At 44.3% G+C, this 72089-nt stretch overlaps 1 protein-coding gene across 1 annotated transcript; it reads left to right on the forward strand.

Annotated features, from left to right (window-relative positions):
• The first annotated feature begins 23349 nt into the window (after positions 1-23349).
• Positions 23350-30825, forward strand: LOC141214181 (uncharacterized). Its single transcript, XM_073665400.1, has 6 exons — positions 23350-23391; positions 23521-23700; positions 23783-23906; positions 23985-24082; positions 24281-24371; positions 26797-30825. Exons 1-6 carry the CDS (start codon positions 23350-23352, stop codon positions 28974-28976), a joined length of 2715 nt encoding a protein of 904 aa, XP_073521501.1. The 3' UTR covers positions 28977-30825.
• Positions 30826-72089: the final 41264 nt, after the last annotated feature.

Below are 72089 nucleotides of genomic sequence, written 5' to 3' on the forward strand. Positions count from 1 at the left end.
GCAATTGTGTCTCGTCATCGTCCACCTCTTGTGACAAATTGCCAGCGTCGACTTCCTGTGGCCATGGCTGTTCAAATATTTGGGCATCGCTACATGGGATCTCCTCTTCCACCACTTCAAGCGGAGCAGGCGAGAGGCACAAATATGGAAATGGACCAGTGAACAGCTCTTCAGAGTGTCCAAGTGTGGGATCAGTTGCTGTCTGACGACACTCGGCATGGTGGAAGGAAGGAGCATCAGGGTGAGGAGGAGTATGCGGTCGAGACTCACGGCTACTAAAACTTGACCGTGTGGAAGACAGACGGGAGGTGGTGGTGCCCAGGTAACTGGAAGTATTATCTGCTATCCAATTAATAACCTGTGCACACTGATCAGTTCCCAATACTGGTGTTGTTGTGTGCTTCCCTAGTAATTCGGTCAAGTACTGGGAGTGAGAAGATGTGGCTGTTGGTTGTGGCACATTTTCACCTTGGCCACGGCCCCATCCTTTACATGCACCATCACCAGAACGTCCAGTTCCACGTCCCTTGCCACGCGCCTTGCCCATTGTAAATTAAGTAAAATAGCTTACACTCACACTATCAATGGAAAAAGGGTAATAAAAAGAAGATTAGAACCGTGAAAGAGGAAAACCACAGTTCGATTTCTCTGGCCTACACCAGAATCGTTTAAACAGATATATTTTGGGGCTGAACAATCATGGAGACACTATTACTGTTTTTCTTTACGGAAAAAATACCAAAAGCTGGATAATACAGAAATTTGAACCGTGGAACTGCAAAACCACAGTTCTAATTTACTGGCGTATACCAGACTTTTTAAAATAGATATACAGTACAGACCAAAAGTTTGGACACACCTTCTCATTTAACCCCTTAAGCCCCGAGGGTGGTTTGCACGTTAATGACCAGGCCAATTTTCCAAAATGGGGTCACTCCAAATGCAACATGGTATCCGCTAACAAATTGTCGGCTCAAATTGTTAGTGGACACCATGTTGCGTTTGGAGAGCCCCTGTGTGCCCAAACATTGGAGCTCCCCCACAAGTGACCCCATTTTTTCACTTTTTCATTTTTACGAATCAATTTGTGAAGCACCTAGGGGTTCCAAGTGCTCACTATGCATCTAGATAGGTGCCTTGGGGGGTCTAGTTTCCAAAATGGGGTCACTTGTGGGGGAGCTCCAATGTTTGGGCACACAGGGACTCTCCAAATGCAACATAGTATCCGCTAACAAATTGAATGGAAAATCGGCTCAAATTGTTAGCGGACACCATGTTGCGTTTGGAGAGCCCCTGTGTGCCCAAACATTGGAGTTCCCCCACAAGTGACCCCATTTTGGAAACTAGACCCCCCAAGGCACCTATCTAGATGCATAGTGAGCACTTGGAACCCCCAGGTGCTTCACAAATTGATTCGTAAAAATGAAAAAGTGAAAAAAAAACACTTTTACATTTTTATGAATCAATTTGTGAAGCACCTGGGGGTTCCAAGTGCTCACTATGCATCTAGATACGTGCCTTGGGGGGTCTAGTTTCCAAAATGGGGTCACTTGTGGAGGAGCTCCAATGTTTGGGCACACAGGGACTCTCCAAATGCAACATGGTATCCGCTAACAAATTGTCGGCTCAAATTGTTAGCGGACACCATGTTGCGTTTGGAGAGCCCCTGTGTGCCCAAACATTGGAGCTCCCCCACAAGTGACCCCATTTTGAAAACTAGACCCCCCAAGGCACCTATCTAGATGCATAGTGAGCACTTGGAACCCCCAGGTGCTTCACAAATTGATTCGTAAAAATGAAAAAGTGAAAAAAAAAACACTTTTTCATTTTTATGAATCAATTTGTGAAGCACCTGGGGGTTCCAAGTGCTCACTATGCATCTAGATAGGTGCCTTGGGGGTCTAGTTTCCAAAATGGGGTCACTTGTGGGGGAGCTACAATGTTTGGGCACACAGGGACTCTCCAAATGCAACATGGTATCCGCTAACAAATTGTCGGCTCAAATTGTTAGCGGACACCATGTTGCGTTTGGAGAGCCCCTGTGTGCCCAAACATTGGAGCTCCCCCACAAGTGACCCCATTTTGAAAACTAGACCCCCCAAGGCACCTATCTAGATGCACAGTGAGCACTTTGAACCCCCAGGTGCTTCACAAATTGATTCGTAAAAATGAAAAAGTGAAAAAAAAACCACTTTTTCATTTTTATGAATCAATTTGTGAAGCACCTGGGGGTTCCAAGTGCTCACTATGCATCTAGATAGGTGCCTTGGGGGGTCTAGTTTCCAAAATGGGGTCACTTGTGGGGGAGCTCCAATGTTTGGGCACACAGGGACTCTCCAAATGCAACATGGTATCCGCTAACAAATTGTCGGCTCAAATTGTTAGCGGACACCATGTTGCGTTTGTAGAGCCCCTGTGTGCCCAAACATTGGAGCTCCCCCACAAGTGACCCCATTTTGGAAACTAGACCCCCCAAGGCACCTATCTAGATGCATAGTGAGCACTTGGAACCCCCAGGTGCTTCACAAATTGATTCGTAAAAATGAAAAAGTGAAAAAAAAACACTTTTTCATTTTTATGAATCAATTTGTGAAGCACCTGGGGGTTCCAAGTGCTCACTATGCATCTAGATAGGTGCCTTGGGGGGTCTAGTTTCCAAAATGGGGTCATTTGTGAGGGAGCTCCAATGTTTGGGCACACAGGGGCTCTCCAAACGCAACATGGCGTCCGCTAACAATTTGAGCCGATTTTCCATTCAATTTGTTAGTGGACACCATGTCGCGTTTGGAGAGCCCGTGATGTGCCTAAACAGTGGAGCTCCCCCACAAGTGACCCCATTTTGGAAACTATACCCCTCAAGGATTTTATTAAGGTGTATAGTGAACATTTTGAACCCAGAAGTACGACATAGAAGTTTTTTACATTAGGTCATCATATTGAATAAATTGTCATTAGTCTTGAGTGCAAGTGCTTGCTACTTGAGTTTGCATCGGGTACTCAGGTATGCACCATGTACAGCGTGTGCTCGAGTGACATGCTCGAGTCCCTGCTCCGCATGTTTCACGGTAATTAGACACCCAAAAAAAAACATGCGGGGATCGCTCGTGCATGGCAGGCAATCCCCGTAAAGTTTTTTTGGCCGCGAAGCATATGGGGCAGAGACTCGAGCATGTCACTCAAATACCCACGATACTCAATGCATATCAGAGCACCCGATGCAAACTCAAGTAGCGAGCACTTGTGCTCAACACTAGTCGCCATATCGTCATCTTTTTTTCTTACTTTTGAAAAAAATCCCAACCCCATCACAACCCTAACCCCAACCCTAACCCTAACCCTAGCACAACCCTAACCCTAGCACAACCCTAACCCTAGCACAACCCTAACCCTAGCACAACCCTATCCCCAAACCCAGCCCTAACCCTAGCCCAATCCTAACCCAAGAGTTTATTTTTGACGCCGTTCCTCGCGCGGTATAAGTGATTAGACGACTTTATTCTTCGGGTCGGTGTGATTACAGCAATACCAGAATCATATGGGGTTTTTATGACTGACAGCTGTCACACACTAAAAGACGCATTTTTTGTAAAATCTAGTTTTTGCATCGCCATATTTTGAGAGCTATAATTTTTCCAGATTTTTCCAGACAGTCATGTGACGGCTCGTTTTTTGCGGGATGAGTTGACGTTGTTATTGGTGCCATTTTCAGGCACGTGACATTTTTTGATCGCTTTCTATTCCGATTTTTGGGAGGCAGAATAAACAAAAACCAACAATTCAGGAATTGTTTTTTTTTATTTTTTTTTATTCTGTTCCGCGTGTGGTAAAATTGATGAGGTAGCTTTATTCTTCGGGTCAGTACGTTTACAGCGGTACCACATTTATATCGTATTTCTATGTTTTGGCGCTTTTACATAATAAAAGCAATTTTATAGAAAAAAATATTTTTTAGCATAGCTTTATTCTGAGAGCTATAACTTTTTTATTTTTCGGCTGATGGAGCTGTATGGTGGCTTGTTTTTTGCGGGACGAGATGATGTTTTCAGCGGTACCATTCTCATTTATATTTGTCTTTTTGATTGCGTGTTATTCAATTTTTTGTTTGGCAGTATGGTGATAAAGCATTGTTTTTTGCTTCATTTTTTTTTTTTTTTTTTTACTGTGTTCACTGAAGGGGTTAACTAGTGGGACAGTTTTATAGGTCAGGTTGTTCCGGACGCGGCGATACCAAATATGTGTACTTTTATTGTTTTTTTTTTTTATAATAATATTTATTGACGGGTACATTATATTTTTATTTTTGGTGGATTATTTTTTTTATTTTTTTTTTAAATATTTTTGCACATTTTTTTTTTTCACTTTCTGAAAGTTTATATACTTTATTACTTTGTCCCACTCTGGGACTTTCACTTTTTTTTCTCTGATCGCCTGCATGGCACAGGAATGCAGCACCATCCCTGTGCCATGCAGGCTGTCAGCGCTGGACAGGGAGAAGATTGTTTGGAGATGCACTGCGCATGTCCAAACAATCTCCCTGCTGTCTGGTGACCCGGATGTTGTCATGACGACATCGGGTCGTCATGGCAACACCCGGGAAGCCATTGCAGACAGCGCTGGAAGCCGGAAGAGGAGGTGAGTATCTGCGATCACCTCCCCTTGCCCCCGCAATGCTGCGATCGACTTCGATCGCAGCATCGCGGGGGTTAATGTGCTGGGAGCAGTGCAGGACCGCTCCCTGCACATAGTATCGGGTGTCAGCTGTGACAATCAGCTGACACCCGGCGGCGATCGCGCCCGCACAGCCTGTGTGCGCGCGCGATCGCCATGACGTACTAATACGGGTCTGGCTCTTAAGTCCCAGGGCACAGACGCGTATTAGTACGTCAAATGTTGTTAAGGGGTTAAAGATTTTTCTGTATTTTCTTGACTATGAAAATTGTACATTCACAGTGAAGGCATCAAAACTATGAATTAACACATGTAGAATTATATACTTAACAAAAAAGTGTGAAACAACTGAAAATATGTCTTATATTCTACGTTCTTCAAAGTAGCCACCTTTTGCTTTGATGACTGCTTTGCACACTCTTGGCATTCTCTTGATAAGCTTCAAGAGGTAGTCACTGGAAATGGTCTTCCAACAATCTTGAAGGAGTTCCCAGAGATGCTTAGCACTTGTTGGCCCTTTTTCCTTCACTCTGCGGTCCAGCTCACCCCAAACCATCTCGACTGGGTTCAGGTCTGGTGACTGTGGAGGCCAGGTCATCTGGCGAAGCACCCCATCACTCTCCTTCTTGGTCAAATAGCCCTTACACAGCCTGGAGTTGTGTTTGAGGTCATTGTCCTGTTGAAAAATAAATGATGGTCCAACTAAACGCAAACCAGATGGAATAACATCTGGTTTGCGTTTAGTTGGACCATCATTTCTTAAAGTAATGATGGCCACTCGTTTTTCTTTAATTAGCTGCTTTTTTCTTGCCATAATACAAATTCTAACAGTCTATTCAGTAGGACTATCAGCTGTGTATCCACCTGACTTCTGCACAACACAACTGATGGTCCCAACCCCATTTATAAGGCAAGAAATCCCACTTATTAAACCTGACAAGGCACACCTGTGAAGTGAAAGCCATTTCCGGTGACTACCCTCTCATCAAGAGAATGCCAAGAGTGTGCAAAGCAGCCATCAAAGCAAAAGGTGGCTACTTTGAAGAACCTAGAATATAAGACATATTTTCAGTTGTTTCACACTTTTTTGTTAAGTATATAATTCCACATGTGTTAATTCATCGTTTTGATGCCTTCAGTGTGAATGTACAATTTTCATAGTCAGGAAAATACAGAAAAATCTTTAAATGAGGTGTTTGCAAACTTTTGGTCTGTAGTGTATTTGGGGCTGAACAGTCAGCGACACACTCAAACTGTTTTTTTTTTAATGTAAAAAAGGCCCTAAAGTGGATAATACAGAGATTTGAACCGTGGAAATACAAAACCACAGTTATAGTTATGGGGCGTACACCAGAATCTTTCAAACAGATATATTTGTGTCTGAACAATCATGGAGACACTATTACTGTTTTTCTTTACGTAAAAAATACCAAAAGCTAGATAATACAGAGATTTGAACTGTGGAACTGCAAAACCACAGTTCTAATTTACTGGCGTATACCAGACTTTTTTAAATAGATATATTTGGGGCTCAACAGTCAGCGACACACTCAAACTGTTTTTTATGTAAAAAAGGCCCAAAAGTGGATAATATAGAGATTTGAACCATGGAAATGCAAAGCCCCAGTTATAGTTAAGTGGCGTACACCAGACTCTTTTAAACAGATATATTGGTGTCTGACCAGTCAGGGAGACACTATTACAGTTTTTTTTTTACGGCAAAAAATGGCAAAAACAGGATAATACAGAGATTTGACCCGTGGAACTGCAAAACCACAGTTATTTTTTTCTGGCCTACACTAGACTCTTTTAAACAGATATATTGGTGTCTGACCAGTCAGGGAGACACTATTACAGTTTTTTTTAAGGCAAAAAATGGCAAAAACAGGATAATACAGAGATTTGACCCGTGGAACTGCAAAACCACAATTATATTGTTCTGGCCTACACCAGACACTTTTAAACAGATATATTGGTGTCTGACCAGTCAGGGAGACACTATTACAGTTTTTTTTTATGGCAAAAAATATCAAAAACAGGATAATACAGAGATTTGACCCGTGGAACTGCAAAACCACAGTTATATTTTTCTGGCCTACACCAGACTCTTTTAAACAGATATATTGGTGTCTGACCAGTCAGGGAGACACTATTACTGTTTTTTTTTATGGCAAAAAATGCCACAAACAGGATAATACAGAGATTTGACCCGTGGAACTGCAAAACCACAGTTCTATTTTTCTGGCCTACACCAGACTCTTTTAAACAGATATATTGGTGTCTGACCAGTCAGGGAGACACTATTACAGTTTTTTTTTATGGCAAAAAATGCCAAAAACAGGATAATACAGAGATTTGACCCGTGGAACTGCAAAACCACAGTTATATTTTTCTGGCCTACACCAGACTCGTTTAAACAGATATATTGGTGTCTGACCAGTCAGGGAGACAGTATTACAGGTTTTTTTTTACGGCAAAAAATGCCAAAAACAGGATAATACAGAGATTTGACCCGTGGAACTGCAAAACCACAGTTATATTTTTCTGGCCTACACCAGACTCTTTTAAACAGATATATTGGTGTCTGACCAGTCAGGGAGACACTATTACAGTTTTTTTTACGGCAAAAAATATCAAAAACAGGATAATACAGAGATTTGACCCGTGGAACTGCAAAACCACAGTTATATTTTTCTGGCCTACACCAGACTCTTTTAAACAGATATATTGGTGTCTGACCAGTCAGGGAAACACTATTACAGTTTTTTTTACGGCAAAAAATGCCAAAAACAGGATAATACAGAGATTTGACCCGTGGAACTGCAAAACCACAGTTATATTTTTCTGGCCTACACCAGACTCGTTTAAACAGATATATTGGTGTCTGACCAGTCAGGGAGACACTATTACTGTTTTTTCTTACGGCAATAAATGCCAAAAACAGGATTATACAGAGATTTGACCCATGGAACTGCAAAACCACAGTTATAGTTATGTGGCGTACACCAGACTCTTTTAAACAGATATATTGGTGTCGGACCAGTCAGGGAGACACTATTACAGGTTTTTTTTTACGGCAAAAAAATGCCAAAAACAGGATAATACAGAGATTTGACCCGTGGAACTGCAAAACCACAGTTATATTTTTCTGGCCTACACCAGACTCTTTTAAACAGATATATTGGTGTCTGACCAGTCAGGGAGACACTATTACAGTTTTTTTTTACAGCAAAAAATGCCAAAAACCAGATAATACAGAGATTTGACCCATGGAACTGCAAAACCACAGTTACATTTTTCTGGCCTACACCAGACTCTTTTAAACAGATATATTGGTGTCTGAACAGTCACAGACACACTCATTTTTTTTTTTTGGGGGGGGGGGATACCAAAAGGTTAATAAGACGCGTACTTGGACAGTCTAACTGAGGAAAAAAAAAAATACAGGATTTAGATGAAAAAAAACATATTTTTTTCCTGGCCCCTGAGACCGGGGTGATAAGTCTAGCAATTTGACCAACAGGAGCACACAGGACTGTAATGCAGCGTTTGCTGGTATAACCACTGCGTCTCCTGTACAGCCTGCCTGCCTGCCTGCCTGATATCTGGGATGGATATTAGTCCTGAGAAGGACTGTTTGTTTGATTTTGCAGGCTTTAGAGACCCTACACTAACTATTTCGGAGTATAAATCTCTCCCTAGCTCAGCAGCACTGACCCTACACTGTCTGATCCGGAGCGACTGTGTCCAAGATGGTGGCGCCCGGTTTTAAATACACAAGGTGATGCTGTGCGGCCAGCCAATCACTGTAATGCCCACAAACAACATGGCTGCGGCATTACAGTGTCTGGCTGGCAATCCCTGCATGTTCATTGGCTCTGTAAAGAGCGTGAAACTTGCAGGGCGGAGACCCGAGCTCCCGCCCTAGTAACCCGGAAATGCTCGGTGCTCGCCGAACATCCCGAGTAGCGTGATGCTCGGGCGAGTAACGAGCAGTGTCAAGCATGCTCGCTCAACACTACTTATTATACTTTCTGTCCACCTACTTTTGGACCACCCTGTATGTTGTGGAATACCTATATTAACTCTAAACAAGCAAATCTCTCCCTGACACCTCTCCCTACACGGTCTGATTCCGGGGTAGACTGTGACGAGCATGGCGGCACCCGGTCTTATATACACCTGATGATGCTGTGCGGCCAGCCAATTACTGTAATGCCCACAACCAAGATGGCTGCGGCATTACAGTGTGTGGCAGGCAATCCCTTAATGTTCATTGGCTCTGTGAAGAGCGCCAAACATGCAGAAGAGGACCCCAGCTCCCGCCGAGCAACCCCGGAAATATTTGTCGAGTGCCGAGCATCTCAAGCAGTGAGATGCTCGGGCGAGTACCGAGCAGGGGCGAGCATACTCGCTCATCACTAATAATAATATTTATTTATGGGTACAGTATATTTTTATTTTTTTGGATTATTTTTTCTTCTTTTTTTTTTTTATATTTTTCACTTTCTTTCACTTTTACACTTTGTCCCACTATGGGACTTTCATTTTTTGCAGGCTGATCACTTGCATAGCATAGGGATGCAGCAGCAGCATCATTATGCTATGCAGGCTATCAGCCCTGCAGACAGAAGTTAGGTAGATCATGCACTATGCATGATCTATCTAACTTCCTGATGCCTGGTGACCCGGATGTCGTCAAGATGACATCGGGTCATCATGGCACGGGGTCTCCGATCCAAGGTAAGAGGGGCGCTCTTACCTCTGCCTACTCCGGAAATGCTGCAATCTACTTCGATCGCAGCATTTCCAGGTTAATGTGTCGGGAGCGGTGCGGGACCGCTCCTGAAACATAGTAACGGGAGTCAGCTGTCACAATCAGCTGACAATCGGCGGCAATCGCTCCCACACAGCGGGCGATCGCCGGGGCGTAATAATACGTACCCGATCAATAACGCCCAGGTACGTATTATTACGCCCCACATCAGAAAGGGGTTAAAGCTTGCTTAAAAACGTGGAGGCTAGGTATCAGTCAGATTGTCAGGGGAAGTGCATTCCAGAGAACAGGCGCAGCACTGGAGAAGTATTTAAGACTGCGGTGCGAGATTTGGATTATGGAGGAACGGAGGGCATGTGTAAGGTGACAGACAGATAGCTCCGTACACCTCGTACACACACGGGTCCGCTCCGTTCACCTCGTACACGCACTGCTATGCTCCGTACACTTCGTACACGGGTGGTTCCATTCTGTAGGCCTCGTATACGTGTGGCTACACTCAGTACACCTCGTACACAGGCGGCTCCGCTCCGTACACCTTGTACACGCGCGGCTCCGCTCCGTACACCTCGTACACGCGCGGCTCCGCTCCGTACACCTCGTACACACGCGGCTCCGCTCCGTACGCCTCGTACACGCGTGGCTCCGCTCCGTACGCCTCGTACACGCGTGGCTCCGCTCCGTACGCCTCGTACACGCGCGGCTCAGCTCCGTACGCCTCGTACACGCGCGGCTCAGCTCCGTACGCCTCGTACACGCGCGGCTCAGCTCCGTACGCCTCGTACACGCGCGGCTCAGCTCCGTACGCCTCGTACACGCGCGGCTCAGCTCCGTACGCCTCGTACACGCGCGGCTCAGCTCCGTACGCCTCGTACACGCGCGGCTCAGCTCCGTACGCCTCGTACACGCGCGGCTCCGCTCCGTACGCCTCGTACACGCGCGGCTCCGCTCCGTACAGCTCGTACACGCGCGGCTCCTCTCCGTACACCTCGTACACACGCGCCTCCGCTCCGTACACCTCGTACACACGCGGCTCCGCACCGAACACCTCGTACACACGCAGCTCCGCTCCGTACACCTCGTACACACGCGGCTCCGCTCCGTACACCTCGTACACGCGCGGCTCTGCTCCGTACACCTCGTACACACGCGGCTCTGCTCCGTACACCTCGTACACACGCGGCTCTGCTCCGTACACCTCGTACACACGGTTCCGCTCCATACACCTCGTACACGCGCGGCTCCGCTCCGTACACCTCGTACACTCGCGGCTCTGCTCCGTACACCTCGTACACTCGCGGCTCTGCTCCGTACGCCTCATACACGCGCGGCTCCGCTCCGCACACCTCGTACACACGCGGCTCTGCTACATCCACACTGTAAACCCCTCCTGACCCCACACATAAACTTCAGCTCATCCAGCACCATGACAACCAGCACAGCAGAGTCCTGCATCCACTGAGGCCCCTGATCATGTGACCCCTGACTCCTCCCTCCTGTGACCTCATCACAGCTCCTGTGCACACAACAGCCATATATGTGGTGGCGGCTCTGCAGGTGGAGGTATGTGGAGACCCATTACTGGGGCAGGGGGCATTAACCCCTTCAGCACAGAGGCTCTTTGGGGGTCTTGTGTTGCCCCTTTATGAGAATCATAAGGTTTCTGTTCTGTTTCCTGTAATAGATACATATGACCCAACTATGGAGACAGGAAGGGAGGAAACGTATTGTTCTCAGAGTACAGGACCCCCACAGTGTAATGCCCCCATTATGCCCCTTATGCAGGATGTATGATGCCCCCACAGTGTAATGCCCCCATAGTACCGCCATCCCCCCACACAGTACAATCAGAGGCATTATTAGGGTCTGATGGGACCCGTTGCGAGATTTCGACCTCCCCCGTCCTGATATATACAATGGGTTCGGAAACTATTCAGACCCCTTTACATTTTTCACTCTTTGTTTCATTGCAGCCATTTGGTAAATTCTAAAAAGTTCATTTTTTTCTCATTAAAGTCCACTCTGCACCCCATCTTGACTAAAAAAACAGAAATGTAGAAATTTTTGCAAATTTATTAAAAAGAAAAACTTAAATATCACATGGTCATAAGTATTCAGACCCTTTGTTCAGACACTCATATTTAAGTCACATGCTGTCCATTCCTTGTGATCCTCGTTGAGATGGTTCTACTCCTTCATTGGAGTCCAGCTGTGTTTAATTAAACTGATAGGACTTGATTTGGCAAGGCGCACACCTGTCTATATAAGACCTCACAGTGCATGTCAGACCTAATGAGAATCATGAACTCAAAGGAACTGCCCAAGGAGCTCAGAGACAGAATTGTGGCAAGGCACAGATCTGGCCAAGGTTACAAAAGAATTTCTGCATTACTCAAGGTTCCTAAGTGCACAGTGGCCTCCATAATCCTTAAATGGAAGAAGTTTGAGACCACCAGAAATCTTCCAAGACCTGGCCGTCCAGCAAAACTGAGCAATCGTGGTAGAAGAGCCTTGGTGAGAGAAGTAAAGAAGAACCTCAAGATCACTGTGGCTGAGCTCCAGAAATGCAGTAGGGAGATAGGAGAAAGTTCCACAAAGTCATCTATCACTGCAGCCCTCCACCAGTCGGGCCTTTATGGCAGAGTGGCCCGACGGAAGACTCTCCTCAGTGCAAGACATATGAAAGACTGCATAGAGTTTGCTCAAAAACACATGAAGGACTCCCAGACTGTGAGAAATAAGATTCTCTGGTCTGATGAGATGAAGATACAACTTTTTGGTGATAATTCTAAGCGGTATGTGTGGAGAAAACCAGGCACTGCTCATCACCTGCCCAATACAATCCCAACAGTGAAACATGGTGGTGGCAGCATCATGCTATGGGGGTGTTTTTCAGCTGCAGGGACAGGACGACTGGTTGCAATTGAAGGAAACATGAATGCGGACAAGTACAGAGATATCCTGGATGAAAACCTCTTCCAAAGTGCTCTGGATCTCTGACTTGGCCGTAGGTTCACCTTCCAACAAGACAATGACCCTAAGCACACAGCTAAATTAACAAAGGAGTGGCTTCAGAACAGCTCTGTGACCATTCTTGATTGGCCCAGCCAGAGCCCTAACCTAAACCCAATTGAGCATCTCTGGAGAAACCTGAAAATGGCTGTCCACCAATGTTCACCATCCAACCTGATGGAACTGGAGAGGATCTGCAAGGAAGAATGGCAGAGGATCCCCAAATCCAGGTGTGAAAAACTTGTTGCATCATTCCCAGGAAGACTCATGGCTGTACTAGCTCAAAAGGGGTCTTCTCCTCAATACTGAGCATAGGGGCTGAATGCTGAATACTAAATAATGTGATATTTCAGTTTTTCTTTTTAAACAAATTTGCAAAAATTTCTACATTTCTGTTTTTTTTCAGTGAAGAAGTGAAGTGAAGTGAAGTGACTTTTTAGAATTTACCAAATGGCTGCAATGAAACAAAGAGTGAAAAATGTACTGTTATACCAATTAAATATGTGAATAGAGTTGATATAGACCCAGTCTGCGTACGGGCACTCTGACCTCTCTATGCACCAGATTAGATGTATGTTATGTATTTATGTTTTGAAAAATAAAATAACAATGATGTTGAAAAAAAAAAGAGTGAAAAATGTAAAGGGGTCTGAATACTTCCCGTACCCACTGTATATGTATGTCCTTTATCCTGGGCCTCAACCTAGTATATGTCCCCCGTTCTGCCTCTGTTCTTTAGTGTATGGAAAAAAATAAACTATTACACTCACCAGGGGCGAACATAGAAGTGATGGGGCCCCATAACAGAAGTATAATGCACTCCCCTTAATCCTCCATACAGTATAATGCACAGCCCATAGTCATCCATGTAGTATAATGCACAGCCCATAATCTGTACATGTAGTATAATGCACAGCCCATAGTCTGTACATGTAGTATAATGCACAGCCCTTAGTCCGTAGATGTAGTACAACCCCTGGCAAAAAATATGGAATCACCGGGCTCGGAGGATGTTCATTCAGTTGTTGAAAAAAAGCAGATCACAGACATGGCACAAAACTAAAGTCATTTCGAATGGCAACTTTATGGCTTTAAGAAACACTAAAAGAAATCAAGAAAAAAATGTGGTACTCAGTAAGGGTAATTTCTTTCCGACCAAGCAGAGGGAAAAAATTATGGAATCACTCAATTCTGAGGAAAAAATTATGAAATCATGAAAAGCAAAACACAAAAGAACACTCCAATACATCACTAGTATTTTGTTGCACCACCTCTGGCTTTAATAACAGCTTGCAGTCTCTGAGGCATGGACTTAATGAGTGACAAACAGTACTCTTCATCAGTCTGGCTCCAACTTTCTCTGATTGCTGTTGCCAGATCAGCTTTGCAGGTTGTAGCCTTGTCATGGACTATTTTCTTCAACTTCCACAAAAGATTTTCAATTGGATTGAGATCCGGACAATTTGCAGGCCATGACATTGACCTTATGTGTCTTGTTTCAAGGAATGTTTTCACCGTTTTTGCTCTATGGCAGGATGTATTATCATCTTGAAAAATGATGTCATCATCCCCAAACATCCTTTCAATTGATGGGGTAAGAAAACTGTCCAAAATATCAATGTAAACTTGGGCATTTATTGAAGATGTAATGACAGCCATCTCCCCAGTGCCTTTACCTGACATGCAGCCCCATATCATCAATGACTGTGGAAATTTGCATGTTCTCTTCATGCAGTCATCTTTATAAATCTCATTGGAACGGCACCAAACAAAAGTTCCAGCATCATCACCTTCCCAATGCAGATTCGCGATTCATCACTGAATATGACTTTCATCCAGTCATCCACAGTCCACGATTGCTTTTCCTTAGCCCATTGTAACCTTGTTTTTTTCTGTTTAGGTGTTAATGATGGCTTTTGTTTAGCTTTTCTGTATGTAAATCCCCTTTCCTTTAGGCTGTTTCTTACAGTTCTGTCACAAACATTGACTCCAGTTTCCTCCCATTCGTTCCTCATTTGTTTTGTTGTGCATTTCCTGTTTTGGAGACATATTGCTTTAAGTTTCTGGTCTTGATGCTTTGATGTCTTCCTTGGTCTACCAGTATGTTTGCCTTTAACAACCTTTCCATGTTTGTATTTGGTCCAGATTTTAGACACAGCTGACTGTGAACAACCAACATCTTTTGCAACATTGCATGATGATTTACCTTCTTTTAAGAGTTTGATAATCCTCTCCTTTGTTTCAATTGACATCTCTCGTGTTGGTGCCATGATTCATGTCAGTCCACTTGGTGCTACAGCTCTCCAAGGTGTGATCACTCCTTTTTAGATGCAGACTAACAAGCAGATCTAATTTAGTATAATCTCTTTTTTATTGAAATAAGAAAAGACATAAACATACAAAATTAACATCAGTAGAAGCCAGTGCTCAGTCTCGACGGTCAGAAAATTGTATATTCACATATTTACTATTTTTCTTATAAGACTGAAGCACCTTTATCCAGCAGTATAAGCTTACTTTTATATGTTCCAGCAATGGAACCAAGAACATATATCAAATATCAACAGTACAAAAACGGAAAAAAAAAAAAAAAAAGGTGGGGAGGGGAGAGCAGGAGAAGAAGTAATAAGAAAGTGAAAATAGGAAAGGAGAGAAGGGTTTAATGAATGGGAACGGGGCAGGGGAGTCTGAGCTAAGGTTCCATTTTAATTTCACTAATCATCTCCAGCACCAATCCGGATCCAATTCGCCTATTCATCAGTCTTTACCCAAATAGCCCGTGGAACTCCGACGAGTCTTGGAACAAGATCCAAACACTCCAGATCTTCATGAATTTATCCGCACAATCATTGAAATCAGCAGAAAGCTTCATTCAGCAGATATAAGCCATTTCATTGTACCACTCTGAGATTGGGGGAATTTGAGGTGACTTCCAATAACGTGGAATCACCGCACGAGCTGCTGTTAAACAAAATCTTAAGATATCTTTTTTTTGGGATCTAATCGATGAAGGCAGGATGGAAAGTAGGGCTATCTCAGAGCAATTCTCAACCCTATTTTCAGTAATTAGGTTATAGTTGGAGAATGTTTTTTCCCACAGAGGTTTGATCTGACTACATTCCCACCAAATGTGGAGCATAGATCCCTTTTCCACTCCACATCGCCAACACATGTCTGAAGTTGCCGGAAATATGGAGTGGAGTTTCACAGGATACTGATACCATCTTGCCATAATTTTGAAATTTTTCTCCTGCGCATAATTTGTACCTGACATTTTGTGTGTAAACAAGAAACCTTTTTCCCAGTCTGACGAGGGTATGATATGTCCCAATTCCTGTTCCCACTTATGTTGAAAATTAAGCTTTCCTGAGATATTTACCCCTATCAGACAATTATAAAGCATGGATATTACATGGTTGGGAGGAGATTCCTGCAAAAACAGTCTCTCAAAGGAAGATGGTGTACACTGGAATAGGGGTGCTGCCCCCCTAGACGATAAAAACGATTGTAACTGTAGATATTCCAACCACTGGAGTTTTCTAGACGGATACCTATCTCGTATTGTATTGAATGACGGAAATCTACCATTTTCGAATATCTGCAGAAGGCGAACATCCTCCCTAGCTCTCCATCCCATGAAAGAATCCCTCAAATATCCAGGAGGGAAGGAGGGATTGGAGAATAATGGCATAAGAGGGCTGATTGTACTAGAGGAAAAGTGTTTTTTCATAATTGCATGCCAAATTTTGATTGTACCCCTAGTCAATTCAGATAAACCTCCAATTGAGGAAACGTCTGAGGCGAAGAGCCAGGGAAGGTGCTTCAAAGGAACAACAACTCCCTCCTGCTCAACAGTGACCCATTGCTTTGTCAAAGAATTATAGTGCCAGTCTAGAAGGCGACCCAAAGCAGAGGCTTGAAAGTATGTTTTAAAATTCGGAAATCCAGCTCCACCAGCTGCTTTAGGGTGGTTTAAAGTCTGCATACTTATCCTAGGTCTACCTTTACCCCACACAAACCTAGTTAATACTGTACGTAATCTGCTGAAATAGCTGCATGGGGGAGAGATAGGGACAGTTTGAAAAATGTATAAAAAACGGGGAAGTATATCCATTTTTACGGCATTCATTTTGCCAAACCAGGACATTCTCAGTTTACTGTAATTTAGTAAATCTTTACATGTACGGTCCAAGAGAGACTGGTAGTTTAGCGCATACATTTTTGACAAATCAGAAGAAACGAGCACTCCCAAGTATTTTATCGCCTCCGATTTCCACTTAAAAGGGAAGTTGTCCATTACCTGTTTAACCTCTCTCTGTGGCAATGACACGTTTAATGCCTCCGATTTTGAGTAATTAACTTTGAAATTACTCAGGAACCCAAATCTGTCAAACTCCTTCATTAAGGAAGGAAGAGATGTCTGAGGTTGAGATACATAGAGGAGGAGATCATCTGCATATAATGCTGTCTTATAAGTCCTTGTACCTATTTTAACCCCTTGAATACTACTATTTTTCCTTATAGCGTTGGCCAGGTGTTCCATCACTATCATGTACAGAAGGGGGGAAAGAGGGCACCCCTGTCTAGTCCCATTTTGTATCTTAAAGGGTTCCATTAACCCTAACTCTGGCAGTAGGACCTGAATACAAGGAGAAAATCAACTGTAAAAATCGTGGTCCAATGCCTATTTGGCTTAGTGCTTCCTTCATAAATTGCCAATGAACCCTATCAAAGGCCTTCTCTGCATCAACAGATAAAAGGCCCATAGGTACGGAGTTGCTTTTAGCTTTGGAGATTAGCAACATGGTCTTAATGGTGTTATCTCTTGCCTCTCGGCCCTGAATAAATCCCACTTGATCTGTGTTTATAAGGGAGGGTAACAATGGGGCCAGTCTTTCTGCTAGAATTTTGGAGAGTATTTTAATGTCTACGTTTATTAATGATATGGGTCTATAATTAGCCGTATTTGTAAGATCTTTACCCTGTTTAGGAAGGATACTAATATGAGCTTCCACTGATTGGGGGACGAAACACGTCTTATCATTTAGTGAGTTAAATGTTTTATGCATAATAGGGGATAGTTGAGTTTTAAGGGACTTATAGAATGCTGGGGTAAATCCGTCTGGGCCAGGACTTTTACCAGATGGTGTAGATTGAATAGCAAGATTGACCTCCTCCTCCGTGATGTCTTTTTCCAGTTCCCCAGAGACCTGGCTATCTAAAGATGGTAAAGAAGTATCCTGTATATACTCTTTAATTCGGGCAGTTAGGTCACAGGGAGAGAGATCAGAATATTGCCCTTTATATAACTTCTCATAGTATGAGCGAAATGTCTCGATAATTTCTGTAGGGTTATGGGCATCCTCCCCATTCTGTTTCTTGATATATGGAACGTATGTTGCCGCAGAACGAGGATGAAGCAATCTTGAGAGTGCCCGTCCACATTTATCCGACGATTCATAAAAAAAACTTTTAGTTTGCTCCCTGTGTCTTATATATTTTTGCTCAAACAAGATCTTAAGATCATTCCTTTTTTTTGATAGTTCTGCAAGTGTATTAGGTGACAATGTATGTTTGTGCGATATCTCCAATATGTGTATCTGTCTCAACAGGTCATTCACCCTCTGTGTTCATTCTTTTTTGAGTCTTGAACCATGTTTAATCAACACGCCTCTCATGACACATTTTAGAGTTTCCCATTGCAGAGGAGTTGAGGTCTGATCTGTTTTGTGAATTTGCATAAAAGAATCAATAGAATCTTTTAATTCTGTCATGCAGATACTATCCTTGAGAAGGTGATCATTCATTTTCCATGTCCACGAGCGTCGGACAGAGGAAGGAATAGATAGGGATAGAAAAATTGGAGCATGATCAGACCACAACATGTCGCCTATTGTGGCAGATGGGTTTAAAGAAAGAGCGTGATGACTCAACAGGAAGAAATCAATGCGACTATATGAACCATGCGCAGGAGAAAAATATGTGTAATCCTTACCCTGAGGATTTAAGATTCGCCAAACGTCTGTCAATCTGAGGGCGTGGATGGCCCGCTTCAGTGATCGGAGCCTTCTCGAAGGGACAACACCCCTTCCTGAGGATGAATCTAGCGCGGGATTCCATGTGAAGTTAAAGTCTCCACCTGCAATCAGAATACCTTCTGCAAATTCAGAGAGGAATGTTAAAAAGGACCTACACGTGGGGATCTGATCTTTGTTAGGGAGGTACCAATTTGCTATTGTATATATTGATTCCGCTATTTTAAGTTTTAAAAACACATATCTGCCTTGATCATCAATGAGAGAATCCATGAAAGTGTAAGCCAACGATTTGTGTATGGCTATGGATACACCCTTAGAGCGTGAATCCATATTAGTGCTGTGAAACCATCGAGAATAATACCTATCACCAAGAACAGGCACATGCCCCATTTTAAAATGCGTCTCTTGTAACATAAGAACCTGAACTTTTTGTTTGTGCATAGAGTATAAAATTTGAGAACGTTTCTGTGGGACATTAAAGCCTCTTACATTCAATGAACCTACTTTAAAAGATGACATGATTACCAAGGGTGAGGAAGGGGGTGGGGTGAGATAGGAGACGAAAATTAAGAAAAAAGGTACAAAATATGTAGAGAGAAAAAAAAAAAAAAAAAAGGGGTGGGGGAAAGGGACGAGAAAGCAAAAGGGGAACAAAAATAAAATTAGAATAAAGAAAACAATCTGATGAGGGGAGATGAGTCTATTTTACACATGCCAGCAGTGTGTAAACCCCTTGAGAGAATGGGCTTTCTACCGAGGAGCCGTCCCCCCCCAAGCCCAAACAACAGGCCAAACCTTTTGTACTAAAACTTTGATATAAAGGCAGCCAAAAACTGTCATAGATTAACATCTGCTTATCACTATATTAAATCTCAAATCAATATATCACATAACCTTGTGAGATAATATCTGTACCTCCCAAGAACTGAATACTATTGACATAGTACAATCAGTTTTGTCACTGATAACCAGTCACATACGTGAGGTATTCAAAATATCAACTATATTCTACGTTGAGAACATTTTAGAGGAACATAACATTCTAATGTCTTTCACCAACATTTTAGAGGAACATAACATTCTAATGTCTTTCACCAGCTTGACTAGCACTGAGGGCTAGAGAATTGACCACAGGTCCTTTTTGTGAGAGACGTTTCAATCTGGGGGATGCGGAACGTGTTTCCTATTGATCTCTCTTCTAGATTCTTCTCTGGCTTTGTTTCTTGTCACTTTTTGTGATTGAGGATTGAGATCCGACTTGGGGCCTCCTGGGAGACTTGGCCAATCCTCTGATGATATAGATACGTGGGGGATCCCCAAGCCCTTAACAAAAGCCGGGATGTCTCCAGGGCAGCGTACCACATGTAAAACCCCAGAATGGCGGACTTGTAGGCGGAAAGGGAAACCCCAAGAATATAATATGTTCTGCTGTCTCAAAACCTCTAATAGAGGTCTTAAAGTCCTCCTCTTTTGAAGTGTGTGACGTGATAGATCAGACATGAGTTGTACAGGATGATCTTGATATAGAATAGAATTCATTTTTCTGGCCTTTATTAAGATGCTTTCTTTGATTTTGTATTTATGAACCCGGCAAATCACATCTCGATGTTTTGACATGTCAGAGGGTCTGGGACCCAGGGATCTATGGGCCCTGTCTAACTCCAACTCACTCTCTAAGAGCCAACCCAGAATAGAGTTGAACAAATGGCGTAGTGTCTCATCCAATTTATGGTGTTCAATTGTCTCTGGAAGTCCTCTAATCCTAATATTATTGCGCCTTTCTCTGTTCTCAATATCGTCTATCAAATCTGTTAGGTATTCCAGTTGGTATGAGTGGGAGGACAAAGTTTGTTCATGGGATTTAACTTGTTGGGCGATGGATGCTGTGTGTGACTCAGCAGCAGACACTTTTTCTGTTAACTCTTGCATGTCCCCTCTAATGGCAGCAGTTTCAGCTCTGTAGGAGGACTCCAGTCTGAACATATAGGACTCCATGTCCTCCCTGGTTGGGATAGCTCGTATTCGAGCTTTGAGATCTTTCCACACTGCCTCATGCTGAGATAAATCATCCTGTTGGCTCTCCTCTGAGCAGCCAGGAGAGGGAGAGCGTAATAATGTGGGGAAGGAGCCTCTCTCAGGGGATCTCTGGTCATCAGTGGACCATTGGGGTCTCTGTAAGTCCGGACCTGCAGCAGAGGTAAGCTCTGCTGAGTCTGAAGTGTCCGGGGGTTGGAGCACGGAGCTATCCCCCACCACGCACCTGAATCCCGGAGGCGCGAAACCAGGGTCCGCCATCTTGGACTGGGGGGAGTCCTCCGTAGCTGCGACGGTGAGGCCTCCCGTGTTCTCCCACGCCTGAGAGTCCTCCGCCGACGAAGGTATCGCCTGGTCTGTTGATCTTGATGTGGGGGAGCGTTTACCACGTGGGCTCAGAGGCTCCGATGCAGGAGCCGAGGAGCACTGTACAGGGCCCGCCGACGCCATCTTAGATCCCGCTTGTGCAGGAGAAGCAGGTGCAGTGCTTCTCAGATAGCATGTAATGTTGGTTGGAGAGGCCCGCTGGGTACTCACACTGATCTGTGTTATGTTCCGTTTCTTTTTTGCTGGCATTGGCAGTATTTTGGCTCGATTTGATGTGGTAGGCATGCCCCGAAGCTGGGCCAGGGACGGGAGCAAACAACCCTGCGACTTCACTCCTCCATAGCCAGGCCACGCCCCGAGCAGATCTAATTTGATGCAGGTGTTAGTTTTGGAAATGAAAATTTACAGAGTGATTCCATAATTTTTTCCCTCTGCTTGGTTGGAAAAAAATTACCCTTACTGAGTACAACATTTTTTTTCTTGATTTCTTTTAGTGTTTCTTAAAGCCATAGAGTTGCCATTTGAAATGACTTTAATGTTGTTGAAAAAAAGCTGATCACAGACATGGCACAAATCTAAACAACTGAATGAACATCCTCCGAGCCCGGTGATTCCATAATTTTTGCCAGGGGTTGTATAATTCACAGCCCATAGTCCATACATGCAGTATAATGCACAGCCCATAGTCCATACATGTAGTATAATGCACAGCCCATAGTCCATAAATGTAGCATAATGCACAGCCCATGGTCCGTACAAGTAGCATAATACACAGCCCATGGTTCGTACATGCAGTATAATGCACAGCCCATAGTCCGTACATATTGTATAATGCACAGCCCACAGTCATCCATGTAGTATAATGCACAGCCCATACTCTTACATGTAGTATAATGCACAGCCCATACTCATACATGTAGTATAATGCACAGCCCACACTCTTACATGTAGTATAATGCACAGCCAATAGTCCGTACATGTAGTATAATGCACAGCCCATACTCATACATGTAGTATAATGCACAGCCCACACTCTTACATGTAGTATAATGCACAGCCAATAGTCCGTACATGTAGTATAATGCACAGCCCACACTCTTACATGTAGTATTATGGCCAAGGGCACTGTGTACTCGCTGATTTAAAGAAAACAAAACATTGTACTCACCTTCCCTCTGCTCCCTCGCCACTCGGTGTCTTTTTTCTGGAGCTGCCGCTGACTTCAGCTGCAAGCGACAGGAGAGCATGATGTTACTTCCATGCGCCCCCTAATGGCGTACATGCCGATGTCAGCTGCTGGCCTCTGATTGGTCAGCAGCGTGTATTGTGGCACTTCAGCTTAATGTCAGTCCAAGAACACATCCAGCTGAAGTAGGGGTCGGTCGCAGGAGCCACTGCGGTCATTAAGCCTCTCAATATAATGCTCTCATAGTACCTCTATTTCCCCACACTGTATAATGTTCTCACAGTACCGCCATCTTCCCACATACTGTATAATGTTCTCACAGTACCGCCATCCCCCCACATACAGTATAATGTTGTCACAGTCCCACCATCTCCCCACATACAATATAATATTCCCAAATTACCACCATCCCCCCACATACAGTATAATGTTCCCACAGTGCCGCCATCCCCAATTTTATTTTATGTTTTAACACTTGGTTTTCTTTTTTTGGTGTTTTTCATGTGATATATGGAAGCCTACAGGAAAATGCTAAAGGAAACATAATATCCAGGAAAAAACCACTGTACATGGAGACATTAGCATCAAATAACTGTCTTGTTCTTACACACACGCTCTTATAAATGAGATCTAACGTGATAAAAGATTACAACCTGGGAAAGATGGGAAACATTCATACAGACGGTCGCTGATGATGTAGTCAGTGACGGACTCTGGCCATATCTGTTTCTAGAGCCGTATTAGAAGATGAAGATGTCGTCCTCATCATGAAGTTGTTATTTCTCATGCCATGTGTAATGTATATGACGAGAATTAGCGTTATGGAAGATGAGTCTATAAGAAACGTATTCAGCTGCAGACTCCGAGGATGAAACTGCTTGTTGTCTGGGGCCTAAAATATAAAGGTTTTATTACTACGTCAGGGACAAAAGCAGAATGTTGTAAAATAATAAAAATACCATTGCTGCTTGGGTTTCTGGGTGATTCTTACTGAAGCAGTGGCCAACTTAGCCAGTGATTGGAAGTATGGAGGAGATGTCTAAGTCAGCAATTCAACTTATGTTCCAGTCCATAAAAACTAGAGAACACAACATCTACACATTCTATCTCCTGATATATTTCCCGTATTGTCTCCAGTAATTGTATTATTACACAGAATTCTTTATGATGTTATATCGGCTCATCTTCTTCTCATTCAGGTCTCTACAATATCAGATCCTCTCAGTGAAGATCTTCTATATAAGAGAATTTTTCTGAATCACCTATCAAGGATGGATATGGATAGAGACAAGATGGCGGAGCGGATAATGCACCTCACCGTAGAGATCCTCTTCCGGCTTACTGGAGAGGTGAGAGATTCTGATGACGTCACGTTACATCATTCTTATCTATGGGAATAACAGATGGACAGAACTGGAGAGGTGAGGACTCTGGAAATGTCTGTAGTGAGATTTATTAATGTGTCTCTCCATAACCAGGATTACACAGTAGTGAAGAAGACCTCTAGTGAGTGCTGTCAGGACCCTGTGTCTGAGGGATGGGGAAGACCCCTGAGCCCAATCACGGAGCTTCCACCTCACCACCTGATACATGAGGACATCAATGACCAGAAGATCCTAGAACTCACCTACAAGATGATTGAGCTGCTGACTGGAGAGGTGACACTGCTGGGAATGCTGGGACATTATACAGTAATGCTATGGAGGGATCGGGGGATGACGGTATCATTGTATGTGTCAGGTTCCTATAAGGTGTCAGGATGTCGCCGTCTATTTCTCCATGGAGGAGTGGGAGTATTTAGAAGGACAGAAATATCTGTACAAGGACATCATGATGGAGGTTCCCCAGCCCCTCACATCACCAGGTAATAGGACTAAATACACACGGCCTATAATTATCTGTATGTAAAGAATGAATTCAGTCCTGTATGTGTTTCCTCCAGATCCATCCAGTAAGAGGACAACACCAGAGAGATGTCCCCGTCCTCTTCTTCCACAGGACTGTAAACAAGAAGATCCCAATGTTCCTCAGGATCATCAGGTAGATGGAGAGAAGGTGTCATGAGATCTCCCCTATGATGTGTAGACGGCTGTGAAGGTCTTGTGCTCAGTCTTGTTTTATCCACCAGTATTATATATTTTATACTTGTGTAATGAGAACGGTGGAGATGACAGGATTAGAGCTGATCATAGATGGGACTTCTCCATCTGTCTGTGACTTTTATAATATTTGTTTCAGGGTGAAGATCTGACCCATATTAATACTACAGAGACATATGTGAGGGGTGATGAGCAGTGTAAAGAGGAGATTGCTACATATGACTACCCAGGTGAGTAGTGACCACTAAATGCAGAGAAGTCACAGATTCTTCTCAGTCACCGGCTGTGGCTGCTTTATCGGTGGTGTAGTCCGGCCGTATCACATTCGAGTGATCACCATTTTACCTCTAGACCACAACATTCTTCTCCACCCAAAACTGTTCAAATGAATTTGGGCATTGAAAACTCCTTTTCTAGAGAACTTGCAACCTGGGGATCCACCTACCCCCTGGGATTAGTAGACGCTGACCGTTACATTCCCAGATCTGTAAACTACAAAGCCAAATGACAGCGTACGTAGAATGTGCTGACAAGTGAGAAAATCACTTGAAGGAAAATATTCTGATGGGCCTGTAAGAGAAAGAGGAGGGTAATGATGCTGTTGGCTTCCTAGATCCCTGATATCTTATTGGATGAATCTACCTTCTCTCCTTTCTGTGCGGCTGAATGTGCTCATATGGTCCCTACAAGACCAGGTCCAGTCTTTCTGGCCAAACTTCACTTTTATGATCGACAATATTAAATGTGCAGTGAGGGCCAATTGTGAATTTCTGTACAAAGTTTCCCTTTATTCTGACTTTTTAATTTCTTTTAAAACTGAATAACTTCAAGCAGGATTGGGATAAAACTACATAAATAACATTACACCTGTGCCATGATATGTCTCTAAGCTGTGCGTGGCTGATGGCTGTAATATACATCTATTCACGCCTGCAGGAGATGTGGTGGCATGGCTCGAGCCCTGGTTTCATGGATTCACTCAACGTCATAAATTACATTATGTTTTCAATCCTAAAGAATTCAGATTCCTGCACAATCTCTCCTGAAATGGGGGCACTAATACTTTCTCTACTCTTATGGTCAGGACTCCTAGTGGCTCCAATGGTCCACCATAAATGAGTGCATCTCCGGTTTAGTGTTGGATTTCTCCCTTCGTACATACATTGGTGTTGGGGATGTAACACATATTTTTATTGTTATATTTTTTTTACATGTTCATTCTGTATGATAGTTTATTTGGCGTTGGATCGGCCTGCCTCACCTATGTGAGTCTTTAACTACCTAGTAGTTACAGTTACAGACTAAAGGTTTTTTTTACTGAAGAAGACTGTTCAGCTTGATCATTTCAGTCAGTGTTATTATCTATAGTCACAGTTTTGCCCATTACCCTTTAATCCTTCCTTATGGATCTGGACTTACGCAGATACTCCTAGGCTTGGGCCATAGTGTTACTTGCTGTTCTGTTCTGTGATATGGGAAGAAGAATAGTCCGGTAGCCATAACCAGGAGGGCAGAGAAAGTACAAAATCAGAATACGCAAAAATAGTCAGTAAACGGGCCGAGGTCACAACAGGAACCAAATGCACAAGCCGGGAGCTGATCACAGAGGCCTGAACCAGAGGAGAACAAGGCTGGATCTGGCAGCTTCCGGCAATATGCTTCCAGCTTTAGTAGGGTGCGGTGTTTCCAATTGCCAGAAGTAGGGAGCAGATTACTTCAGCTGAACAGCACACACACCCATACCGCCAGACTGAATGGTACTACTGGCTCCATGCAAACTAATCTAAGTGGCTGGACAGAGCCTGTGCCGCCCAGAACTTTTGGTCCCGACGTCTTCTCAATCACCAGCGCCGCCTGCAGAATAAATAGGACAGCACCTGGTGACAGAAGCAGACGTCGCAGGAGCAGGTCTCAGAGGATATGGGACACACCACACCATACAAAATGTCAGAAAATCAGAGCAGTAGAAATTCCCATATATTGACTCCATTTTGAAAATTATGACCCTCAATGAATTAATCTTAAGAAGTTGTCACTACTTTGACTCCACAGTCACTTTCCGAAAATTAGCACACAGTAGATGTTTCAAAGTGAAAATTACAAATATGCCATTTTATTGCCCAACACATAGTGCCCAGATTGTGCTCCAGGAGACACACACTGTAAATTAAGTGGGTTCTTTTCGCTATAGTAATGCCAAGGCACCCTGCAAGGCTCAGAAGAGAGGGGGAGATTTGACTTTGGGAGAGCGAATATTGCTGGATTGGTTTTTAGAAACAACGTTGCTTTTCAAGAGCCTTTGAGCCACTAATCATGTGAAAAACTCTGTTTTTCCACTGACAAATGATGGACCTGAGTGGGGACTTGTTTTTTGTGAGATGAGTAGAAATTTTTATTGGTATTATTTTTGCCTATATAACATTGTTTGGCTTTTTATTCCATATTTGGGAGACTGAATGAACAAACAGTTGAACATCACGCTCTACTGGGTCTTGCTATGAAGTTTTCTATTACACTGTGAACTGTAATTTTCTTGGTGAATAATTCAATATTTTTTACATGAGTTGCTATTTTACAGTTTAAGTAGAAATGTTAAAAAATATATAATTCAAGAATATTTTATTCAAAAATAATAATTGGTTTTATTCTTGGCAGATGACTGTACCAGGAGATCAGACGGACAGCTGACATCTTCAATTTTTAAATCAGACGATCTTGAGATCTCACAGAATACAATTGAAGTGAATGCCATTACTCCAGATTTACCATCATCCCTTCACAGCAAAGATCTTTCAACTGATCCTTTGAAACAGATCCTGTCTTCTGATTCATTACCGACTACTAAGGGAAATCAAAGTCACAAAATAAGCATTAAAAAACGAACTACTCCTAATGAAAAGAAGCCATTTTCACGTTCAGAATATGGAAATAGTTTTCTTATACATCAAAACATTCACACAGCGGAGAAAAGATTTTTTTGTTTCAAGTGTGGGAAATGTTTTAATCAGAAATCAAATCTTGTTAATCACCAGAGAGTTCACACAAAGAAGAAGCCATTTTCTTGTTCAGAATGTGGAAAATGTTTTACAGAGAAATCAAGGTTTATCAGACATCAGAGAACTCACACAGGGGAGACGCCTTTTTCATGCTCAGAATGTGGGAAATGTTTTAACCAGAAAGCGCATCTTGATAACCACCAGAAAACCCACAAAGGAGAGAAGCCATTTACTTGTTCAGAATGTGGAAAATGTTTTACATTGAAATCAAGTTTTATCAGACATCAGAGAACTCACACAGGGGAGAAGCCTTTTTCCTGTTTTGAATGTGAGAAATGTTTTAACCAGAAATCAGATTTGGTCAATCACCAGAGAACTCACACAGGGGAGAAGCCTTTTTCCTGTTCAGAATGTGGTAAATGTTTTAACCGTAAAGCGATTCTTGATAGCCACCAGAGAACCCACACAGGGGAGAAGCCTTTTTCATGTTCAGAATGTGGGAAATGTTTTAACCAGAAATTAGATTTGGTCTATCACCAGAGAACTCACACAGGGGAGAGGCCTTTTTCCTGTTCAGAATGTGGGAAATGTTTTAACCAGAAATCAGATTTGCTTAAGCACCAGAGAACTCACACAGGGGAGAAGCCTTTTTCCTGTTCAGAATGTGGGAAATGTTTTAAACAGAAATTTGATTTGGTCAATCACCAGAGAACTCACACAGGGGAGAAGCCTTTTTCCTGTTCAGAATGTGGAAAATGTTTTAACCATAAATCAGATTTGCTTAAGCACCAGAGAATTCACACAGGGGAGAAGCCTTTTTCCTGTTCAGAATGTGGGAAATGTTTTAACCGTAAAGCAATTCTTGATAGCCACCAGAGAACTCACACAGGGGAGAAGCCTTTTTCCTGTTCAGAATGTGGAAAATGTTTTAACCAGAAATCAGGTTTGGTTAAGCACCAGAGAATTCACACAGGGGAGAAACCTTTTTCCTGTTCAGAATGTGGGAAATGTTTTAACCGTAAAGAGATTCTTGATAGTCACCAGAGAACTCACACAGGGGAGATGCCTTTTTCATGCTCAGAATGTGGGAAATGTTTTAACCAGAAAGTGCATCTTGATAACCACCAGAAAACCCACACAGGAGAGAAGCCACTTTCTTGTTCAGAATGTGGAAAATGTTTTACATTAAAATCAAGTTTTATCAGACATCAGAGAACTCACACAGGGGAGAAGCCTTTTTCCTGTTTTGAATGTGAGAAATGTTTTAACCAGAAATCAGATTTGGTCAATCACCAGAGAACTCACACAGGGGAGAAGCCTTTTTCCTGTTCAGAATGTGGTAAATGTTTTAACCGTAAAGCGATTCTTGATAGCCACCAGAGAACCCACACAGGGGAGAAGCCTTTTTCATGTTCAGAGTGTGGGAAATGTTTTAACCAGAATTCAGATTTGGTCAATCACCAGAGAACTCACACAGTGGAGAAGCCTTTTTCCTGTTCAGAATGTGGAAAATGTTTTAAACAGAAATCAGATTTGGGTAAGCACCAGAGAACTCACACAGGGGAGAAACCTTTTTCCTGTTCAGAATGTGGAAAATGTTTTAGCCAGAAATCAAATCTGGTTAAGCACCAGAGAATTCACACAGGGGAGAAGCTTTTTTCCTGTTCAGAATGTGGCAAATGTTTTAACCAGAAATCAGATGTTGTTATACACCAGAGAACCCACACAGGGGAGAAGCCTTTTTCCTGTTCAGAATGTGGAAAATGTTTTGTGAAGAAATACTCACTTCTTAGTCACCAAAGTACTCACACAGGTGAGAAGCCATTTTCATGTTCTTAATGTGGGAAATGTTTTACTCAGAAATCAACTCTTAATAAACTTCAGAGAAGTCACACAGGGGAGAAGCCTATTTAAATTCTAACCAAAAATTGTATCTTCTTAAAGAGGTTTTCCACTTCTATTGGTACAACTCCTTCTCATTCCTCATGTTTGGCCTTTTTAAAATAAAAACACTCATACGCACCTCCCGTTGTGGCGCCGTTCCATTGGTGTCACAACTCGCGTTTCTGGGGCTCACATAAGGTTATTACATCACACAATCCTGCTCCCAATCAACACCGCCTTCGTACTGTACGTATTGAAAATCAACAGGAAAGACATGGCCTGGACATAGCAATGAGAGCACTCTCTTCAGACCGTGTTCCTGGGGGAATTATAAGCAATTTCCAGCCTTAAACAGGACGTCCGATATGGGAAAGAAAGACGAGAGATCTGAGGTTAATCTGAGGTCCTCCACCTCCGTCAGCATGTCTGGTATGCAGTGTTTCTTATCGAAAGTCTTATCATCCTGCTCTGGAACCATTACTGCCTCATCTCAGCTTGGAAAAAGAAGCAGTATTAACCCTCATGATGCCAGATAGCTCAAGCCTGTAAGTCCTGCACCAACCTCTCTCTTAATGTAGGCCTCACAAGAAAACATCTCCACAAATCTCCCTGTATTCTCACCAAAGCCCACATACTGAGCAGTGCTTGCTGCACAGGGAAATATACTCCCCCAGCCACAGGGATTTTAATATGGGGAAAGCCATAATTGATTTGTATTTCATATTCCGTCTATCCCTAGTAAACAAGAGATAGAGCAATATATACAAAGGCTGAAGACCACGTACAAAACTGAAATACGTCCCCTCACTTCTAGCCTATCACAGCTTACTGACAAGGTACAGAGATAAGAGGATGATGTCGTACAAGTTGTGGCCATCAAAATGCTCAGAAACAAACACTGGATCTTCACAGCCAGCAAATAAACAGTCTCTTTAATATCATTGATGACCAAGAAAATCACAATAATATCCTGAAATCATCAATGCACAAGCGATTATGCCAACACTGTGGACATTGTTCAATTATATCCTTGGTGACCCTATTGATAAGGAGCTGGAGATCGACAGGGCGCACCGTACATTAGGCAATCATGGCCCAGATCCTGAGCGTCCAAGGGACATTATCGGTCACATACATTTTTTCAATGTAAAAGAGGCCGTTGTGAGGAAAGCAGGGGATTTGGGTCCTGGTGATTTCAATGGAAAACGCATACAATTGCTCACAGATCTATCCTGAATGGCACTTGCTCAAAGAAGGGTATTGAAACCACTACTTGATACTCTCTAGGAAAATGGTCTGATGTACTCCTGTGGTACCCATTCCAGCTGCAAGTCCGAAAAAAATGGTACATTGTATACTTTGAAAGATCAAAGCGACATGAGACCATTCTGTGATGTCCTGGACATTCCCAGAATCCATATATCTGACTGGCCACCTTCTCCACCATTGCCACAGAGTTTCGGCACCTCACAGAAGGCTTTCAATGGATCAGGAATTTAATGGTGATGCACCCAGACGGAAAAGGAACCTGCCAATCATATGAGCTCCTGAAATGAATCTTCTTTTCCCTGATGAGAGAGACAGTTTGCAGATGCGTACTTATTTCTTTCAGAATATAATAAGATATATCTAAATAGAGTTTTAGGTGCCACTCTTCCACTATACAGAATGTCTCAGTTCATATCTTAGAACGCCATTTAATTTGAGTTCACATTATATTACTGTAATATCAGGCCGTATTACTTTGCTCGCTATATATTCTATGGTTCCCCCTAGTAGGAACCCTAGGACTAAAGGTTTGACTTACGCCTGTAAAGACAACCCTCAGTTAAGGACTTGCATTGGGATCTGCTTGTTTCGTAATTTCCTGGTGTTCGATATATTCATAATCTATACCTCTTGGCCACTGAGAGGTAGACGTTACTCTCTACCATCTATACCTCCTCTTTGCTCTTAATCTTTCTCTCCTCCTCCTTTTTTTTCATATACAACACAACACAACTCAAAACTCGTTCATTGAATGTCAGAGGACTTAATGTTCGAGAGAAAGGAGCTCAAGTGTTTTATCATATGAATAAACAACACGTTCATTTTCTCCTTCTTCAGGAGACCCACTTTAGAGGCGATCATATACTGTACCCTGTTTACTAACAGATATTATTCATCTTGGCGTCACAGTACAAATGCTGTTTTGAAGTCTAAGGTGCAGAGTATAGGCCGACACAGATCACTGCCGCATACTATTGTAGAAACACTGTCTGACACTGAGAGGGTGTATGGGTTTAAGATCTCCATCTATTCCAACATTTTGACTTTGGCAAACTTCTGTCTCCCTAATTGTGACCTAATTAAGACATGATGTCAATACTTAAACAAACTAAAGCATTTTCTGTAGGACCTTATCATCATTGAAGGTGACTTTCATTTTGTCTTGGATCCTTCTTTAGAGACGTTCCTGGGCTGGAGTCACCAATCGAAATCACCCAAAAGCTTTGCTAAACCTGCTCCGGTCTTTTCAACTGGTCGATGTATGGAAGATACAACATCCAGATCTAAAGGATTATACGTATTATTCTCCTATACTCAATATGCATTGCCATAGAGACTTTTCATTAAATTGCCATCACTTGCTTACATGGCAACCTACATCTCTGATAGGGACTGCTATATGGTCAGATCATGCTCCTGTATATTGTTATCTGACTATACCTGACTCCACCAAGGCTTCAACTGTGGGAACTTAAATGATTATCTACTGAAAGACTCACTCTGTGTCTCAGACCTTCTTGAGACTACACTGTGTTCCAAATTATTATTAAAATAATATTTTCTCAGATTTTACCAAATTGCCTATATGAAGTGCAGTCATTGTAATTTTCCAGTCAAATAACTATTAGAGTACAATTGAAAGGTTTTTGTACAAACTGCCTATGATAACAGTATATTTTTAAAAAAAATAAAACACTCAATTGAATTTGTCAGGTTTTGGATGGTTTCTGCTTTAATTGTTTTGCATGAGGACAGAATACCCTCCCAGAGCTGTTGCTTAGATGTGAACTGCCTCCCGCCATCATAGACACTCCTTTTGATGATGCTCCAGAGGTTCTCAATGGGGTTGAGGTCAGGGGAGCATGGGGGTCACACCATAAGTTTGTCCCCTTTTATGCCCATAGCAGCCAGATATGCAGATGTGTTATGTGCAGCATGAGACGGGGCATTATCATGCATGAAAATGATCTTGCTGCGGAATGCACGGTTCTTCTTCTTGAACCATGGCAGGAAGTGCTGTTTGAGAAACTCAACATACATTATGGAGTTCATCTTTACCCCTTCAGGGATCCTAAAGGGGCCGACAATCTCTCTCCCCATGATTCCAGCCCAAAACATTACTCCACCTCCTCCTTGTTGGCGCCGTAGCCGTGTTTGCATGGGGTGTCCATCAACCAGCCATCCTCCACTCTATCCATCTGGACCATCAAGCGTTGCACAGCACTCATCGGTGAACAAAACAGTTCGATGGTCCAGATGGATGGAGTGGGCATAAAAGGGGACAAACTTATGGTGTGGCCCCCATACTCCCCTGACCTCAACCCCATTGAGAACCTCTGGAGCATCATCAAAAGGAGTGTCTATGATGGGAGGCAGTTCACATCTAAGCAACAGCTCTGGGAGGGTATTCTGTCCTCATGCAAAACAATTGAAGCAGAAACCATCCAAAACCTGACAAATTCAATGGACGAGAGAGTTCAGAAGCTCCTTTCGAACAAGCGGTGCTATGTGCAAATGTAACATCACCTAGAATAAAGTTTTGAGTTGAAAACTGTTTGATTTCAGTGTGTAATAACCTGCTAATGCTTATAATTGCAAAAATGACCATTTTTTTGTTCTTTATTAAAATGAAAAGGTTGAAAACTGCTGTGCATAATAATTTGGAACATGCATTTTGAGTGCAGTTTGAGTTTTTATTTTTTTTTAAAAATACTGTTATCATAGGCAGTTTGTACAAAAACCTTTCAATTGTACTCTAATAGTTATTTTACTGGAAAATTACAATGACTGCAATTCATATAGGTAATTTGGGAAAATCTGAGAAAATATTATTTGCATAATAATTTGGAACACAGTGTATAGACTCCTTCACAAATATGAGCATGATGAAACTGCCTTACCATTTAAACCTCAGAAATACTATACTGGACCGTTTGTCCATTTCCTTACAGTAAACCAGGAATTTATATCCTTATACCCAAGGTGTCAGCGAATAATAATTGTCTCAGTCCATATAATTGTCCCTTCTTAGATATATTCTTTTTCTTTTGATGTCCCAATAGGGAAAAAAATAATCAGTCAGGAATATTTCAGATAATTATGTACAAATGTAAAATTACTATTCCAAAACCTTGTACTATAGAGCGATATTGGGATTTATATCATTGTAAACCGGTTGTCGTATTGTTACTGTTTTTTTTTCTTTTTATTGTTTTTCTCACAATGTTTCTATAAGAAAAGCAAAATGTTGGTAATTCTTTGTTTTGTTCAATAAAAACGGTCTGATTGGAAAAAGAAAGGAGCGAAGGTCATTAATAGATGAAACGTGTATAAAATACCAAGATCGCATGTGAAGATACTCGTATGAATTCACAGATAAATGTGGCCGCTCATTGACAAGGAGGTTACATCCACACATGCAAAGGACATACGTATCCAGAATAAAAGGGGCACCCGGCTATAGATTCATAACCCCACTGACATAGAGGAAGCATTTCATTGCTGTTATAGCTCACTATATAATACTAGATGGTGGCCCGATTCTAACGCATCGGGTATTCTAGAATATGTATGCGGCCGACCGGGTGCAATCAGCAGAGCGGCATTTAAATTTGGCGCCAATATTGCTGATTGGTCCCGGCCACGACCAATGAGCAAACCGTGTAAGTGAGGACTGGTGAGCGTGTTTAAATTTGGCGCCAAAATGGCTGATTGGTCGCGGCTGGCGGCCACGACCAATCAGCAGAGTGGTGTTTAAATTTGGCGCCAATATCGCTGATTGGTCGGGGCCGGCGGCCGCGACCAATCAGCGAACCGTATTAGTGAGGACCGAGGAGCGGCGCTGCCTGTGCGGGTACTTCCGCTGCGAGCAGCCGGGAGATGACCGGCTGCTCGCAGCTGAAGTATCCCAACCGGCGGCGCCGCTCCCCGGTCCTCCCTTCACACTTGCCGTCAGGAGATCAGCGGCCCTAGCCGCTGATCTCCCGACGGTAGCCGCATGGAAGTCAGCGGCGCCGCCGGTCGGGGTACTTCTGCGAGCAGTCGCCGGTCATCTCCCAGCTGCATCGCCGCTGACCTCCGTGCGGCAGATGAGCCGCTAACGGCCGCCATCTTTTTTCTGAAATCCCGCGTCGCTGATTGGCCGCGGCCGGACCAATCAGCGACGCGGGATTTCCTGGACAGAAGGACAGACAGACAGACGGGATAAGACGATTATATATATTAGATTTATGCACAATACCACGACATGCCACCTAATAGTCTTGAAACAAAAATTGACAAATATATTCTGGACACTGCCCTACTTTCCTTACAGCCCCCCGAGCAGGAGGTACTAGACAAAGCTTTCATTGAGCAACAGATATGAGAGGCCATTAAATCATTCCCTATTGGGAAGAGCCCTGGGCCAGATAGATTCAATAATAGATTTTATTATAAGATGTTTGCACCTCTGTTATTACCATTTTTACCAAAAGTGTTTAATAATATCTCAGAAGACCCCTTTGCCCCCCAATCACTTGAGGCTCATATAACGGTTATATCAAAGCCTGGAAAAGAACCAAATACCTGCCCTTATATTTATCCAATATCAATAATTAATGTACACGTCAAAATATTCTCTAAAATAATTGCAACACGGCTCTCACACTATCTACCCTCAATTGTTGGCAACGATCAGGTTGGCTTTGTTAAGGCTAGAGAAGCTCATGATAATACAAATAAAACATTGTTAATTTCCCATGCAAAAAGCCAGGGGATCCCAATGTGCCATGTTTCTGTTGACGCCATTAAAGCATTCGACACAGTGCATTGGACTTTCTTAAAGAGCGCCCTACCACAAACTGGGTTGGGTTACTTCTTGTTATCTAAAATTCTATTCTTATACACTGACCCTAAAGTGATAGTTGGGGTAAACGGCCTTCTATCTTTCTATCGGACACATTTTCTATTAAAAATGGGGCGAGGCAAGGTTGTCCCTTATGTTCCTCTGATGGAACATTTAGTGGTAGCATTACATACAAATCCAGATATTAGTGGAGTTACTATAGGCTCACATCACTATAAATTAGCTCTATATTCAGATGACCTGTTGCTCTATGTTTCAAACCCAATGATCTCATTTTCCTCTATAATAAAGGATTGCTGGCTGTAGAGGACATCACTTTATATCAGGGACTGTGGGGGACATTATACTGGGAGCTGTGGGGGACATTATACTGGGAGCTGTGGGGGACATTATACTGGGAGCTGTGGGAGACATTATACTGGGAGCTGTGGGGGACATTATACTGGGAGCTGTGGGGGACATTATACCTGCGCTGTGGGGGACATTATACCTGCGCTGTGGGATACAGTTTGGAGAGAGCAGTATGAGGGCATAGTGTGAAAAGAGACACAGAATGGATATTGAGGGAGGGCAGTGTGAAATGGCACAATATGGAGAGAGGTTAGTATGGTGGGGGGCAGTGTGGAGATATAGAGAGTGTAAGGGAAAACTAAAGAGGAGACAGCCATGGTATAGGCCATGGTTGATAAGGGTGGATGGTGTGGCGGTTATAGCTGATAATGGCAGACAATGTGGTGGGTATAGCTCATTAAGGCGGACAGTGTGGAGGCCTTATAGTATAGGAGGATTATTTAGGTCATAGGGAAAACTAGAGAGGAGACAGCCATGGTGTAGGCCATGGTTCATAAGGGCGTATGGTGTGGCGGTTATGGCTGATAATGGCAGACAGTCGCATCAGACTCCTAATTCCATGTTTGACAACTTAAGGAAACTTAAAAAAAAATCATGATTTATGAAATGAAAACATGGTGGGACAAAACAACATTACGGAATTATATTGATAAAGATATGGTCCCTAGAGGACTACGGATCAAAAAACTTCCAACAACCATTTATTCCCAGCAATTTGTGGAGCAATGGAACCATTTACTTACTACATGTTCTCTAAATCTCATGTGTCTTATTGTTAACAATGAGGAGAAAAATGAATTGCTGTTCAATCATAAATGAATGATATTAAACTAACATTGGAGCCATATAAATCTAACACAGAACATGGAGCATTTATAAGTAAAACGCTACAAACGATCACCAAATTGGAAGACAGCATTATGTCTATGAAGAAAAATAAATTCCAACGCGATAATAATGACTATACACTTAACCAGGTGTATGAATGGGGTAGATGGAGTGGAACACTACACACCCCCAAATCAATATTAATACCCCATTCATACCACAAATCTGCCTCCAAATCCCATGTTCCAGCTCCTCTGAATTTGATTCCTCTGACAATACTTTCCAGGACTCTGACTCCAACGATTCCTATCATAACCCTTCTTAGGCCGCAGTCACACTCGCGTCTTATTTTAATGCAGGAGAGTCGGATGAGTGTCACGCTATTTTTCTTTCAATTGCTCTGCGAGTGTAGTGTGATTGTGCCGTCTTTTTCACATATGAGCGTATGCGATGCGAATGGCATCCGTCTGCCTTGTAATTTTCATCATGTATTTTCACTAAGATGCCTAAGAAATCCTTGTGTAGAACCCTATAAAAAGCCTCGTTTCCATGTCCCACACTGTGAGCACATATATCATGTTGGGATATTCCCCCATAATACCGCTGTAGCCTGGTTTTGAAGTATTTTTGGCAACAACTACCCCCGCTATTCCCCGGCCTCTCCTCTCTGTCAATCCCTTCACTGGCTCCCGATTGCCCAGAGACTTCAGTTCAAAACCCTAACCATGGCATACAAAGCCATCCACAACCTGTCTCCTCCATACATCTGTGATCTAGTCTCCCGGTACTTACCTGCACGCAACCTCCGATCCTCATAAGATCTCCTTCTCTACTCCCCTCTTATCTCCTCTTCCCACAATCGCATACAAGATTTCTCCCGTGCATCCCCCCTACTCTGGAACTCTACCCCAACACATCAGACTCTCGCCTACCATGGAAGCCTTCAAAAGAAACCTGAAGACCTACCTCTTCCGACAAGCCTACTACCTGCAGTAACCACCGCTCCACCACGTTACTGCATGACCTCCTCTACCCTCACCTACTGTATCCTCACCCATCCCTTGTAGACTGTGAGCCCTCGCAGGCAGGGTCCTCGCTCCTCCTGTACCAGTCGCTGACTCGTTTTGTTAAGACTATGTAAATGTTTTTGCTATGTATATCCCTATCACATGTAAAGCGCCATGGAATAAATGTCGCTATAATAATAAATAATAATAATAATTCAACCTGATACAGAGCGTATCCTTTTCCACTGGGTCTTATCTTGGCGCTATGGTGAGCCCTACCCAACTGTAGCTGATCCGAGGAGGCGGCGTCCATACTGGATCCATCCACTTCTGACAAAAAGGGCCGCAAAAGGTAAGTTTAGTAGACTGTATTGTGAGCTACGCTTGCATCCTCAAAAGTTTTATGACTATTGTCGGATGAGCGTATCTACATTTGACCATCTTTTGGAGTTGCTGAGGTCAGGAATATCATACCAGAATACCTCCATGGGGATAAGTATTTATTCTTATGACGATAAGGTATTTTTGTTGTAATTTTTTTTAAATAAGAATTTGATCTCCAGGCCTATTACATGTTCACTGCCAATTTTTTAAGGTATAAAACGAATTAGTCTGTTGGTTTCACTATTAATTAACATTATTACAGGTCCAAATATCTATGTGTCACTCAAGGTGTGGGAAAGACTAGTGTAACATGAAGGGATGGGGAAAGGGAGCCCTGACACTCGGGAAAGGGGGAGTGGAGACCTCCTTCCTCACCAATTGCCGCACGCGAACCTAAACCCTGTATTTCCCTAGCGCTTGACCCTGTATAGGAAAGGGGGGAGGTGAGCACTAGTCAACCCCACTAGTGACTAAAGACAACAAGGTAGACAAACACGGTGGAAAGTAGCTTAGCGTTAGTCGACTTCAGAGAGATAACTCCAAGCGTCCTCCTAGCACCACAGAACACGATAGCAGTCTGAGAGCTCCAAGCATTCACAAGGAGTAATGTGAGTATCACAGGTAACTTCCTGCTGAAAGTGAAACTATTTAAACACCCAGACCAGGGTGTCAATTAGCAGGAAGGAGGTAGCCGCTGGGTCCTAGAGTGAAACAGTTAAGAAGATGTCTGTAATGCTAAACGAAGGGATCTCCTGCAACCACCTGCAGGACGACTGTCTGTCACATCTGATACACACGTGACACTATGTGGCCTCGCTTTTCAATAGTGGATGGAAAAGTCTGTGTGTGTGTTACCAAGTGTAGTAACTATAGCTTAATTGTATGCTTGTGTTATTTTGTAAAAATATAATGTTTGCCTTACTATGGTCAATGTTTAAGAATGTCTAATATAGTATTAATAAGAGGTTGTTTTTTTTATCTATTTATTAATTATGGATATATTTTAAGCATTATTATTAGGTATTGATTATGTTAAAATATCCTCCTACACTATCTCATTATGCATTGTTACATTTATCCAATAGGTTTCTATCTACTGGTGTATCATTTGTGGCCCTTCATTTGGAATTCCTCCTGGGCAAGTCAACAATTTCAGGAATTGTCTGGAACATATGTGCCCAGATATGGGACAGACTCTATTCTGTGGTGCTGCCGGAGCCGGCACAACTTGCCTGGGAGCGGATATCACGAGGCTTTTTGCTGAAAACTCAATTTCCAAACTGCCTCGGGCCTTGGATAGGAAACACATCAGGGTCAAGAAGCCGTCCAACTCTCAATTATAAGCAGTCCCAATATTTCAATTATAAGCAGTATTTTTCTGTTGTACAATTGGCGGTAGTTGACAGTAATTTCCTCTTTAGAATTGTTGATATTGGGGCCTATGGGAGTACAGGTGATTCCCGCATCTTTAAAACATCGGTAATGGGTCTATGCCTTCTAAATAATGACCTTGCTCTCCCACCTCCATGTGTTCTTCCAGGTTCAAGGTCTGAAGCAGCACCATATGTCTTCGTTGCTGATGAGGCTTTCCAATTAACAAGAGATGTGATGCAGTTGTTCCCACATCGAGGCCTCAATCACCAGAGGTAAGTTTTCAATTATTTGCTGTCTCATGCTCGCAGAATGGTTGAGTGTGCTTCTGTCATCCTGTGCGCTGAATGGCGCGTGCTCCAGTCTGTCCTCTAACTTAGCGAACAGAATGTGAATGGCGGGATCAAGGCATGTGTGCTGTTGCACAACTTTACCCGCATGCATGAGTGTCGTTATGGTCCAGGTCCTGAAGATGTCCAGGATGTGCCCAATCCCTTCCTTTATCCATTTGTGCCGACTACATGACGACAGTCTTCTGTCATTAAGGTTCGGGATCTTTTTGCCTCCTGTTTCTTAGCTCCATAGGATGAGACGCCATGGCAGAATCCCCCAGTTATTGTTCCTTGAATTAATAATGTGTTTATGTTTTTTTGTGTTTTTTTGCTCCCTTTACTAGCAACATGTATTTTTTTATTTTCTAAAAATGAAAAACATGGCTTTTTTGTTAACAAAAACTTTAATAAAAAATATATATACAAATAAGGGCATACATACTTTGTCATATGTACACCTTTTTTATTTTTAGAATCCAAACAATCTGGCGTAAAGAAATAAAACATTCAGAATTATAACATCGTAATCCTAACATTACAAATTATGATAGGTGAAGGCCTTCTGTTGGGAGGCAGAAACGTTTCCAGACAAAGATGCTGGTGCTGTGGAAATCGTTTAGGCCATGAATTGAGGGCTATATGACCCTGAAGGGAAAGGAGGTCTCTGTGTGTGGCTCTTGGGGGTGATGGTATTGCCCTCCATGAGCATAATAATATTCACCTCCAGTAGGCCCATGCCTGGACCATCGTAGTGGTCTATCACTAACTAAGGGTCCAGCCATTGGAGCTCCTGGAGCAGCCCACTCCTCCTTCCTTTGCCCCCTCATGTGCTCTGACTGAATGGGTGGTTGTCGATCCACAGGGGATGTTGGTTGGGAAGTAGGGAGCTGAGGTGTGATGGGTTTTGTGATGAACCCGCATAGTCCTCATCTGCCGAGTGCAGACGGTTTCTGTCTGACCGATGGCAGTTTTACAGACAGTCAAACACCTCATGAAGATTATTATGTCACATGCAAGCATCCAAAATAATATGGAAGGCATTCCTGGCAGGCAGCTGCACAGGCGTGTCGATATCACTCAGATACTATGCCTAGGCTACACGTAAACGCCTCCTCCCCATCATCATTCGCCGTGCGGGCAAGATAATCTAATACCCCACTATCTACCTCGTGCCTAGTGGTGATAATGGGGAGCTCCCTCCTACGTCTAACTCTTCGTGGGATGGGAGCAGCAACAGGGGAGTTGTCAAGTCGAGGGGTTAGGCTGCCTGTCACCTCCCCATGGCCCCCTGTGAAGTCATACAAGCCCCCTGCCAGCCCCCAGCCAGCTCTGATTGGAGCGATCGATGATGACATCGATCGCTCCAATCAGAGTACATGAACACAGGTGACACGGCGGTCACAGGGCGGTGACCGGCTTGTGACCTGCCTGTCACCTCCCTGTAACCCCCTGTGGTGCGTGCCCAGGCCCCAGCCATCTCTGATTGGTGCGATCGATGTCATCATCAATCACACCAATCAGAGTACCTGACCGGGAGGTGACCGGCCTGTGACCTGCCTGCCACCACCCTGTCACCCCCCTGTGACCGCCCTGCAGATCCTCACACTTGGTGAGGATTTCTACAGAGTGGTCACGTCTGATCACTCTGTGCTGGGCCTTGTAGTTCCACAATCTTCTGTGACACTACAAGACCTTTCTCCTACCTGCTCCAGTCGCTGCTGCCGCTCTCCAGGGTCCTGGATCTCTTGCTCCGGCATCCTACTGAGCTCTTCAGGCTGCTGGATCTTCAGCTTCGGCGTCCGGCTGCTGTCCAGGGTCCTGGATCTCCTGCTCCTGTCTCCTGGGTCGTTGATCTCCAGCTCCTTATCCTGCGGATCCTGCTCCTGAGCCTCTTCCAGAACCTGCTGCTGATCCTGCTGAAAGAAGAACAGAGAAGACTTTGGTAAGTGCATCTCTGTTCTCCCCTCATCCACCCCTCTACCCCCTCCCCCCCCCCCCCTCCTTTTACCAATTTTTTTTTTTCGTGTGTCCTGCAGCGGCCGAGGGCTGAACAGTGTCTACATCACTGATCAACGTCCGTGCTCGCTGCTTTTCACGACTTTTCTTTTTTTCTTTTCTGTATTCGCTATTTTTACGACATATTTTTTTCTTTTCTGTGTTCGCTGTTTTCACAACTTTTCTTTTTTTCTTTTCTGTGTTCGCTGTTTTCACGACTTTTCATTTTTTCTTTTCTGTGTTCGCTGTTTTCACGACTTTTCTTTTTTTCTTTTCTGTGTTCGCTGTTTTCACTTTTCTTTTTTTCTTTTCTGTGTTCGCTGTTTTCACGAATTTTCTTTTTTTCTTTTCTATGTTCGCTGTTTTCACGACTTTTCTTTTTTCTTTTTTTATTCTTTCTTTCTCTTCTTTCTCTTCTTTTTCTTGTCCCTGTCAATTCTCGCCCCCCCCACCTTTGCACCACATCCGCGCACACACCCAGCAGCTGCCGAGAGTTGATTGGTGACATAGTTCACCGATCCGCATTCGTGCTCGCTGTTTGAACCACCTACGGTAGTTCTTATTTTTCTCTTTTTTTTTTCAGGAAAAAAATTTCACACCAAGCACACTGACACACACACACTCTAAATAAAGAACTGACACACACGCACCACATACACGGGAAAAAAAAAATGTCCGGCTCATCCCAAACTCGCTATTCAGCGGAGGAGGCATACTCTTTTGTTGCCTCCGACACTAAGACCGACAGCGAGGGCGAGGATCCCACATTTCTTTGCTTTTCTGATGCCTCATCGTCCTCCTCTTCCTACTCTTCTTCCTCCTCTTCTTCCTCAGGTTCTCCTGGACCGCCCCGCAGTCGTCGCAGGAGAGAAGATGTTCCAGCACCCCCCAATACTGACCCCATATGGACCTCGCCCCCCGAAAATGTTGAGTCATTGATTCCTGATTTCGTGGCGAATCAGGAATCAAGTTTGACACCACCGGCCTCACAGAAATAGACTTTTTCAAAGTCTTTTTCTCTGAGGATTTTATAAACCTCCTGGTGGGCCAAACTAATTTGTATGCTCATCAATTTTTGGAACAAAACCCCTCTTCATCATTTTCTAACTGGTCTCCTGTAGGCGCAGAAGAAATGATGAAGTTTTGGGGCCTGGTCCTTCATATGGGGATCCTGAAAAAAACAGAGATTCAGCACTCCAGTGTTCTGAATGGTGATGATCCGGAAACGTTTTGAGGACATCCACAAGTTCTTGCATTACCAAGATAATGCAAGGTGTCCTGCACGCAATGACCCGAACTTTCATCGTCTTTTCAAAGTTCGGCCGGTCATCGAGCACTTCAACAACAAGTTTGGTGAAGTGTACGTGCCCCAAAGGGGCATCAGCGTGGATGTGTCCTTAATTTCTTTCAAGGGGCGGCTTGGATTCCGGCAGTACCTGCCCAGTAAAAGGTCCAGGTACGGGATCAAGCTGTATAAACTTTGTGAGAGTACCTCAGGGTATACTCACAAGTTTAAAGTTTATGAAGGGAAGGACTCCCGGATTGAACCCCCTGAATGCCCCCCTGTTCTGGGAGTGGGAAAATTGTGTGGGACTTGGTGCACCCACTGCTGGATAAAGGTTATCACTTGTATGTGGATAACTTTTATACAAGTATCCCACTCTTCAAGTCCCTCTCTGCGCGACATACCGCAGCTTGCGGTACTGTCCGCAAAAATCAGAAAGGCCTCCCAAAGACGCTAATTGTGCAGCGGCTCAGAAGGGGTGAGAGCAGAGCCCTATGTAGCGACCACCTGTTGGTGGTCAAGTACAAGGACAAGAGGAATGTCCTTCTCTTGACCACCACACATGGTGATGGCAGCACCCTCAGCACTGTAAGAGGTTCCACTACACAGGTCGCCAAACCAGACTGTGTAGTGGGGTACAACAAGTACATGGGGGGAGTTGATCTCTCCGATCAAGTCCTCCAGCCGTACAGTGCTTTGAGAAAGGCCAAGGTATGGTATAAGAAGCTGGCCGTGCACATTGTTCAGATGGCAATGCACAACGCTTTCCTTCTGTCTCAATGTGCAGGCCAGACTTCTGCGTCATATCTTCACTTTCAGGAGACAGTTATCAAGGCCCTGATATTTGGCAGTGGTGGCGGAGCGGGTCCCACTACTTCTGGAACTGAAGGACCTCGAATTGTACCGGGCCAGCATTTCCTGGGGCAGATCCCTCACAGCGGAAAAAAGGGTAAGTCACAAAAGAAGTGCCAAGTGTGCTACCGAAGAGAAATACGCAAGGACACCATTAACCAATGTGACACCTGCCCCGACAAACCTGGCCTCTGCATGAAAGACTGCTTCAGAAGATACCATACCTCCATGAACTATTGAATTAATTTCTGACGTATGAGAACCCGACGAACACTACACAGCTGACGTAGTGTTCGTCAGGTTGTCATACTTCAGTTGTGTAGTGTTTGTCAGGTTGTAATACACAACTGGCATATAACACTACATTATAAAATTGACAAATCAGGAATCCGTTCCAAAAAGGGGGCACTTGTGGAGGAGCTCCAATGTTTAGGCACACAGGGGCTCTCCAAACGCGACATGGTTCCAATTTGTTAGCCGACACCATGTCACGTTTGGAGAGCCCCTGTGTGCATAAACGTTGGGGCTCCCCCACAATTTTCCCCATTTTGGAAACTAGACCCCCCAAGGCACCTATCTAGAAGCATAGTGAGCACTTGGAACCCCCAGGTGCTTCACAAATTAATCCGTTAAAATAAAAAAGTGTTTTTTTTTCCACTTTTTCATTTTTACGAGTCAATTTGTGAAGCACCTGGGGGTTCCAAGTGCTCACTATGCATCTAGATAGGTGTCTTGGGGGGTCTAGTTTCCAAAATGGGGTCACTTGTGGGGGAGCTCCAATGTTTAGGCACACAGGGGCTCTCCAAATGCAATATGGTGTCCGCTAACAATTTGAGCCGATTTTCCATTCAATTTGTTAGCGGACACCATGTTGCATTTGGAGAGTCCCTGTGTGCCTAAACATTGGAGCTCCCCCACAAGTGACCCCATTTTGGAAACTAGACCCCCCAAGGAACCTATCTAGATGCATAGTAAGCACTTGGAACCCCCAGGTGCTTCACAAATTGATTCGTAAAAATTAAAAAGTGAAAAAAAAAACACTTTTTCATTTTTACGAATCAATTTGTGAAGCACTTGGGGGTTCCAAGTGCTCACTATGCATCTAGATAGGTGCCTTGGGGGGTCTAGTTTCCAAAATGGGGTCACTTGTGGGGGAGCTCCAATGTTTAGGCACATCAGGGGCTCTCCAAACGCAACATGGGGTCCGCTAATTATTCAAGCAAATTTTACAATCAAAAAGTCAAATGGCGCTCCTTCCCTTCCGTGCCCTGCCGTGCGCCCAAACAGTGCTTTTTCCCCACATATGGGGTATCTGCGTGCTCAGGGGAAATTGCACAACAAATTTTGGGGTCCATTTTTTCTTGTTACCCCTGTGAAAATAAAAAAAATTGGGTCTAAAGTAACATTTTTGTGAAAAAAGTTAAATGTTAATTTTTTTCTTCCACATTCCAAAAATTCCTGTGAAGCACCTGAAGGGTTAATAAAGTTCTTGAATGTGGTTTTGAGCACCTTGAGGGGTGCAGTTTTTAGAATGGTGTCACTTTTGGGTATTTTCTGTCATAAAGACCTCTCAAAGTGACTTCAAATGTGATGTGGTCCCTAAAAAAATGGTTTTGTAAATTTTGTTGGAAAAATAAGAAATCGCTGGTCAACTTTTAACCCTTTTATCTCCCTAACAAAAAAAAATTTTGGTTCCAAAATTGTGCTGATGTAAAGTACACATGTGGGAAATGTTATTTATTAAGTATTTTGTGTGACATATCTCTCTGATTTAAGGGCATAAAAATTCAAATTTTGAAAATTGCAAAATTTTCAAAATTTTTGCCAAATTTCCGTTTTTTTCACAAATAAACGCAAGTGATATTGAAGAAATTTTACCAAAATCATGAAGTACAATATGTCACGAAAAAACAATCTCAGAATCAGGGGGATCCGTGGAAGCGTTCCAGAGTAATTACCTCATAAAGTGACAGTGGTCAGAATTGTAAAAATTGGCCTGGTCATTAACGTGCAAACCACCCTCGGGGGTAAAGGGGTTAATTAGTCCATGTTGAAAATGACATCCATGAGGAAAGGGTAGGGGGGTAGGTGGACAGTGCTATGCGTTTCGAATGATCTGTCGTCCTTTGTCACAGGTTCTGGAACAGTGTGTCAGTGCATCTTAAAAATTGCCCAAATCGATGGGAACAGTGCTCAAATGACATGAGAACAGCATGGCGAAGACCCCTGGAACATTTCTAACTCCCAGATCACTGCTGTCAACAATGTTGTCAGAGGTATTATGCCACTTTTACGGACTCACAATAAAACATACAAAAACTAAACCAAAATGGATTTTCCTGGGCAACATGTTAGGGAACATTCTTTCTAGGGTAATGACTTGTATATAAGGCAAAATAAATAACCAAAACCAAAAAGACTCCTCCACACCTTGGGCTATGTTCACACGTAGCGTTTTTGATGTGTTTTTGCACTTTTACATTGCTTTCAACCAAGACAAATGCATTCATCGGGAAATGTCATTTTAACATTTTACAACCTTATCTGGCCATGTGGTGTGTGACACATCATCAGACACATGCATACAGTGCTGAAAAGACATGGGAACAGCATGGGGAAGACCTCTGGAAGCATCTCTGACTCCCAGGTCACTGCCTAAAAGTGTGCCCATCATAAGTGATCCTTGGCACATGCGAAGATGCCTCCCGCCATGCACTTGTCATTGCAGACTTGCAACAATCACCGTCCACGTCCTTGTCCCAGGGCAGCGTTCAGTTGTCCCTACCCCATTCCTTGGAATGCAAGCGCAAGTATGCAGCCAGCCACCCACCCACCCACAGGCTGCAATACTATACTGCCAAATTTTTGACAGCTGCTTGCACTTGAAATGTGGCCTTTTAGACTTGTGGAGGCAGAAGCTGTCCACAATCTTATGGCGGCAGCGAACGGGTATTCATTCATGGTCCCCAGCTGCCACTATTTGTCCTGGTGTCGTCTCTGCCTTCCACAAGCACGGGTCCTACAACATTACCCGAGCCCTCCCAAGTGAACTTACTGGGAAGGACCGCCTAACCACAAACACATGGTCAAGTGAATGTGGCCAGGGACAGTACGGAGCCAGTCCACAGCTTTTTTTGCTGAGAGTTGTATTTCACCACAGCCATATTCTTTAGTTTGGTGAATGGACTTGGGAAACCATATCTACCCAGCTGTCATTTCTCCCAGGAAGTCCTCTAAAGCTGCTTTCACTTGAAATGTGGCCTTTTAGACTCGTGAAGACGGATGCTTTTCACAACCTCATGCCGGCGGCATCCGGGTGTCCATACTCGGTCCCCAGCCGCCACTATTTCTCCCGGTATCATCTCCGCCTTCCACAAGCACGGGTCCAACAACATTACCCATGCCCTCCCCATTGCACTTACTGGGAAGGACCGCCTAACCACAAACACATGGACAGGTGAATGTGGCCAGGGGTGGTATGGAGCCAGTCCACATTAAAAATGCAGCCATAAGAGTGTCTGGGAACCTTCCCACACACTTTTCTTAGCTAGAGCTGCTTCTCAGCAGGGTTGGACGGGCCCACCGGAGAATTCTCGGGTGGGCCCTGACTTCTCCATCAGGAGAGTTCATGATAGGCGCAAAATTTGCAACTGTTATGGGGCTCTTGAGCGGTGGACAAAGGTGGGCCCTCAGAATCAAATCCTCTGGTGGGCCCAATGTTTTTCAATCTGAAACAGCTTCGCAGTGGGAGTTGTATTTAACCACAGCCATATTCTTTAGCTCAGTGAAAGGACTGGCATAGAGGGAAACTGTATCTACTCCGGCTGTCATTTCTCCGTCACCAGGTTCCGCCCATTGTCACAAACGACCAAGCCTGGTTGTATGTTCAGTGGTGAGAGCCACAGATCAGGCTGCTATGACACAGCTTTCAACAACTCTACAGCGCTGGGCGGTTTGTCACCTAAGCATTAAGCATGTTATCTTCAGCACAGCCTGTTGCCGCTTGGCCAAGGCAGTGCTGCGGTGCTTTCAGCTTGTGACTGATGTGGTCATTTCTGAGATGGTAGAAGAGGTGCAGGAGCTGAACAATGTGATTACATTGAGGTTACATTGCCGACTCTGTTTTTTATACTGAAGAAAGATCCTACTGTTTTGTTTTGTTTTTACTTTATTTTTTAAGACAAATGCATTCACCGGGAAATGCCATTTTAATATTTTACAACCTTATCTTGCAAAGTGGTGTGTGACACATCATCAGACACATCCTGTTTCATTTATGATGGGGTGACTCTGAAAGTCACAAAGCCTATTTTTATAGGGCCATCAGGCGGCCCTTACCGTTCTTAAAAGGCCAGCAGTCGGCCCTCGCTATTGTTAGAAAGCCATCAGCCGGCTACGCTTTATTGCTCCCATTACTAAAGTGTGAGTCTCCTATATTGTTATTGCGTATGCAGTGACTGCAAGGGCTGCCAAAAATTTGGACGCAACCCAATACCCCTTTGAAGAGACATAGAGGAGGGTCTCAGTAAAGAAAATGTTCCCATTATAAAGGAGCGGGTCTCCTATAGTGGTAATGCCCATGCTGTGACTGAAAGGGCTGCCAAAATTTGGGAAAAACCCCACTAACAATTTAAAGACACACAGAGCAGGGCCACAGTAACGAGTACGACACGCTCCCATTAGAAAGGAGAGGGTCTGCTATACAGTTATAGGGTATGCAATGAGTCCAACGGCTGACAAAATTTAGGAAAAACCCCACTAACAATTTAAAGACACATAGAGCAGGGCCACAGTAACGAGTACAACATGTTCCTATTAGAAAGGAGAGGGTCTGCTATACAGTTATAGGATATACAGTGAGTCCAACGGCTGACAAAATTTAGGAAAAACCCAACTAACAATTTAAAGACACATACAGCAGGGCCACAGTAACGAGTACGACATTTTCCCATTAGAAAGTAGAGGGTCTGCTATACAGTTATAGGGTATGCAGTGAGTCCAACGGCTGACAAAATTTAGGAAAAACCCAACTAACAATTTAAAAACCAATAGAGCAGGGCCACAGTAACAACTTCCCATTAGAAAAGAGAGGGTCTCCCATACTGTTTGCCTATGCAGTGAAGCAACGGCTGCCAAAAATTTGGAGGAACTCCAATGCCCCTTGGAAGAGACGTAGAGGGCCTCATGAAAAAATGTTCCCATTATTAGGAAGTGGGTCTCCCATAGTTTTGGCCTCTGCAGTGAATGCAATGGCTGAAAAAAAAATTGGGAGGCACTACAATGACCCTTGGAAGAGACATAGAGTGTGTAATGCACACACCCGGGCTGAGCGGCGTGTGCGTGTGATTCCACTGGACCGTGCCGGAGAGTGAATGCCTGGAGGATTCTGTGTGGGCAGTAGTCTCATTGGGCTGGAGGACTATTGCGCTACCCACACACATTACCCATCGGGACTGCTCCGGGATATTGGGAAGTGAAGCTTCAGCAGGAGCCTCCGGGTTAGGATCATCGAAGACCATTAGAAAGGCCACCAGGAAGGCCATTATGTCCAGGACGATAGGATCCTGTGCGTCCCATAGGGGGGTGATCCAATTCAAGGCATCACCCGCTAGGTAAGACATCATGAATCCCACCTTAGCCCGATCTGTGGGAAAACATAGAGGGTAGAGCTTGAAGTGTAGCATGCATTGCTCCACAAATGCACGACTCTGTCTTGGATCCCCATAGTAACGTGGCGGATCCGCAGGAACGAGAGCTGATAGATCCATCTGGACGGGTGCGTAATTCGCCTGGAACTCAGCTAAGGAAAAAAAAATTCTTTATTTATTTTTAATGCATGTATTCACTGGAAAACGTCTCAGAGAGCAAAGGCCGTGGGGCTCAACGGGAACCATGGCCTGAGCATGCTGTAATGCACACACCCGGGCTGAGTGGCGTGTGCGTGTGATTCCACTGGACCGTGCCGGAGAGTGAATGCCTGGAGGGGCGTAACTAGGTATTCACCCAATCCGACCAGGGTCGCACAACGGCATACGACGCCAGTGCACCAAGGAGGAACCGAGCAGAGGACCAGGTGCTACTCCAGGACAGACCCCGGACACGGCTGTTGACCCACACAGGGGAATACAGGAACCGACTGGTTAGGCTGACACACAGACTGGTGGGTATAGGCAGGCACGACTGTTATGCAGGCAGGCGGGTATGCAGGCAGGGGGGTACAGGCAAGCACAGCTAGAGTGCAGACAGGGAGGCACTAGCAGGTAGGAACACAGGCGGGATAGGACCCAGTACACACTGGGACTCAGGAACAGAACCACAGATGTGGCGGACAAACACAGGAGAGTGAGGCCGCCCAGAGAGGTGAGCGAGAGCAGGGCAGGACGAGACCGCCTGGAGCGGTGAGCAAGAGTAGAGCAGGACGAGGCCGCCTGGGGCGGTGAGCAAGAGTAGAGCAGGACAAGGCCGCCTGGAGCAGTGAGCAAGAGGTCAGAGCTGAGCGAGACTGCTGGAGCAGTGAGCAAGGAGTCAGAGCAGAGCGAGACTGCCGGGGCAGTGAGCAAAGGAGTCAGAGCGGAGCGAGACTGCCGGAGCAGTGAGCAAAAGGAGTCAGAGCGGAGCGAGACTGCCGGAGCAGTGAGCAAAAGGAGTCAGAGCGGAGCAAGACTGCCGGAGCAGTGAGCAAAAGGGTCAGAGCGGAGCAAGGCTGCAGGAGCAGTGAGCAAGGCAGAGCAGGCTAGAACCGCCGGAGCGGTGAGCAAGGCAGAGCAGGCTAGAACCGCCGGAGCGGTGAGCAAGGCAGAGCAGGCTAGAACCGCCGGAGCGGTGAGCAAGGCAGAGCAGGCTAGAACCGCCGGAGCGGTGAGCAAGGCAGAGCAGGCTAGAACCGCCGGAGCGGTGAGCAAGGCAGAGCAGGCTAGAACCGCCGGAGCGGTGAGCAAGGCAGAGCAGGCTAGAACCGCCGGAGCGGTGAGCAAGGCAGAAAAGGCTAGAACCGCCGGATCGGTGAGCAAGGCAGAGCAGGCTAGAACCGCCGGAGCGGTGAGCAAGGCAGAGCAGGCTAGAACCGCCGGAGCGGTGAGCAAGGCAGAGCAGGCTAGAACCGCCGGAGCGGTGAGCAAGGCAAAGCAGGCTAGAACCGCCGGAGCGGTGAGCAAGGCAGAGCAGGCTAGAACCGCCGGACCGGTGAGCAAGGCAGAGCAGGGGGGACAAGGCTCTGTTCACACGGAACAGACAGGAAGGGAAAGGCAGAGCCAGATACCCACAGGGTACTTGCAGTGAAGTAGCGAGTGGACCACAAACTCACAAACGGGAGTACAGAGACAACAAGCAGGAGTTAGGTACGAGTTCAGACTCTGCAGAAAAAGGAAAGGAACGGACATAGAGAAACACAGGAAAACAGGCTAGGAGAGTATACAGACAAGAACAGACACAGCAGCAAGATACAGGAGCGGGTCTAGGTATGCAGCCCCTAGAGGGCGGGAGGAACAGGCTAGGAGCGTGTTCAGACAGGACTGGAAATACAGCCTACAAGAAAGGCAAGCAAACACAGAAAGGGACCTGGCACATTCAGAGTGAAAGCACACACTGAATGAAACACAATGCTCAGGCAGGGATTGATTGGAGCAGCTGGGTTAAATAACAGGTGACAGACAGCAATAGGCTGAGGACGCACAAGGGGTGTGCCTGCAGCAGGTATAAAAAGCAGAAAGTGATTGGGCGCCGCCCTTAAGCAGCAGACACAGAGGCAAACAGACAGCATGGAGGGAAGGCAGAGAGACATTCTGGATTGGAGATCAAGTGCGCGCTCTTGCACAGTGGGAGATGGACCACTATGCAAGGACACCGCCAGGTATGTTACATACTGTCATGTATCAGGAAGGTGGGTGTTATTACACCTCTGCCAGTCTAGAACTTAAGCCTAGACCAACAATTATCAGTAATTAATACGAGAATTAATTACCTGTTATGTGATTCCTCTGATTCTCTTCTTGGAGTCCACAAACAAAAATTTCACGTTCTAATATCTCATTGGGATTCAGTCACCTGTAAAAAGACAACCAATATGATAATATGTTCCTGCTACATGCTATAAACACCAATAACACATTAGGGCCAAAATTACTTATCTCAGGGTTAATGACTGTGGTTAGTCTATCCACAGTTTATTGTAAAAGCTGTAGTCAGTCAGTCCACAGTCTACTGTAAATGTTTTGGTCAGTCAGTCCACAGTGTAGTGTAAATATTAGAATCAATCGGTCCTTAGTTCAGCATAAATACTGTGGTTAATAAGTCCACAACTACTGTTAATGCTGGGATGAGCTGGTCTATAATCTCTTTTGAATGTTGTGGTCAGTTAGTCCACAGACTAGTGAAAATGATACAGACAGTCAGTCCACAGTATGGTATTATTACTGTGCTCGGTCGGTCCCAACCATGTGTAAATACTATGGTCAGTCGGTGCACAGTCTATTGTAAATGTTGTGGTCAGTCATTCCAGAGTATTGTAAAACTACTGTGCTCAGTCAATGCACACCTAGTGTAAATGCTGTGTTCTGTCAGTCCCTGGTCTAGGGTGAATGCTGTGGTGAGTGTCGCGTAATCATGGTATTGATTGTGTCACCGCTCAGATCAGGTGGGTTATGAAATAATAGACAGAGAATGATGAGAAGAAATGATCCTTATCTCTGTACCTGAGATATGGTGTTGTTATACTAGGAGTTGTGTATAGAAGATGTACATTTGAAAAAACACATACAGTATATTGTCATGTATCAGGAAGGTGGGTGTTATTACACCTCCGCCAGTCTAGAACTTAAGCCTAGACCAACGATTATCAGTAATTAATATGAGAATTAATTACCTGTTATGTGATTCCTCTGATTCTCTTCTTAGAGTCCACAAACAAAAATTTCACGTTCTAATATCTCATTGGGATTCAGTCACCTGTAAAAAGACAACCTATATGATAATATGTTCCAGCTACATGCTATACACACCAATAACAGACTAGGGCCAAAATTACTTATTTCAGGATTAATGACTGTGGCTAGTCTATCCACAGTTTATTGTAAAAGCTGTAGTCAGTCAGTCCACAGTCTACTGTAAATGTTGTGGTCAGTCAGTCCACAGTGTAGTGTAAATATTAGAATCAATCGGTCCTTAGTTCAGCATAAATACTATGGTTAATAAGTCCACAACTAGTGTTAATGCTGTGATGAGCCGGTCTATAATCTATTGTGAATGTTGTGGTCAGTTAGTCCACAGACTAGTGCAAATTATATAAACAGTCAGTCCACAGTATGGTCTTATTACTGTGCTCGGTCGGTCCCCACCTAGTGTAAATACTATGGTCAGTCGGTGCACAATCTATTCGACCGATATTCGCGGTATCGGAGTTCCGATACTGAGTTCCAATACTTTTAGAATATCGAATACCGGAATCGGAAGTTGCCAAAATGCCTGCGCTCTGCAGTGTCTCTGAAGGATGACAAGCTGGATGGCAGCGCTCTGCTTACTGTACTTGTCATTTAGTGTAAAGGATTTATTAAAAAAAAATAATAGTGTTTTCATTCACTGTCTCTTTAAAAAAGCCGGCCGGCAATTCAGCAGCGGCATACACCGGTACCGACATTTTACAACAGAAAGAATAGAGCATCACACATAGATTAGATAGATAGAAACATGTCAGTCACATATATATGAAGTACAGTGACAGTGTTGATTACTGTACTTGTCATTTAGTGTTAAAATAAAGGATTTATTTAAAAAATAATTGGCGTGGGGTTCCCCTTAATTTTAGTCTCTAGCGGAGGTTAAGCAGACAGCTGGGGCAGATGTTTGAGGCCTGGGAAGGGGGTAATACCCACGGAGCTTCCCAGGCTACTAATATCAGCCCCCAGCTGAATACCTAGCCTTTACTAGCTATTAAAATGGGGGACCCCCCCAAAAAATGACGTGGGGTCCCCCCTATTTTAATAGCTAGTAAAGGCTAGGCTGACAGCTGGGGGCTGATATTAATAGCCCAGGAAGGGTGTCATGAATATTGGCCCCCTCCCAGGCTAGAAACACCAGCCGTTAGCCGTCCCAGAAATGGCGCATCCATAGGATGCGCCAATTCTGGCACTTAGCCTCACTCTTCCCACTGCCCTGTAGCGGTGGCAGTGGGGTAATAGGGCTGGGGTTGATGTCAGCTTATAATGCCAGCTGACATCAAGCCCAGGTTAATAATGGAGAGGCGTCTATAAGACACCCCCATTACTAACCCCATAGTCAAAGTTAAAAAAAAAACACAAACACCCAGAATAAAGTCCTTTAATTGAAATAAAGACACAATTCTTTATTGTTCTAAATTAAACCATACTTACCATCACGCCCATTCCAGTTGAAGCCAACGATCTCCTGCAATAAAAGAAAAATAATAAAGCAACATCATCCTTACCTTTCGATGGTTCACAGGACAGCTCCAGCTCTGCTACATCGAGATGACAAGCTGGATCGCAGCAGAAAGCTGCCATCCAGACTGTCATCCCGCAGACACTGAGAAGCGCAGGCATGCTTGCGCTCCTCAGTGTCAGACTGTGACGGCATCCAGATGAGCCGAGGTCATGTCCAATGAACTCAGCTCACCTCATGCACATCACTGACAGCATGGGAAAATTCTACTGCGCTCAGCGCTTCAGCATGAGAATTCTCTCACGCTCACCGCATGCGCAGGAGAATTCTCCCACGCTGTCAGTAATGTGCATGAGGTGAGCTGAGTTCATTGTCGGCTCATCTGGATGCCGTCACAGCCAGACACTGAGGAGCGCAAGCATGCCTGCGCTTCTCAGTGTCTGCGGGATGACAGGCTGGATGGCAGCTTTCTGCTGCGGTCCAGCCTGTCATCTCGATGTAGCAGAGCTGGAGCTGTCCTGTGAACCATCGAAAGGTAAGGATGATGTTGCTTTATTATTTTTCTTTTATTGCAGGAGATCGTTGGCTTCAGCTGGAATGGGCGTGATGGTAAGTATGGTTTAATTTAGAACAATAAAGAATTGTGTGTTTATTTCAATGAAAGGACTTTATTCTGGGTGTTTGTGTTTTTTTGTAACTTTGACTATGGGGTTAGTAATGGGGGTGTCTTATAGACGCCTCTCCATTACTAACCTGGGCTTGATGTCAGCTGGCATTATAAGCTGACATCAGCCCCAGCCCTATTACCCCACTGCCACCGCTACAGGGCAGTGGGAAGAGCGAGGCTAAGTGCCAGAATTGGCGCATCCTATGGATGCGCCATTTCTGGGACGGCTGACGGCTGGTGTTTCTAGCCTGGGAGGGGGCCAATATTCATGGCATCCTTCCTGGGCTATTAATGTCAGCCCCCAGCTGTCTGCCTAGCCTTTGCTAGCTATTAAGATAGGGGGGAACCCACGTCATTTTTTTTGGGGTCCCCCATTTTAATAGCTAGTAAAGGCTAGGTATTCAGCTGGGGGCTGATATTAGTAGCCTGGGAAGCTCTGTGGGTATTACCCCCTTCCCAGGCATCAAACATCAGCCCCAGCCGTCTGCTTAACCTCCGCTAGAGACTAAAATTACGGGGAACCCCACACCAATTTTTTTTTTAATAAATCCTTTATTTTAACACTAAATGACAAGTACAGTAATCAACACTATCACTGTACTTCATATATATGTGACTGACATGTTTCTATCTATCTAATCTATGTGTGATGCTCTATCTTTCTGTTCTAAATTGTTGGGTACCGATGCTGAATTGCCGGCCGGCTTTTTTAAAGAGATTGTGCATGGAAACACTATTATTTTTTTAAATAAATCCTTTACACTAAATGACAAGTACAGTAAGCAACACTGTCACTGTACTTATTATATATGTGACTGACATGTTTCTATCTATCTAATCTATGCGTGAAGCTCTATTCTTTCTGTTCTAAATTGTCGGGTACCGCTGCTGAATTGCCGGCCGGCTTTTTAAAAGAGACGGTGCACGAAAACACTATTATTTTTTTAAATAAATCCTTTACACTAAATGACAAGTACAGTAAGCAACACTGTCCCTGTACTTCTTATATATGTAGCTGACATGTTTCTATCTATCTAATCTATGTGTGAAGCTCTATTCTTTCTGTTCTAAATTGTGGGGTACCGGTGTATGCCGCTGATGAATTGCCGGCTTTTCATGTTTCACTGTGAGCACTGTTCCCATCGATTTGGGCAACCACCTCCCCCAATACATTCTACATTATTGTTAGTTGTTTTCCTTCATGTAGAATTAACCTACAAGGAAAGAAAGGGTTTATTTTCATTCCGATATTTGTGTCCCATTGACTTGCATTGGTTTCCAGTATCGGAATCGGCGATATCCGATACTTTTTGAGTATTGGCCCGATCCAATCCGATCTGATATTTCCTGATATCGGAAGGTATCGCTCAACACTAGTGCTCAGTCAATGCACACCTAGTGTAAATGCTGTGTTCTGTCAGTCCCTAGTCTAGGGTGAATGCTGTGGTCAGTCTCGCGTAATCATGGTTTTGATTGTGTCAACGCTCAGATCAGGTGGGTTATGAAATAAAAGACAGAGGATAATGAGAAGAAATGTTCCTTATCTCTGTACCTGAGATATGGTGGTGTTATACTAGGAGTTGTGTATAGAAGATATACATTTGAAAAAACACATACAGTATATTGTCATGTATCAGGAAGGTGGGTGCTATTACACCTCCGCCAGTCTAGAACTTTAGCCTAGACCAACGATTATCAGTAATTAAAATGAGAATTAATTACCTGTTATTTGATTCCTCTGATTCTCTACTTGGAGTTCACAAACAAAAATTTCACATTCTAATATCTCATTGGGATTCAGTCACCTGTAAAAAGACAACCTATATGATAATATGTTCCTGCTACATGCTATACACAACAATAACACACTAGGGCCACAATTACTTATCTCAGGGATAATGACTGTGGTTAATCTATCCACAGTTTATTGTAAAAGCTGTAGTCAGTCAGTCCACAGTCTACTGTAAATGTTGTGGTCAGTCAGTCCACAGTGTCGTGTAAATATTAGAATCAATTGGTCCTTAGTTCAGCATAAATACTGTGGTTAACCCTAGAACGCATGACCATAAAAATGGGTATTTTCAAAAAAGAGTTGTTATACCGAAAATGCCTGTAACATAAAAATAAATGAACAACTGGAAATGACAAACAACTATATTCCTGAGGAATACCTAGAGTTTCAAAATTCTAACTAAAGTAATCTTGCAGAAAATAGAAAACAATTAACAGGGCGGGCCTACGAGGCCCCAGGTATGCGTTCTAGGGTTAATAAGTCCACAACTAGTGTAAATGCTGGGATGAGCCGGTCTATAATATATTTTGAATGTTGTGGTCAGTTAGTCCACAGACTAGTGCAAATCATATAGACAGTTAGTCCACAGTATGGTATTATTACTGTGCTCGGTCGGTCCCCACCTAGTGTAAATACTATGGTCAGTCGGTGCACAGTCTATTGTAAATGTTGTAGTCAGTCATTCCAGAGTATTGTATAACTACTGTGCTCAGTCAATGCACACCTAGTGTAAATGCTGTGTTCTGTCAGTCCCTGGTCTAGGGTGAATGCTGTGGTCAGTCTCGCGTAATCATGGTATTGATTGTGTCACCACTGAGAGCAGGTGTGTTATGAAATAAAAGACCGAGGATAATGAGAAGAAATGTTCCTTATCTCTGTACCTGAGATATGGTGGTGTTATACTAGGAGTTGTGTATAGAAGATATACAGTATATTTGAAAAAACACATACAGTATATTGTCATGTATCAGGAAGGTGGGTGTTATTACACCTCCGCCAGTCTAGAACTTAAGCCTAGACCAACGATTATCAGTAATTAATATGAGAATTAATTACCTGTTATGTGATTCCTCTGATTCTCTTCTTGGAGTCCACAAACAAAAATTTCACGTTCTAATATCTCATTGGGATTCAGTCACCTGTAAAAAGACAACATATATGATAATATGTTCCTGCTACATGCTATACACACCAATAACAGACTAGGGCCAAAATTACTTATTTCAGGATTAATGACTGTGGTTAGTCTATCCACAGTTTATTGTAAAAGCTGTAGTCAGTCAGTCCACAATCTACTGTAAATGTTCTGGTCAGTCAGTCCACAGTGTAGTGTAAATATTAGAATCAATCAGTCCTTAGTTCAGCATAAATACTGTGGTTAATAAGTCCACAACTAGTGTTAATGCTGGGATGAGCCAGTCTATAATCTATTGTGAATGTTGTGGCCAGTTAGTCCACAGACTAGTGCAAATGATATAGACAGTCAGTCCACAGTATGGTATTATTACAGTGCTCGGTCGGTCCTCACCTAGTGTAAATACTATGGTCAGTCGGTGCACAGTCTATTGTAAATGTTGTGGTCAGTCATTCTAGAGTATTGTATAACTACTGTGCTCAGTAGTGTTGAGCCTTCCAATACTGAAATATCGGGTATCGACCGATATTCGCGGTATCGGACTTCTGATACTGAGTTCCAATACTTTTAGAATATCGAATACCGGAATCGGAAGCTGCCAAAATGCCTGCGCTCTGCAGTGTCTCTGAAGGATGACAAGCTGGATGGCAGCGCTCCGCTTACTGTACTTGTCATTTAGTGTAAAGGATTTATTAAAAAAAATAATAGTGTTTTCATTCACTGTCTCTTTAAAAAAGCCGGCCGGCAATTCAGCAGCGGCATACACTGGTACCGACATTTTACAACAGAAAGAATAGAGCATCACACATAGATTAGATAGATAGAAACATGTCAGTCACATATATATGAAGTACAGTGACAGTGATGCTTACTGTACTTGTCATTTAGTGTTAAAATAAAGGATTTATTTAAAAAATAATTGGCGTGGGGTTCCCCGTAATTTTAGTCTCTAGCGGAGGTTAAGCAGACAGCTGGGGCAGATGTTTGAAGCCTGGGAAGGGGGTAATACCCACGGAGCTTCCCAGGCTACTAATATCAGCCCCCAGCTGAATACCTAGCCTTTACTAGCTATTAAAATGGGGGACCCCCCAAAAAAATGACGTGGGGTCCCCCCTATTTTAATAGCTAGCAAAGGCTAGGCTGACAGCTGGGGGCTGATATTAATAGCCCAGGAAGGGTGCCATGAATATTGGCCCCCTCCCAGGCTAGAAACACCAGCCGTTAGACGCCCCAGAAATGGCGCATCCATAGGATGCGCCAATTCTGGCACTTAGCCTCGCTCTTCCCACTGCCCTGTAGCGGTGGCAGTGGGGTAATAGGGCTGGGGTTGATGTCAGCTTATAATGCCAGCTGACATCAAGCCCAGGTTAGTAATGGAGAGGCGTCTATAAGACACCCCCATTACTAACCCCATAGTCAAAGTTAAAAAAAAACACAAACACCCAGAATAAAGTCCTTTAATTAAAATAAAGACACAATTCTTTATTGTTCTAAATTAAACCATACTTACCGTCACGCCCATTCCAGCTGAAGCCAACGATCTCCTCCAATAAAAGAAAAATAATAAAGCAACATCATCATTACCTTTCGATGGCTCACAGGACAGCTCCCGCTCTGCACATCGAGATGACAAGCAGGATCGCAGCAGAAAGCTGCCATCGAGACTGTCATCCCGCAGACACTGAGAAGCGCAGGCATGCTTGCGCTCCTCAGTGTCAGACTGTGACGGCATCCAGATGAGCCGAGGTCATGTCCACTGAACTCAGCTCACCTCATACACGTCACTGACAGCGTGGGAAAATTCTACTGTGCTCAGCGCTTCAGCATGAGAATTCTCTCACGCTCACCGCATGCGCAGGAGAATTCTCCCACGCTGTCAGTGACGTGCATGAGGTGAGCTGAGTTCATTGTCGGCTCATCTGGATGCTGTCACAGCCAGACACTGAGGAGCGCAAGCATGCCTGCGCTTCTCAGTGTCTGCGGGATGACAGGCTGGATGGCAGCTTTCTGCTGCGGTCCAGCCTGTCATCTCGATGTAGCAGAGCTGGAGCTGTCCTGTGAACCATCGAAAGGTAAGGATGATGTTGCTTTATTATTTTTCTTTTATTGCAGGAGATCATTGGCTTCAGCTGGAATGGGCGTGATGGTAAGTATGGTTTAATTTAGAACAATAAAGAATTGTGTGTTTATTTCAATTAAAGGACTTTATTCTGGGTGTTTGTGTTTTTTTGTAACTTTGACTATGGGGTTAGTAATGGGGGTGTCTTATAGACGCCTCTCCATTACTAACCTGGGCTTGATGTCAGCTGGCATTATAAGCTGACATCAACCCCAGCCCTATTACCCCACTGCCACCGCTACAGGGCAGTGGGAAGAGCGAGGCTAAGTGTCAGAATTGGCGCATCCTGTGGATGCGCCATTTCTGGGACGGCTGACGGCTGGTGTTTCTAGCCTGGGAGGGGGCCAATATTCATGGCACCCTTCCTGGGCTATTAATATCAGCCCCCAGCTGTCTGCCTAGCCTTTGCTAGCTATTAAGATAGGGGGGAACCCACGTCATTTTTTTTGGGGTCCCCCATTTTAATAGCTAGTAAAGGCTAGGTATTCAGCTGGGGGCTGATATTAGTAGCCTGGGAAGCTCTGTGGGTATTACCCCCTTCCCAGGCATCAAACATCTGCCCCAGCCGTCTCCTTAACCTCCGCTAGAGACTAAAATTACGGGGAACCCCACACCAATTTTTTTTTTTAATAAATCCTTTATTTTAACACCAAATGAAAAGTACAGTAATCAACACTATCACTGTACTTCATATATATGTGACTGACATGTTTCTATCTATCTAATCTATGTGTGATGCTCTATCTTTCTGTTCTAAATTGTTGGGTACCGATGCTGAATTGCCGGCCGGCTTTTTTAAAGAGATTGTGCATGAAAACACTATTATTTTTTTAAATAAATCCTTTACACTAAATTACAAGTACAGTAAGCAACACTGTCACTGTACTTATTATATATGTGACTGACATGTTTCTATCTATCTAATCTATGTGTGAAGCTCTATTCTTTCTGTTCTAAATTGTCGGGTACCGCTGCTGAATTGCCGGCCGGCTTTTTAAAAGAGACGGTGCACGAAAACACTATTATTTTTTTAAATAAATCCTTTACACTAAATGACAAGTACAGTAAGCAACACTGTCCCTGTACTTCTTATATATGTAGCTGACATGTTTCTATCTATATAATCTATGTGTGAAGCTCTATTCTTTCTGTTCTAAATTGTCGGGTACCGGTGTATGCCGCTGATGAATTGCCGGCTTTCATGTTTCACTGTGAGTACTGTTCCCATCGATTTGGGCAACCACCTCCCCCAATACATTCTACATTATTGTTAGTTGTTTTCCTTCATGTAGAATTAACCTACAAGGAAAGAAAGGATTTATTTTCATTCCGATATTTGTGTCCCATTGACTTGCATAGGTTTCCGGTATCGGAATCAGTGATATCCGATACTTTTTGAGTATCGGCCAGATCCAATCCGATCCGATATTTCCTGATATCGGAAGGTATCGCTCAACACTAGTGCTCAGTCAATGCACACCTAGTGTAAATGCTGTGTTCTGTCAGTCCCTGGTCTAGGGTGAATGCTGTGGTCAGTCTCGCGTAATCATGGTATTGATTTTGTCACCGCTGAGAGCAGGTGGGTTATGAAATAAAAGACGGAGGATAATGAGAAGAAATGTTCGTTATCTCTGTACCTGAGTTATGGTGGTGTCATACTAGGAGTTGTGTATAGAAGATGTACATTTGAAAAAACACGTCCAGTATATTGTCATGTATCAGGAAGGTGGGTGTTATTACACCTCCGCCAGTCTAGAACTTAAGCCTAGACCAACGATTATCAGTAATTAATACGAGAATTAATTACCTGTTATGTGATTCCTCTGATTCTCTTCTTGGAGTTCACAAACAAAAATTTCACATTCTAATATCTCATTGGGATTCAGTCACCTGTAAAAAGACAACCTATATGATAATATGTTCCTGCTACATGCTATACACACCAATAACACACTAGGGCCAAAATTACTTATCTCAGGGATAATGACTGTGGTTAGTCTTTCCACAGTTTATTGTAAAAGCTGTAGTCAGTCAGTCCACAGTCTACTGTAAATGTTGTGGTCAATCAATCCACAGTGTAGTGTAAATATTAGAATCAATCGGTCCGTAGTTCAAAAAAAATACTGGGGTTAATAAGTCCACAACTAGTGTTAATGCTGGGATGAGCCGGTCTATAATCTATTGTGAATGTTGTGGTCAGTTAGACCACAGACTAGTGCAAATGATATAGACAGTCAGTCCACAATATGGTATTATTACTGTGCTCGGTCAGTCCCCACCTAGTGTAAATACAATGGTCAGTCGGTGCACAGTCTACTGTAAATGTTGTGGTCAGTCATTCCAGAGTATTGTATAACTACTGTGCTCAGTCAATGCACACCTAGTGTAAATGCTGTGTTCTGTCAGTCCCTGGTCTAGGGTGAATGCTGTGGTGAGTGTCGCGTAATCATGGTATTGATTGTGTCACCGCTCAGATCAGGTGGGTTATGAAATAAAAGACAGAGGATAATGAGAAGAAATGATTCTTATCTCTGTACCTGAGATATGGTGGTGTTATACTAGGAGTTGTGTATAGAAGATGTACATTTGAAAAAACACATACAGTATATTGTCATGTATCAGGAAGGTGGGTGTTATTACACATCCGCCAGGCTAGAACTTAAGCCTAGACAAACGATTATCAGTAATTAATATGAGAATTAATTACCTGTTATGTGATTCCTCTGATTCTCTTCTTGGAGTCCACAAACAAAAATTTCACATTCTAATATCTCATTGGGATTCAGTCACCTGTAAAAAGACAACCTATATGATAATATGTTCCTGCTACATGCTATACACACCAATAACACACTAGGGCCAAAATTACTTATCTCAGGGATAATGACTGTGGTTAGTCTTTCCACAGTTTATTGTAAAAGCTGTAGTCAGTCAGTCCACAGTCTACTGTAAATGCTGTGGTCAATCAATCCACAGTGTAGTGTAAATATTAGAATCAATCGGTCCTTAGTTCAACAAAAATACTGGGGTTAATAAGTAGTGTTGAGCCACCCCCGTAGTGTTCGAGTTCGGTTTGGTTCGTCGAACACCCGTGTGTTCGCCGAACTGTTCGTCGAACTGTTCGTCGAACACCTTCGAACACCGTTAAAACCAATGGCAGGCAAACAAAAACACATAGAAACACATAGAAAACACCTTCAAAGGTGTCCAAAAGCTGACAAACTGCTCAGAATACATAACTAACACATGGAAAAGTGACAAGTACATATAGTCATGCGAAAATAAAAGAGGTGGAGGAGTAAAAGGAGGGGGAGACACAGATATAGGCATGTCATGCCCTTCTAAAATCCAAAAAGTGAGAAGCCGACACGGCCAGTCCGCTCCTGCCCGTGCCACCTCCGTGTCGCCGGGTTTGTGCCAGAGCCGCGGTGAACCCTGACGGCCAGCCCCCCTCTCCCAATACTGGTGCCTGTCCGCTGGTGGGTCGAGCGAGCCCCCCTGTGGTGGAGGCAGCTCTAAGCTTTTTAATTTAAATTGTCTCTCTAATTTGAATGAATACACTTTAAATCCATTTACAAGGATCTATTGGAGGGCAAGTCTCATGCCAGCAGCCGCGGTAATTCCAGCTCCAGTAGCGTCCACTAAAGCTGCTGCAGTTAAAAAGCTTTTATAAGGATCGAGCTCGGCTGTCCACCGCAAGGCATCCTACTGCCAGTCCCAGCCCCTATGCCTTGGGGTGCCTCCTGATGCTCTTCACTAAGTATCCCATGGTCCCGAAGCATTTCCTTTGAAAAAATTAAGTGTCTAAACTACAGGTGGTGCAGCTTGCTTAACAGCCGGGATAATCCGCTCACTAGCAGACACTGCTACTAGGCACAAAGTATTTCCTGGGCTAGATGCAGTTAAAAATTTGTAATTAGATACTCTCGTTGGATGCTGAGAAAGCATTCCATAGAGTCTCCTGGCACGCCATATATGATTCTCTTAAAAAGCTTGGGGTAGGGGTCTAGGGGACCCTTTTATAGCCAAAATCACGGCCCTGTATCGCAATACGTCACCTAGGCTGAAGATAAATGGAACTGTAGCACCCTGAGGGCTCGGTTGCTACAGACGTATTGCACCTCACCCAGAGGTGTGATATCTCACTCTCAGGTAAGGATGGAGTGTGGATCAGGACCCGATACCTGCATGCATTACACCACATTGCCGTGGGGCAGGGCGACCAATATGCCCCTGAGATGGGCACGACAGTCCCTGTCCCTGGCTGGAGTGGGGGGAGGGAACACTGAGGAAGGGGAACCCTGTAGTGCAGGAGCAGGGAGGAAGCAGTTCCTGGGTGCATTGAGAAGGGAGTATAAAAGGTGGGCACCATCTTAGTTCAGTGCAGAGAAGTCTGAGCAGAAGTGGCAGGGAGCAGGGGCTCTGCATGAGCTCTGCTCCGGAGGCGGGCCTAGTAACAGAGGCCCAGGCCTGGAAGAGGGAGAAGGAAGGAAGAGGAGCGGAGAAGGCTCCAGGAACGAGGAATGAAGGGATCCCAGGGGTGCGGACGGGCGAGTCGCCACCGCACGCCCGAATCCACCTGCGTGGAGGGGTCAGGCCAAAGGGGGAGACCGGTCCCCGAACTAGTGGAGGCAGGAAACGACCCTCAGCTAGAAACCGGAGGCTCTGACATTTTATGTGGCGCAGCCCCTCGCTACACCCGCTAGGAAGGCACCACATAGGGTCAGGGAAACTGGCGCCAAGTTTACCAAGAGGAGGCCCGAGGCAGCCGGACAGAAGTGTTGGTAAGAAAGGCCAGACAAAGGACACACAAAGGGGGTCCTGTGAAGTGCTCCAAAGTTATCTGGGAGTTGTCTGAGCCCCTCACCTGGTGAGCACAGTACGACGTGGGCAGCCGTTACCTGCAGACGTGGTCTGGATAATAAGAACTGTGAGTAAAGGCCCTGAACTGCATCACTGACTCCGTGTCGTTACTGCTGCTGCCCTGCACCATCACCCCCATCCTCCGCATACACTGCCCTGAGGCTATACTCCTCCCGTGGGGAGTTATGCTACGCTCTGCTGCACCCACAACACCAGCCTCAGTGGTCTGCCCTGTAGCGGCGGTTCACTCTGACCGCAATCCACGGGTGGCGCAGTCGGACATTTAAACATGAAAACCACATAAATAGTTCCGCCACTGGTTTGACCGCCCTGAGCCACGGAACTGGGTCGCCGCCACGAAGACTACAACCACCAGCATCCACCAAAAAGGGTCCGGCTCCGGGTGTCCCAAGGCCCAGGGGGTGCGTCAGAACATTTTCATCACCTTTCACAATCACCAATGGGACAAGGCAGTGATGTCCTCTGTCCCCTCTCTTATACATCCTAGTGACGGAGCACCTGCTCTCATCAATTCGCCATAACCCCAATATTAGGTGGATTGAGGTGGGAGGCACCGAGTACAAGTGCTCTCTATTTGCTGATGATGTCCTAGTATATATCACTCAATCACATATATCCATCCATGCTGTTATGGCTGAAATAGATCACTTTGTTACATGGTAAAATTTTAAAATCAATGCAGCGAAGTTTGAGGCCCTCGATGTCTCCCTCCCCAAATCCATATAGGATTCCATCCAGTCCAACTTTCCCTTTGCCTGGCCCTCACAGGGTATCAAATACTTAGGAATTCCTATTCATAGAGACCTCTCCCATCTATGTTATCTTAATTTTGGGCCCTTTATTGAACAACTCCATACAGACCACGGTTGGCAAGTTAGAACTGTAAGATTCACTACGTGAACCACTGGTGTTTTGTGGAAAAGCACATGTACACTGCGTTCCAAATTATTATACAAAAAGTGTTTAGGAGTGATAAGGGAAGAATTTGTTTGTTTGTCAGTTAAACTCATTGATGGTGATGTGTGTCAGGGCTCTTTATATCACTGTAAGCAATTGCAGACACCTGTGCTAATTAGTTTGGCAGGTGTGTCCAATGAAAGGCAAGACTACTTAAGAAGGCTCTCTCACATTATTAAGCAGCCTACATTTTCTGCCAAAATGGGAAAGAAAAAGGATGTGTCGGCTGCTGAGAAGCAACAAATTGTGGAGTGTTTAGGTCAAGGCATGACTACAATCAACATTGTGCGATGATCAGGATGAAGTGTCTTGGCAATCAAGAAGTATGTAGCTGATTCACAGTACACACGTGTGCGTGCTGATAAGGGCAAATTGAGGACTCTTTCCTACAGGCAATTACGTCAGGTTGAAAGAGCAGCGGCAAAAAAGCCTTGTCATAGCAGCAGACAAGTTTTTGAAGCTGCTTGTGCCTCCAACGTCCCCCGAACAACAAGATGCAGGGTCCTTCAGAGGTTTGCAGCTGTGCATGCGCCATCCTGTCGACCTCCTCTATCCACTTCACACAAGCAGAAACGGCTCCAGTGGGCCAAACATTACATGAAGACTGATTTCAAAACTGTTTTGTTCACGGATGAGTGCCGTGCAGCGCTCGATGGTCCAGATGGATGGAGTGGAGGATGGCTGGTTGATGGACACCCCACGCAAACACGGCTACAGCGCCAACAAGGAGGAGGTGGAGTAATGTTTTGGGCTGGAATCATGGGGAGAGAGATTGTCGGCCCCTTTAGGATCCCTGAAGGCGCTAAAGATGAACTCCATAATGTATGTGGATTTTCTCAAACAGCACTTCCTGCCATGGTTCAAGAAGAAGAACCGTGTATTTCACAGCAAGATCATTTTTCTGCATGATAATGCACCATCTCATGCTGCACATAAAACATCTGCATCTCTGGCTGATATGGGCATAAAAGGGGACAAACTTATGGTGTGACCACCATGCTCCCCTGACCTCTACGCCATTCAGAACCTTTGGAGCATCATTAAAAGGAGTGTCTATGATGGCGGGAGGCAGTTCACATCTAAGCAACAGCTCTGGGAGGGTATTCTGTCCTCATGCAAAACAATTGAAGCAGAAACCATCCAAAACCTGACAAATTCAATGGACGAGAGAGTTCAGAAGCTCCTTTCGAACAAGGGGTCCTATGTGAAAATGTAACATCACCTAGAATAAAGTTTTGAGTTGAAAACTGTTTGATTTCAGTTTCTAACAACCTGCTAATGCTTATAATTTCAAAAATGACCATTTTTTTGGTCTTTATTAAAATGAAAAGGTTGATCGAAAAGTTTGGGGGATCTAAGAGTGTGGCAACCCAGTAGTCATGATTACTTTGAATTCTGACAATATGAGGGTCATGCTGCAGGTAGTGCAGCAAGAAGGCACTTATGTGCCTTGCGCATCTCGGAGCCCCAAAATTATTTTCCGGGCTAGATGCAGCTAAAAATTATTTTTAATTTTAAATCTGGTGAAGCTTTAGTATAGATGGCCTAATAGGATCAGTGCTGCACACTGCTACAAAGCCCAAATTATTTTCCAGTCAAGATACAGATAAACATGATTAGTAATTTGAAAGCTTAAAACGGTTGGTAGGGTGATTTTAACCAATCATCAAGCTTTTACTCTCCCCAGGATGACACAGGGGTAGAAAAGTCGTTTCGGATCCATGATTTGTTCATCTTTATGAACGTGAGTCTGTCTACATTATCAGTGGAGAGCCGCGTGCGCTTATCTGTCAGCACACCACCAGCAGCGCTGAACACACGTTCAGACAGAACGCTGGCTGCGGGGCATGACAAGATCTCCAAGGCGTAAGTGGCTAGCTCCGGCCATTTATCCAGATTGGAAGCCCAAAAAGAGCAAGGGTCCAGTGACACAGTCGTCGCTTCAATGTTTACTTGGAGATACTCCTGTACCATCGTTTCTAGGCGTTGACTATGTGTCAGACTTCTTGTCTCCTGTGGCCTTGCAAAGGATGGGCTAAAAAAGTGGTGAAATGATTCCGCAAAATTGATGTTACCAGCAGATACTGTGGTTCTGTTACGGTTTGAGTGCTGAACACTTGACGGTCCCACGGTTGGCAAGTTGGAACTGTGAGATTCACTACGTGCACCACTGGTATTTTGTGGAAAAGCACATGTAAGATTCTGCAACAGTCTCTGCTGATACTCCTGCATGCGTGCATCCCTTTCTATGGCAGGAATAATTTCTGCAAATTTACTTTTGTACCGGGAATCTAACAGTGTGGCAACCCAGTATTCAGGATTATTTCTAATTCTCACAATTCGAGGGTCATGTTGCAGGTAGTGCAGCAAGAAGGCACTCATGTGTGTTGCGCATCCAGGAGCACCAAGTCCCTGTTGTGTTGGTGGCGAGGTAACAATCATGCTTCCTTCCTCTGTCCTCTCCCCCCAACCTCGCACAACAGAAATGTGATCAAGGTCTCCCTCATCTGATGAGTCTTCCATCAGTTCGTCCTCCACTTCTTCCTGGGCTCCTGCACCTTCCTCACTAGTTTGGCTGCTACCATGCGCCCTGGTAAAACCATCTCCCCCACCCTCACATGCCTGCCGCCTTGGTGCTGCCGACCGTCTGGACCTTGCAGATGTTAGCCCTTCCGCATACAACTCCTCCTCCTCTACTTCCTCCACCTCCTCTTGTGCCACCACCTGACTCCGAATTCTGTTTAACATGTGCTCCAGCATGTAAATCACCGGAATAGTCATGCTGATAATGGCATCGTCAGCACTAAACATCTTCGTCGCCATTTCAAAACTGTGCAGAAGGGTGCATAGGTCCCTGATCTGAGACCACTCCTCCAGCGTGATTTGCCCCACCTCTGAATCTCGTTGGCCCAGGCTATACGTCAGAACGTATTGCACCAGGGCTTGTCGGTGCTGCCACAGTCGCTGCAACATGTGCAGAGTTGAATTCCACCGGGTAGGCACATCGCATTTTAGCCGGTGAAGTGGCAGGCCCAACGACTTCTGTAGAGATGTAAGTCGCTGAGCTGCGGGATGCGAACGGCGGAAGTGAGCACACAGCGACCGTGCCCTCTGCAGAAGGCCATCTAGTCTGGGATAGTGGGCTAAAAATTGCTGGACAACCAGGTTCAACACGTGAGCCATACAAGGCACGTGTGTGACATTACCCCGGCGAAGGGCCGCACCCAGGTTTGCAGCATTGTCGCACACGGCCTTCCCTGGTTTCAGGTCCAGTGGAGACAACCATTCATGAAATTGGTTCTCCAGAGCTGACCACAACTCCTCAGCTGTGTGACTCACATTTCCCAGACATTTCAATGTAAAAACCGCCTGATGACGTTGAGCCCTACTGCCAGCATAGTAAGGAGGTGTGCAGGATCCCTTCTGCGCAGTTAGAAAGCTTGTGGCATGACCAGACAGGCTTTGGGTGCAGGTGGAAGACCGAGAGGAGGTTGAGGAGGCAGAAGCAGTGGAGGAACTTTGACATAAAGAGGATTGACGCACAACTCGTGGGGACGGCAAGACTTGGACAGCAGCCCCTTGTCCTGCTGTCACCATAGTTACCCAGTGCCCAGTCAGCGACATGTAACGCCCCTGTCCATGCCTACTCGTCCAAGTGTCTGTGGTGAAATGCACCCTGTCACACACAGAGTTTCTCAAAGAAGCGGTGATGTTGTGTGCGACATGCTGGTGGAGCGCAGGCACACCTTTCTTTGAAAAGTAGTGCCGACTGGGCATCTGGTACTGGGGCACTGCGACGGACATAAGGTCTCGAAAATCCTCTGTGTCCACCAGGCGGAAAGGCAGCATTTCTGTAGCCAAGAGCTTGCAGATGGTGAAATTCAACCTCTTAGCTTTCTCATGGCTAGGAGGAAATGGTCTTTTACTTGTCCACATCTGAGGGACCGAGGGCTGGCTATTGTGCTTAGACGGGGTTGATAAGGGTGTCCCCGGCAAACTGCCGGTCTGTGAGGAAGATGCAGGCGGACATGTTAGGTTGCCTTGATCCAAAGGTGGTGCTATCGATGTCGGACAGCGCTCAACACCAGCTGGTGTTACCACCTCCAAAGAAAATGATGACCTGCCAATCACGCTGGCTGTTGCGGGTAAAGAGGTGGCAGGTCTGCGCCCCAAAACAGGTGTGACTGCTGTCCCCCCAGTCACAGAGGATGAAGAGGCCGCGGATGCACAAGATATGGCAGACGGTGATTGGCCCGGCCGGCTAGGCCGCATTGTAGCACACTGAGCTTCCCACTGCAACTTATGCTTCATGTCCATGTGCCGGTTCATGCATGAAGTACTCAAACTATGTATTTTTTGGCCTCTACTTAGCTTTTGCTGACAAATGTTACAGATAACACGAGTTGGGTCATCTTTATCGATCTGAAAAAATGCCCAGGCTATGCAAGGCTTAGCACCCATGCGACCTGAAGAGCCACCACGACTTGTGGTGAGAGGCAGAGTTGTGTTTGAGGATGCAGTTGTTGACGTGCTTCCAGTACTACGTCTCTGTCCAGGAAGGCGCAACCTGACCTCGTCGTCACTAGCATCTTCCTCCACCTCCTCTGCTGACCTCATCTCTTGGCTGACTGTGGGTTGACAGTAAGTGGGATCTCCGACCTCATCATCATCACCCTGTGCGTCATCCTCAGAGCCAACCTGTTCCTGCCCTGACAAAAAACTAAAGTTGTCTGTCCAATCAGGTATTTGAGTCTTATCATCGTCTTCCTCATTGTCTCCACCAACAGGAGTTACAGTTTGGGAATGAGGGTCTACATTATGGTCAGAACCTTCTGCGTCTGGTCCTGGATCCGACTCATAAAGATTCTGGGCATCAGTGCAGATCATTTCCTCGTCTGGATTCACAGAAGCGCTGGAGTCGACCTCTGATTCCCAGGCTATAGTATGAGTAAACAGCTCTGCAGACTCAACCATCTGTTCTACCTCATACTCAGACGGGCAGCTGGAGATTTGGGAGCTGTGAGGAAGCAAGTGCGATTTGGGTGACACCTTTGAGGACTGGAGTATTTGTGATGTTGAAGTTGATGTGGAGGAGAGCCCACTTAAAGGAGCACTTGATATCCGTTGAAGCACCTGCTGTTTTTGTGCCTCATCTGGAATTTGTAGCGATTGGCGTGGCCGTAAGAAAGGGATCTTATCACATTGTCCGCTAAAAGAAGTAGACATTTTAGTTTGGCTGGAAGATGGTCTTTCTTCTGCAGATGTTACTGTTGCTTTAACACCTACCCCACGGACACAACCTTTTTTCCCCTTCCCAACACGCCTATTCCCCTTTCCACCAGCAGCAGGCCTTTTTCCACTCATTTTGGTGGTTAACTAATTCACAACTCTGGAGTTGTTTGCACAAAAAAACAATGGATGGTAACCGAGCAGAGCTGAGTGGCCAAACTGTGGTATTAGGCCAAAACTATTGGCTGGGTTAGATGCAGAAAAAAATTATTTTGAATTTGCAACCTGATGGAGGTCAGTATAGATGGACTAATAGACCAAGTCCCACACACCGCTAGAAGCCCAACTATTTTTTCAGAGCTAGATGCAGAAAAAAATTATATTCAATTTGCAACCTGCTGGAGGTCAGTATAGAAGGACTAATAGAACAAGTCCCACACACTGCTAGAAGCCCAAATATTTTTTCAGAGCTAAATGAAGAAAAAAATTATTTTTAATTTGCAACCTGATGGAGGTCAGTATAGATGGACTAATAGACCAAGTCCCACACACTGCTAGAAGCCCAAATATTTTTTCAGAGCTAGATGCAGAAAAAAATTATTTTTAATTTGCAACCTGATGGAGGTCAGTATAGATGGACTAATAGACCAAGTCCCACACACTGCTAGAAGCCCAAATATTTTTTCAGAGCTAGATGCAGAAAAAAATTATTTTTAATTTGCAACCTGATGGAGGTCAGTATAGATGGACTAATAGACCAAGTCCCACACACTGCTAGAAGCCCAAATATTTTTTCAGAGCTAGATGCAGAAAAAAATTATTTTTAATTTGCAACCTGATGGAGGTCAGTATAGATGGACTAATAGACCAAGTCCCACACACCGCTAGAAGCCCAACTATTTTTTCAGAGCTAGATGCAGAAAAAAATTATATTCAATTTGCAACCTGCTGGAGGTCAGTATAGAAGGACTGATAGAATGATGCTATGCCCAAAAGATTTTACTTCACTAGGTGCAGTAAAAAAATTGGTATTCTATACACAGGTGTTATATCTTGCAACACAGATAGGCTACTCCACTGACTAACACACTCTGCAATAGGCCAAAAAGGATTAGCTTTGCTAGATTCAGCCAAATGCTGTGAAAAAAACTTGCACAGCACTGGCACAGACCTGCCTGGCAAAAACTGATAGGAACTGATGTAACCTAGTCCTGAAAAGGACTCCAATTACAATTAGTCTTTACTCCCACAATCTATCTATTTAAGAGCACAGACCTGCCTGATAAAAGTCGTAGGAAATGCTGTAACCTAGTCCTTAAAAGGACTGCAATCACAACTATTCCCTACTCCCAAGCTATCTGTATATTTGTGCG

This window comes from Phyllobates terribilis, unplaced genomic scaffold (assembly GCF_046119375.1).
Source record: "Phyllobates terribilis strain yellow unplaced genomic scaffold, ASM4611937v1 Scaffold_216__1_contigs__length_3321164, whole genome shotgun sequence".
In the NCBI taxonomy this organism is placed as follows: Eukaryota; Metazoa; Chordata; class Amphibia; order Anura; family Dendrobatidae; genus Phyllobates; species Phyllobates terribilis.

What these genes read in the sequence shown, in the direction of transcription:
- LOC141214181 (XM_073665400.1), top strand. Translation starts at nt 23,350, where the DNA reads ATGCACCTCACCGTAGAGATCCTCTTCCGGCTTACTGGAGAG. An exon ending in TCTTCCGGCTTACTGGAGAG is followed by an intron (nt 23,392 to 23,520) that starts GTGAGAGATTCT and finishes CTCCATAACCAG; the next exon opens with GATTACACAGTAGTGAAGAA. An exon ending in ATGTTCCTCAGGATCATCAG is followed by an intron (nt 24,083 to 24,280) that starts GTAGATGGAGAG and finishes TATTTGTTTCAG; the next exon opens with GGTGAAGATCTGACCCATAT.